Source organism: Telopea speciosissima, chromosome 7 (genome assembly GCF_018873765.1).
Source record: "Telopea speciosissima isolate NSW1024214 ecotype Mountain lineage chromosome 7, Tspe_v1, whole genome shotgun sequence".
NCBI lineage: Eukaryota > Viridiplantae > Streptophyta > Magnoliopsida > Proteales > Proteaceae > Telopea > Telopea speciosissima.
The window spans coordinates 61580115-61650976 of NC_057922.1; the positions used below are offsets into that span (position 1 = coordinate 61580115).

Genomic DNA, 70862 nt, shown 5'->3' on the forward strand with positions numbered 1-70862 from the left:
GAGTGGGACACGTGAAACACTCCAAAGGCTTAAATGGAAATTATTAAAGGAAAGGGATGTGAAAATTTCAAACCTAAAAGTAAGCTGGTGTAATCATTATCTTACATGATTAGATTACTAACTTCAAATCATTTCATATTTGGTAATGAAATTTCAATCAAATAGAATGCATGAAATACACAAAGGTTTGGGAATGAAATATTCGAAATGAAGAAGTGGAATATGACCATTCTGTCGTACCATGTAATTGATTGGGTCTTCCAGACTATGGTATGGGCAAACCCAACAGTTTCCCTAGAGAAAAAGTTGTTGACTCAGCTCACAATACAAGTGGATACATTATGTATATATTTATCAAAAAAAAAAAGAAAAAAAAGATACATTATGTATATCCTTGTAAGCACAAGGAGCAGGAGGAATGGGCATGACAGACAAAATCATGTGATTTTTCATAATGATGAGTAACAGACTATCTGGTCCCCACATTCCATAATGAGGCCTGGAAAACAAAGCCTAGGGTTTTCTAAAGATTCTGACACCATCACCCTATCGGTTGTGTCGTGCACTGTCAGGAACGTCACTTTCACTTTGGAGAAATTACTCTGTATGTACTCGCACATTCTGGGCTTCGCTATGTACCTTTGTGGATTAGATGCAATGATTTTTTGAGCCTCTCAGGATCCTTGATGGCCTTACCAACCATCTTATTGTCAGGCATGGAGGCCCATGTGACGACCATAACGAAGAAGAGTCCATACAGAAAAAGCTGCAACTTAGAGGGCTTCATGGGTTCTATTTGGTTGGTTATTAATCTTCACTATATTTTGTTCCATAGTTTTAGAAGCAAAATAAAAATTGCGTTTTAAAAGTATCATTACTAAATATATATGAGAAGAGATTTAAATAGTTTATAGAAAGTTTTAGTTCATATAATTAGATCAAATATTGGTCACAACTGATATTGATAATTTGATATGTATCAGACAGTATATATAGATACGAATCGACTGCAAATTCAGAAAACAACATCTTTTTCCTCCATACCAATATACGTATCGGTTTCAGTTACCCCCACTATCGATACCAATATGGATTGGCAAATATATCCGACCCGATACCTAAAACTATGAGTTTATACAGTCATAGTGGAAAAATATCTTTTTTAAGTTTAAAATTTTTCTCTTCCCTTTCCTCTTGATAATCACGTCTTAGTCACTCAAGATATTAATGCCAATATTAATACATATCGGTTGAATTGGTCCGTATTGGCCTAACACCAGATCAAAAAAAGTCACTTTCTAATTTGAAAAAATCCACCGTTTGACCATATCAGTAGATCTTAAGATCTATCGTGTTGAACTCTGGCAATATCGATAAGTATAGGCCGATACATCCAATATGATACAATACTTAGTTCCTGCATCAACGCACAGACATATAGGAAAATGTGTGGAAGCATCAATAGAAGAAGCATTTCCGCCTTTCATGGAGAGGAGGCGAACATTTCACCCTTCCTCTATGTCTGACACAGCTGACAGAGTTCTTTTTTACTTAAAATATTTACATTAATGTAACAACAACAACAACAAAAAAAAACTTTTGTATGTAAAATGGGTATCATTTGTATGATTGGTTCTCTTTGTGTATCTATAAGAGAGATCAATTGTATGATTAGTTTACTTTGTGTGTCTGTAAGAGAGAGGGAAAAATTCTCTGCAGTGCCTTAATCTGGCGTTGCACTGCAGTGTGGGTCTAAGAGCTTGACACATGGAAGATGCGACATCCAATGGTGTCAAGCTCGAGAAGAAAGAAAAAAAAAAACAAAAAACTGCCTTGCATCGAGCTCACATTGTTGGATGAAAGTTCTTCCACGTGTCGAGCTCTAAAACCGCACTGCAATGCACCGCTAGATGGCTGCACACCAAAGGATTTTAATATAGAGAGAGTCCCCCGGCCATGATAATCGTGTGGAAGAGTAGTTTCAATTCAAGCGTCCCTTGCAGAGCAACTGGTGGTGGGCTCGTGCTTACATGAGAGACTCAAACAAGTCCAACACACTCTTCATCATATCAACTGGCCGACCTTCTCTTTCTCATCTTTTTCCAATCCACACGCTAGCCAACCTCGCATGTTACTTCCATTCCCATCCTTTCTTTCTCTCAATTTTATAACTGACGCGGCGCCGCATGTGGCTTCTTCTCTTTTAAGTTTTTCTTCTTTAAAGTTTTATTTCAAATACTCTTAATAATTTATGGGAGATGGATGACATCAAAGTGCAGTTTTCCACCAATGAAGGGGTGGGTGAACGAATCGTCCAATATAGGGTTTTTAACGATGAGAGGGCATGAGGTCCATAGGTGGAATGCGAGAGGACGTACATAACAATCTGCACATTGGCATCATAGGTTTCTTTTTCTCATAATTTATTTAAATTAAGGGAAAAAGAATGCTAACTGGTTGTGTGGTTCCTGCACCCAGACACAAGACTATGTGAATTTACCGTTCAGCATTGAAATTAAAAATTCCATTCCAACAGATCCCCTTGCTTGCACTCTCATTGGGCCCCCACGCTTGTGCAGATGCTACATAATAGACAGTGATCTCTTGCCCAAATTTTAAACACGAAATAAAGAAGAAGCCTTTCTTTTCTTTCATTCTCTTTAACTTTGCATTCTTATTAGAAGAAATATCGTTATAATTATTACTCTCCCCGCTAGATGGCCTGTGAAATCCCCTTCATTGATCCCAGAGACCCTCATTCCACTGCAATGATGGATATCAGACCTTCGCCGTAGCTTAAGGAAAACTTGATGCTTCCCATAATTCATGCCTTTTTAATTCTTAACTTCATGTCAACTACTTGGGTATTTGTTTTGGGGAAAAAGAAAGTTGTTAGGCTACGTGGTGTCTGTGTGCAAACAGAAGATCGAAGGGCAAAATGACTAGCCCACCCCTGTGAAATGAAAAATCCCACCCCTATTGGATGCTCCTCGCACTCTCACTGGGCCCGTGATAGCCTGACACTGATCCCATCCCTTTTTTTAATGTACAAACACTAGTACAAGTTTGATCCAATCAAATCTCTAAATCCCATTTTTTATTATTCAAATCTCACTATTTGGGTTTGCCTTTTAATTCTAAATTGTTGTTAGGGCATCTTCCAATAAAATCTCTTAAACCCAACAAATTGTAGTATCTCTGCTTCTGTCCTTGCTTAAGGATTTTAATAGAATACTTTGGATATGTTATTTTAATTCCAACCACCTAACAAGATGTTGGTACTTTGAATATGGTCCTATTTCTCTCTCTCTTTTTTTTTGATGAACTGGAAAAAAAAACTTCATTTAGAGAAAGATCTCAAATTCCTGGGTTACATCAGCATGTATACAGTTAGTTCGTGCAGCTTTGGCTAGTTGATGTGCAATATGGATGTAAGGTCTTGGTTTTTTAAAGATACAAACCAGTTCAAATTTAAGTAGTAAAGTCTTGATAACAAATAAAATTGAAAAAAGTTCCCACGGCAATGGGTGTTCGATCCGTCTTCCCAAAGAAATTGCACTGCTGACTCCTTGGTAGATTCCTCTGGCTTCTCTGGCTTCTTGTGCTGTACCTGTGCATCCAAAATCAATCATTGCTGAGATAACTTTCTGGTTAGAAATAAGGACTGCAGACGCTCAACCCCCCAAGTGAAGTTGTCGAATCAAAGCTCCCATCCGTAATAATAATGCACTTCTCTGTGGAGGGTAAGAGGTAATAGAACTCCATGGTTGGGTGAGTATAGATTTGTGAGTGTTCCATTGGTTCCTCCTCATGTTGTATAAAAATTCTGAGGTCTCTTTCCCATCTTTGAATACTCTTTAGGATTGATGGTGGATTTGGTTTGATCCCTTGGAAAACCAGAAGGTTCAATTCCTTGCATACCATAAGAAATACCCAGTAATAGCAACTTAAATGTTGAATTCCTCAGTACAAATATCAAATGGGATTCATTCAAACAAGTCTTGGATGAAAATATGTGCGTAGGCGTAAGCTAACCCGCTTGCTCAGAGAAACTTTTCCCATAATTTTCTATAAAGAAAATGGTCCAAAGTATCCTAACTGAAACAAATCGTAATGAATCATTGGTCCACTCTCACAGCTCTAAATCTGCATGTTACAAAAGGGAGTGAGAGAAGGGGATATAAAGGGAAAGGAGCTGCTGCTTTGATAGATTTGAGTTCTCCATCTCTATCTATCCACTTCATGAAATCATTCCTGATGGATCGACCCACTTGGAGGAGTATTTATATGTTTTAATTGTATTGTTGTAAAAGTGAGTGAAAATGCATGAAATAAGGAGCTTTCCGAGCTAGAGTTTTTTGGGTGAGAGTTTTTGCTACCGTTTTGGTGTTCTTGAGAGATTTTCACTTTAATCTTCTTCTATTTTTTAACATAGTGAATCATCTTCAGCTTCGCCTGTGGACATAGCACATCATATTGGTGTGTGAACCACGTTAAATTTTGTTGTTCTGTTTTGTTTGTTTGTGTTTTGTAGTGTTTGTTTTGATCATGTACCAATTACCACTATCTCAAAATTTTTATTTACATTTATCTGAGAAAATTCCACACTGGACCCATGACTCCCCTGCAACTAGGTAAGAAAATTAAGACTAGGACCCACAATTCCCTAGAAACCAACTAAGAAAATTTTATATTAGGACCACAAATCCCCAAAAGAACAAGTAGGAAAATTTCATATTATTAGTACTTAGATCACAAAAACCAGCTCACAGTGTTCACAAAGATCCAACTGCATGCGCAATCTTCTGAGAATTCTAAAGCAGAAAAGAAAGAAAAAATTGAATTGAAATATAAAAAAAAAAAAAAGACAAGTGCTTGAATATGGAACCTTAAAGAATCTGGAACCCCATCATCTGCACTCCTCAAGATGGCAGAACCCTTGTCACCAAATAATTATATGCATAGATAAACCTATGTCATCATGCTTAATGACCAGAAATACAAATTGAACAAGGCATGAGAGAGTCCAATAAAGACCTGCTTTTTTGTTTCTCTAGTAATAAGGACAATTGTCCCAAAATGCCACCATTATTACAACCTTTACTACCTGTATAACATAAAAAGATACTGCTTCCTACTTTAATATACTGATGAAAAGTAATTTTTTTTAATATATTTATTTGCTCATACCAGAAAGCAAGGATATGAATTTGGACTAGAAGCAAAGTATTTTTCACAATGCGGTTTCATGTGGAATTGTACAAATTTACCTAGGATTCAATGCTCCACATTCAGATGCAGAACTTTTGGAATCCCTCTTTGAATGGCAGAAACCAGTTAAAATTGACTTCAAATTATTTTTCTTAAAATCCTAGGTAAAATAAGTAAGGTTACTTCTTCTTAATGTACCACTTTGGTTACAGTAAGATTTACCCTTAATTTTTATACACAACCCGGCATGTTAATTGGTAGCTCCCATGGAATGCAGGTCACGGTTCTTCATTGTGAGTTCTATACCGTTCAAAGTCTGTTTAAGAGTGCCTTAGATTTCACCTCATACATAGGCCATCTAAACCAGAGCTGCATGGTTCTTGCTATGTTTCAACAATTACAAGAACACAGGAATTACAAATTTTCAAGTACAGCAAAATATTAAGCATTTTACAGAATTTCTTCCAAAATGCAAATTTGTTGATAAAGAGAGTGAATAATTTGACAGTTGACACTCAACAAGAAGTAAAAATCAAGAATCAGGCCAAACAATAAAGAAAACCAAAGCTCATAAATCCCTGAATTTTCAAACCAGAACACAGGTTTCTGACTTAGATACTTGGGATGGACTTTGATCGAATAAACTGTTTGAGGATGGCCTTCTCTTCATCAATACGTTTCTTCTCCTCACGATCCTTGGGCTTGATTTTCCTTTTCTCTTCTAATATCCACTTGAACAGTTCACGCTGCTGGTCCTCTGGGATAGGTGGGCGCTGCACCTTTGGTGGCTCTATGATCTGTGGAGTGGGTGATGATATTTGGGTAACTGTAGTTGTACTTTCAATTGGAGTAGAGGGAACATCGACTACAATTTTGTCATCGTCTATTACTGTATCCTTCTTTTTTGACCTCATAAATAGATAAGCTACAAAAGTCACATGTATCTCAGTAAATATATAATTGTATTACGAAATAAGAACTGAAGATCCATTCAAGACATTCAAACTCCTAAGTTGAAAGCTTCAAAAATATATAAATAGAAAACAAATATGGAAAAGCTATAGAGAGATAAAGAAAATAGGCATTGATGAAGTTGCAAGTGGAAAGGAGACATCAGTATCATAATGATAATTGTAATAAAATTAAGAGAATTCAAAGAAACAAACCCAGCAACACAATGTTCATGCAGTTTTCTAACTAATATTGATGGCTATTTCAATCCGTACACGGAGCGTAGACATGTCCTATATTAGTTTTGATGGACGACACTAGTGTTACTGACTAATGGCAATCCATACCAAAAGAGAACCTATATGCACAACTACAAACTCAACTCAACTCAGCCTTATCCCAACTAAATGGGGTCAGCTACATGGATCCTTACCCTCCAATCAGCTCTATTCAAAGCCTAAGCTATGCATGTCTTTCCTCACCACTTCTCCCAGAGTCATTTTAGGTCTTCCCCTAGCTCTTTTAGCTCCTTCAATCTAAATCAAATCACTCCTCCGTACTGGAGCATCTAAAGGCCTCCTTTGTACATGACCATGCCACTTCAAACGACATTCTCACAGCTTATCATGTATCGGAGCTACTCCCATATCAGTTTTAATTTGTTCATTCCTTTATTTTATCCTTCTTAGTTTTACCACACGTCCACGGTCCATCTAAACATCCTCATCTCTACATGGAGTTTATCCACATGATATTTCTTAACTGCTCAATATTCCGCACCTGGTGGGGTGTAGGTAGGAAGAACTCTACCGCATAGGATCCCAAATCAAACACCCACTCAAATAGAAACTTGAAAATTACCTGAAAACTCAAACATTTCAGAATACCACCAAACTCTAGAAAACAATAGTTAATAGGAAGGGTAAGAACCCCTCAAAAGATGGGAATGATCCGATAATCGGTTTAGGAGTAACTTAGGAAACAGTAATCTCACAGGCGGAGATCCCAGAAACAATGAAACTGAAATTAAACTCAATCCGACCAACATAATTGAATGAAACTTGGGTTGATTCTCTATTTCAACAATCTAATCCAAAGCAATCAGATGGTTAAATTTGATTTAATTTTAAAAACTTCAATTCTGAGATAGAAAAATTGCAGAAATAGCATATTTTAAATAGTATCAAATTCACTAATTAGAATCCCCACAAATCCTGGTCGAGTTCCTCTCTTTGGGGGGGGGGGGGGGACCTTAGAGACTCCAGAAATTGGACTGAATCTGACCAACCAATTATCCTGCGGTAGCACAACAGACCAGACTGAAAATTGTAAAAAACAGGGGAATCACTCGTCCTAAAATCAGAGGTTAATGAGGTTGATACCGGCAGGGATTGATCACCATTAATAACACACAGGTCAGAGAATTAAAACTAAATCAAATCAGAGATTCAAAACTATGAACAGAAGTGTAATCGATGAGGACTGATCAGTACCTAGTTGGGGCGATTAAGACAGAGCAAGAAATAAGAAAAGAACTTAATTAACCCAGGCCTCCCACCCGCAAGGTTCAGCTTCCCATGATGGCTTTTCAACTAAGATGATTCACACAGGTTCATGCGCAATGTAATCAATTTCATTCCAAATCCAATTGCGCTGAGCCCTTGACTCTTCAGTGACTTAAATAGAAAGCAAATAATAGATCCCTATTTTGAATAGGAAATATAAATCCTAAAATAACTACTTAATTAGTTGCTGATTACAACTTATATAAATAAACTCCTACTGGAAATAGAACCACAATAAAGTAAATAAAACTAGAAGGACTTGGCTCTTGCGAGCTGGATGATCCATCTAAAGGGACTGCTCGATCTCCATGAATCTGGTCCACTTGAGGGTCTTGGTTCATGCTTGTTCGAGTGGTCCAAACTACATTAGCACCATACATCATAGCTGGTCGTATGACTGTCCTATAAAATTTTCCTTAAGTTTTAAAGAAATAAGTCGAACACACCTCTCCACTTCATCCATCCTATTTTCATTCTCTATGTAACACATCCTCTATTTCTCATTCTTTATTCATGATTGAGCCTGATACCTAAAACAATCACTTTGCGAAATCTCCCTCTCATCAATTTTCACAACATCATTACCCGTCCTATTGTAACTAAAGTTACACATTATATACTCCGTTTTCATTCTATTTATCTTAAGACCTTTTGATTCCAAGGTTGATCTCCATAATTCCAATTTGGCGTTAATCCCTACTTTTGTCTCATCCACCAAAATATTTTCATCAGCAAAAAGCATACACCAAGGGACATGATCTTGAATGTCACTGGTTAATTCATTTATGAGAAGCGCAAACATATAAAGGCTTAAAGTTGATCCTTGATGTAACCCAATTGTAATTGGGAATTCACTACATTGTCCCCCAACAGTTCTTACACTAGTCACCACAGCATTATACATGTCTTTAAACTCGATGCACATCTGATCAATGTTTATGGGCACACCAACAAAAACATTATGAAACCCAGAAAATCACAAATACAAATAAAACAAAAATGAATATTGAATTTCCTTCTCATATTCTTAACTAAAGGGCATACCCAGTGCACGAGGCTCCCACCATTGTGGGGTCTGGGGAGGGTCATAATGTATGCAGCTTACCCCTACTTCTCATATTCTTAACTTAGTTATAATTATCACAAGTACAGTTTTCAAATCTTCAACCTCAACAGTAGATTTATCTTCAACATCTTTTTGTGACTCCCCTCCCCAAAAAAAAAAAAGAAATAGCTTCTCTCCTTGTCATAACTAATACAAGTTAGTCACTGAAGCATAAAATGTCTCACATATTGATGAGCTCTATGGCATAAACTTGATACAAATAACCCAACAGTGACATCAAGAAGAGTTGTAACTAACTTCATCAAATTACAACTTCGAAGCATTGCCATCTCTATGATCTCTAGTTGTACATGCATAATGTACTATGCATACCCCAATGAGCTCAAAAATTTGTGAACAACTATATCTCTCTATTCTAAGTGCAACTGAAATCAGGGTATGCAACATGACCTGATATGACCAGATTTCTAGTGGCACCATTAATATTTTGTGAAGGAATGAAGATAAATGGACGATCACTCTTAGGCATTGTTGCCCGATTCACAGCAATCGCATCAAATGACACACTTAAAATTATCTTTGACTCACAAAGTGAGGAAAACCATGTGAATCAAGTCTTCAGATTATTTCCAACAATTAAGGATCAGTACCTATCTAAATCAAGGATAGGACTAATGAACTAAACATATTAAAATGTTACTGCAAAGATCAAGTTCATGAGCACATCAATATAGCAGTTGACCTCCTAAACTCGAATCAAAGTCACTAACAGAGTGAATTGATGCTGAATGGAACCTAGTCACTCAATGAACTGAAAGGCCAATATACGACCAAAAATTGGGAAATTGCACAAGAATTGAATCGAGTCCCATAATATAATTTAGATGAAACCTCTGTCACCCAAAACAGAACCACTCCATTTAATTGAAGAATAAATGTCTGAGGTCAACAACTAAAGGTTCCAAGTATCAGCAGACCTGATTAAGATCATCTCACTTAAAGGTAAAACAATTATTGGATAGTGGGTACACTTAATAGGCGTTTCAGGATTTGTTGGAAAGATAAATTTCTGGTGCTAACAGCTAGGCATCTCCTGTTGCAGCCAGAATGAAATGGTTTAATTCTGGGATGCTGAAGCATATGAGAGAAAAAAATGGACTCATTTCCATCCCTTTTTTTAATGAGTAATTGAGGTGGCCTGATGTTAACCCAGATAACTTGGCCATACTGTACTAAACTGCCTAAACATTGAGATAGGGAAACTTAGGGTTTCACTAGGTTCTTTATGGGTTGTTAAGTCATGTCATGAAAACACAAAAGGGCATTATTGAGGGTAAAAAGACGAACTGACTGACCTCCCACAGAAAGATTCACAGTTAAGAGAAGTGGCCACAGGAACTTGTAGCGTCTGGTAAAAGGCACCTTTGGAGGCTCAGGTGGAGGAGGAGGAGGAGCCGCGGGAGTCTCCATTGATGGGGGAGATGAGTACTCTTTGGCTTTGTTGTGTTGTTTCAGGTGTGCTGAAAAAACATATAATCAGCAAAATAAGAACTCCTGTAATCAATAAACCATAGAAGAGATCAGAGAGAGGATAAACACAAAACGAGCATCGATTATTTCCTTGTAGATCGTTGGTGGGTCAGATTCAAATTGAATAGTACCTTTTTTGGGTTTGGTGGTGTAGAGTTTTGGACCATCATCACTCATTGTTCTCTTCTTCTGCTCGACGACTTCTTTATTCCCTGATTCTGTTCTTTCCTCGACGTTTACTTTACTTGTCATTATCAAAAGGTAAACTTTTTTTATTAATAAAAATGTAAAATGACAAAATTTGCTGTTATTTAATTACAAAAAGGGAAGCAGTTTTTTTTACCGGAGTGTGGCCTACGCCAGCACTCCCATGTGTCTATCTTTCCTCCTTAAAATAAAGGGGTAGAGGTATCTTTTCACATGGGGAAGAGAGAGATAGACTCATGGGAGTGTTGGCGTAGGCCACACTCTCCGATAGAGATATTTTTCCCTTAAAAAAATTATGTCATTTTTAAACCTATAAGCATAGTTGGAAAATCGGGTTTTGACTGGGACGAGTCACTCGAATCAAGTCAAAATTTTGGAAAACCTAGTCAAGAGTTGTCAGGGTAAAAAATTGACGAGACTGGATCATAAATTATCCGAGCCAAATAAGGCTCGGTATTTTTATCCAAGTAATGAAAAACTCGACGAGTTTAGTCGTTTTTAAAAAAGTCATAAAGCCAAGTCACTTAGAAATTGAATTGAGTAAAATAGTTAATCAATATTCTATCTAAAACAGTAAGAAACCCTCCACTTGACTTCCTTCTCTTGTTCAATAGTATAAACTCAAAATGCATTGCTATGTGATTCCTTATTTTTTTTTCTAGGTTTCCCATAACTTTTCTATATATTTTTTTTTATTTTTTACAACTTTATACATATTTTTCGTATTAAAAAAATTGCAAAACGTGTCTCGTCTTGATCAGATTTGACAAGGTCGAGTCACCAGGTTTTTCTGAAAGACGAGTCGTATCAAAAAACTTGGTTTTCCAACTATACTTAAAAGAACAAAAAAATAAGGTGATGATTTTTTAATTTTACTTTATTAAAAAAATTTATGTCATTTTAAAAGGACAATAAAAAATGGTGATAATTTTTTCTTCAACAACCTTGGTTACAATAAGATTTCTCCTTGCATAATTTACATATTTTAAATCAATAATAATAAATGTATTAGCTTCAAGATAGATTACAAAGTTTTCCAATTGCCAAGCCGTAATTGATATATGTTTATCCCAGTAGGAATATAATGTGGGACAAATCATGATTTTAAGTTAAGAAAAATGGAGGTAGTTATCTGTCCGGAACTGTGGTCTACACCAGCACTCGCATGTCTCTGTCTCTCTCCTCCTCAAAACAAGGGGGGGGGAGTACCTTTTCATATGGGGAGGAGAGAGATAGACTCATGGGAGTACTGGTGTAGGCCACACTCCCGGACAAAGAACTTTCTCCCTAAGAAAAATTACAAAAATATCATATACCTCTAATATGTAGTAATAGAGGTTAGTAGCATGTTTGTAATTTTCTTACATCTTCCGAGACATTTTAACTCATATAATATTGTCATTTTCTATTAAAATTTTGACTAATGAGATGAATGAAGTGCTATTTATATATGAATCCACTTGGATATCAATTTATAAACTTGCAAAGTTCACCAATTTGTGTGAATGTGATCATCCTCTCTCTTTATTTCTCTTTTTTGATTTACACATATTAAGTCTCAAGACTCAACTCTAAAGCACTATGTCTTAAGCCTTATCCGGACCAGCTACCCACATGGGGACGGGTGGGGACAGATCTGACCCCTCCATGGGGCATGGGTCCCACACCCTAGAGGCAGCTCCCACACCTCCATGGAGGGTTCAGATTTGTCCCCACCCGTCCCCATGTGGATAGTAGATCTGAACTCTTTAAGTAGAGATGTTCGATTGGAGTTGGATTGTATTTATCACTAGGAAAGGGTTATTCGCAACACCAGTGTGAGGGGAGGGGGATTTGAAAGACTGAAAACCAAGGAGACAGTAAGGTTGCACTCGATAGACATAGGATATTTAACTTAACATGAGGGGACACACAAATTGGGATGCACTAGTATCAAAACAAATGAGGTATGATGAGTCCTTTAATGTTGGGTGTCACCTGAAGGTGATTGCATGCCGGTGTGAATGTTTATTATCCATATGGGACCCACATGATTAGTAAGAGAAAGAAAATAATAAAGAACTCCATATATGAAAAAAATATTCTAGCATTGTGGAAAAGTTTTTCCTTTCTATGACCAGATAGGATTTGCAAAAAACAAATTCAACAATGAAATTTGAATATTGTCAAGACAACTGGGTAAATATGAGTATCACAAAAAAAAATCCATGAATCTTACCTAATATACTAAAGGTGCAACTCAGGGATGATTCTTACATCATCAGTGGGTGTGTGGCCCACCAATCAATCCAAACGATGGAGAAGGCATCCAAGTCCAAAGAAACTGAAAGTAATCATACTCTATCCATGGGATTGGTTTGGTAAATATTTTTAATTATTCACAAATTACATATTTCGGTATCCAAGGATATTTTTGAATGGAAAAGTTTCTCTCACTATGATTTTTTTTTGTTTTTTCAATCACTATGATCTCATTATTACTTTCAACTTCTATTAGCGGAGGTCTGAAATATTTCTCTATTCCAAGAGTTTCACCCAAGTATCAGAACCTATGAGTAAAGAGATTCTCTCTTCATTGTGGGTGATAAAAAACTCAATCCCATTTGTATTCAATAGATTCTGCCTAAGAAATTTTATCACTTCCAATTCGCTCTCCAATTCGCTACCCGCTCCAATTCCCTCCAATCCCTCACATAGGAGCAGAAATGATCACCCTATCCCACTCATGAGTGTGTTCGGATAGGATTTTTCCTCTTCTACATCTGGAATTTCTGCAATCCAACTCATGAGTTAGAAATGGTGTGTTTAATAAGATTGTTCCATTAGGTATTTTTGGCACCATAAGATCCATTATCTTTAGATATCAAGGGAGAGGTTACTTCTTCTTTTTAGAATTATAAAAAAAAAAAAAAAAGAGAAGCTCCCCCCACCCAAGAAAAAATAAGCTTTGAGATTTATTTTAGGAGAAAAAAAATCCCAACACGTTTGCTATTTCTGGCGTGTGGAATAACACTTTGTTAATTCTCATGTTTGATGAACAGATTTAACAACTCATTTCAATGATATGGCCTATCATAAAAGGGCTTATACCTTATTTTTTTAAATGCACTTTCTCTTTATATAATCCCAAATGAAATTTTTTTGAACAACTTTTGAAAACAAAATAGACCAATAGAGTAGTCCAATTAACCTGAAAATTAACAGACGATGTGGATGATTATATAAACCAAATTTGAGTGCTAACCCTAGCTGATCCCGATCCTTTAATATTCACATCATTAAGTTGTGTTTGTTTTAATTAAGGAAACAATCCCCTATTTCAGGGACATCTGTATTAAGTAGGTCCAGGGATCACTGATTAGTCGAATGAGCCCCTCCCTCTGGCCTGTCATTCATTGGTCGATCTGGCTGGCGGCTCTTGCATCTCCTGCGTCTATCCCTTGAAATTGATTATCACTAGAAATTTATTTTGTATAATTTGAGAAGAGGACTACAAGAAGAAATTTTTGTGATAAAACAAATTCCTTATAACAGTACAAAACTTACAATGGATTTAATGTATAAACAAAGGGAGAGTCGGAGAGGGTTTCTCAAGCTGCCCGTGTGAGAAGGAATATGCATGTTATAACCAATTAGTGGTCTGAAAAAGTATCACCCATGTGGATCCCGTATTTTTAAAAACAAATAAAATAAAAATACATGTGTAAGGCCCTCACTTTTTGTGAGAGAACATGGGAAATAATCCATGTGTGAATCTTTTCCCCATAAACAAAATAAACAAATACGACACTAATTGTGAATAAAGAAATAGGTCATTTAAAATTCATTCCATTCTTTTTACTAGTAATTTTTTTAATTGTACATAATTAGAAAACACATTTAGGCAAGGTTAAGAATTTATCCATATGATGGAACTGATGTCATACATGGGCAGCCATTATGTATAATATTAGTGAGATACCACCAGTTTTTGGGAAACAACCTCCAAAACATATGGTTCATCAAAAAAAGACCTTAAAAAATCAACATGAATGTAAGTTTCCAAATTTCTTTATCAAAAAATAAATGTTAGTTTCCAAATTTTTGTAATTTATTTTAATAAAATGAATTCTGCCATTTTAGACCAATCCAATGTCTTTCTGATTTTGGACCGTTCCTATTAAACATTCAAACCTACAAATTTGGATACTTTGATGGAATATCCTACCAATATATTTATCGAACTTGGAATATGTAAATCGGAATCTTCTTTTAATTACCTCTGTTTAGATCCCTAGATCTAAATGACAAAACTACCTCAAACTCTCACAGCTTCCTCTTTTCTTCTAACTCCTATTTCAATAATGGGCATACCCAGTGCACGAGGCTCCCACCACTGCAGGGTCTTAGGGAAGTCAAAATGTACACAACCTTACCCCTTTGCTTTTGCTGAAGCTGTTTCCAGACTGGAACGTATGACCTCTTGGTCACAATTGAACAATCTTACCGTTGCACCAAGGCCCATCCTCTAACTCCTAATTCAATATGGCTCGAATTCAACAAATATCATTCCTTGATATGGACTTATTAGTACTTTACTTTTCTCCATATTTTATCACTATCTAATTGTATGAAATAAAATTGTTATTGGGATCTTTATTCTCTGCAATTCCCTGCCCAGTTCAGCTCCCCTAGTGCCCCTAACCCAGGGGGGGGCAATGACCATTCCACCCCCCTGCCTGAACACTCTGCCCGGGTATCCAAAACCCTCTTATTACGGGCACTAGGGAATTGGACCGAGCAGGAAATTGCAGGAGATAATTTTCCATTATTATATGGCTTAACCAGACTATTTTCAATTGTGATAATCCTTCTGATGTCTGAAAGACAGATTACTTTGACAGCCTAAAAAATTAACCAATTGAGTCTTTTATACGTAATCTAACAACAAAAACACACTATCTCAAGAGGGTTTTGCAGAACATGGCAGCCCAACCTTCAATTAAATAACCCCTTGCAAGAAAGTAAACAATCAGTTAGCTTAACAATCTAATTCAATCAGTTAAGAACATGGAAACGGCAGAAGAGGAAGCTGAGGGGTGAAAAGCAGAGAAAGAAAGAAGAAATTGAGGTTGCTATTCTTTTTCCTTTTTTCCTTAGTAGACTTGTTCTATCTTACAAACTGTCATACATTAAGCACACAGCTCAGCTAATGATGACATTTAAGCTCCAACAAGAATGCTTGCCAGGTTCTGCAAGTGAGAGAAGTCACCCCAAGATTTGAGAGTCCCACCATCAATCAGTAAATGCCAAAATACAAGCCCTCAGTATGGTTGCAGGGATCGAGCTGTTTTGCCATTCATGGTTCTTCTGGTCATCCATATCCCTCATCAATCAATTAACTCCATGGGCGGCCACCAAAACCTCTCCCACGATCACGGAATCCCCCATGACCTGATTGGTGACAGAAGCAGAAACGGAAAAGAACATTAACATCAACGATCAGTTAAACATCCATACACACACAGAAACCTACGTGTCAAAAAAAATTTTTAAAAAATGAGACAAATCAACGTTGACTAGTGTATAAAATAACAGGGCACCATGGCTAGTTAGAACGTAGTCCGCCAAATCATCATTCATGCCCTAAGCAGAGCATATATTTCACATGAGAACTAAAAGGTTAGGTCAAACATGCAACATGAAGGTGGAAGATTAAAGTCAAGGGAAATGCATGGTTTACAAATCCGGTTTTAGTTGATTGAAGAGTTTCTGTACAGATGTTTCGGTTAAATACATCAGTCATACAGAGGTTGCATGTGTATGTGATGCAAGATGCTGTACCATATATTTCTTTTTTTCTTAATAAATATATAAAGGAAGAGCACAACCTGATGGAGGTGGTGGCGCTCCACGCCCCATTGCAGCTAGTTCAGGACTGACTTTCTGTCCAGCTTCCTCAAGGATTTTAATAAGTTCCTTGGCAAATCTGGCATTTGCAGCAGTGAAGAATGTATATGCTGTTCCCTTTGCCCCAGCTCTTCCTGTTCGACCAATGCGGTGGACATAATCTTCTAGGGACCCCGGAAAATCATAATTTATCACAAATTTCACATCCTTCACATCTGTCACCAGCACCAGGAAATGCAAGGAAGAGATGAGGATTGACTGTGTTTCTCTAAGCTGCAATGGCTATTTAACAAATTACACTCATCCAGGCCAATCTTTATTTATTCTTTATCAACGCATTAAAGATCTCATGTATAGAGCAGTATATAGCATCTACATCCATCCACCTGAACCGTAACAGTAATATAGTAATCTTTAAAAAGAGAATCTTGATGTGTGGAATAAAATGATCAACATGCATTAGGCGAGTCCATCTGAAAGACAACTGAGAAAAAGAATTAATCCTAACAGAAATATCATCCACACACTATCAATTAAATATGGTTATAGCAACAGCCACTCATAACAAGAATATTCCTATTTCTCATGTTCTGTCCATCTCAAAAGCTGACACACATGCCAGACACTTCCATGCATTTTTGCTTGAGGAAGGAGACAATACATGAAAGGGAAAGTGAGGAGAGGATGGCATAGGGGACGTTTTTGCATGCAAAAAGAGAACATGTTACATGTGGTCATGAGAAAAGGATATATAATTATAGTCCTAGAATATATAATTGCATCCAAGAACATAATTACAACATACATATACAAACATATTGGTGTGTTGAGCTTTTTGGATCTGCGGTGGACACACCATCCATGTTGGACACCGAAACAAGTTAATGTCCTTGTAACATAGGTGACAGGATATGAATTTGTACACCTACAGACCACAGGGTAGAGGTACACAACTATAAGTATCTGATATTTTTGAGTAATAAATAAAGGTTCCCTGATCTGTGCAGACCATGTAACCTTACCTGGTCTGTACACAATATCTGCCACATGGCAGGTTGGATGGGGCTGAAATTGTGCAGACAAACAGACGCCATGGTCCCCTGCTCACATGTCAGATTTCAGCCCAGATGGAGTTTGTCAAGTGGCAAAATAAAGCATTGAGAAATTCAAGAATTATGGAGAGGGTGGAGACACTACTGAGTGGCTTCATGGGCATACATGGGAGCGTAAAATAATAGACTTCAGGGTTGAAATCTGACACCTGGCAAATCCAGATAATTTCCTAAATATTCAATGGCCCGAACCGCCACATCAATGGCAGTATGGTACAACTAAATGTGCAGACCAAGTAAGGTTACTTGGTCTGAGCAGACCAAGAAAATTAGTAACCAAAACAATGTTAAAACTTAAAACTATATTCTAGTTTTGTTCATAGAAAACTGACGAACAGATGATCCATGTCCAATACAGATACTATGCCTATACTCATGATATATTATATCAGATCAACCAGATGTCCTCAAGCTACTTGAAGAACCCAGTTACCGTTAGTCCATGCAATCACTGTACATACCCAAACCACGTGCTGCTACATCTGTTGCAGTCATTATGGGGCTCTTGCCAGCTTTGAACTCTGACAGTACCCAATCCCTCTCTGCTTGACTCTTATCTCCATGGATTGAGAGGGCAGGCCAACCATCCATCCGGAGCTGTCTGGTGATCTGGTCACAACCTTTCTTGGTATCCATGAATATCAGGATCCTGCTACCATCCATGATGTCATCCAGCAGCTTCACCAACCTAAAATATTAACCGAATTAAAATTAGTGCATCCAATCCCATGCATGCACCAATGTATTAACAAACTGATCTAAATCATCTCCTCTGCCTACTTGTTATATTTCTGATTCTCTGAAACGATATCCACATGCTGGCGAATCGCATGGTTAGCTTTCAAATCAGGAGAACCAATAATCACCTATGTCAAGGAAAGCCAATTAAATATGTACATGCACAAAAGTTATGAGATAAAGATCCCAAAAGTTGACGATCTTTTGACACTAAAAGCTTGTCAGTGCATCTCACCTTATATGGATTATAAAGGAACTGCCTTGCAAGCTGTTCGACCTCCTTGGGCCAAGTAGCACTCCAGTATAATGTCTGGCGGTCTGGACGTATCTGCATAAAGAGGTTTCTCAGAGAATGAGTAGGATTTCCAAGACTAATCACTTCCAATAAAATCCAAAAATCAGTACAATTGTACAAATAAGCTAATAACTACAATTATTGCTTACGATTCTACGTTTCCCTCACAAGTGTTGTGTGTATTTATGTACTTGCAATAGTACAACTATTCAACCTTTCACTCAAGCTGAGCATCTGAGATGAAATAACCATCTACTAAGCATTTGAAAAACAATATGCCCAAATCTCCAAACAATAGAACGTAAACACCTATGTCATTATTAACTTCGGGGAGAGCAATCTCTTAATTTAGGCTTTACTATCATAGGCACAATTTTAAGGGAACTTTTTAACTGTATCCCAATTGAGATTCTGAAATGCATATGAGAGAGCAGACCATATTTAGTTTAATTAAGCCAGTCAACAAGATTATGAACACTAAGCAATTGCCACATGAATGGAGCAAAAGCAAAGTGGTACCAACACGGATACTTGATGCACCCCTTCAGCACCCATGTTGTCACAATATGTGTATGGGTATGGGATGTGTCCAACACACATTCAAAAGTTGGACACCTGGATGCGGCTGTCATGGTTCGTAATCTCAGTATCAGGATCACCCAAACTCTGGCCAAATATGTAAAAAATCCATTTTTTTTAAACCTTTTTACCCTTTTCCGTACAGGTGGATCAGATTGGTCTCAGGATCGGGCTCGGCGGATACCGATCCGATCCAAGATTACGAACCTTGGCTGTGAAGAAGAAGAAGAAGACCATCCCCCGTTCTTAAGTCACATTACACCACTTTTTGGCACATTTTAGTAGAGTCTATCTACACAATGCCCATTTTTTCACACAGATTGCCAAGTTTTTGGGGAAAGGTGGACCCAACTCCTTGACACCTACCCAAACCCATGTAACATTGTCTGAAAGAACAAGGGAGGTACTCAAAGTCACACCTACAACTGTGGGATTAAGCTTATGAACAACAATGTAAAACTCCAGAAGATAATTCTTCAAATGAAGCAAGAATACCACAACTCATAAACAAAATGCCAAGATGACTGATGACTAAAAAGCAAATTATTACAGCAACTGAAGTAAAGTTTAGGAAGAAGATGGAAGATCTTCAATGTGTTTTGCTAAGTTAGAAGAAGCAAGGACTACGGTGATTATCAGTAAAGAGGGATTTTGGAGGTTTTGAAAAAAGGTGTTCCAAGTAGTAGCTTATGTTTATTAAGAGTGCAAATTTCTCAGACTTTGAACTATCCCAAGAGCAAATGCATCTGTCATAAAGATTCACACCATGATCAACATTAAGTTCATGCCCCTTTGCATTAGATGAGGACGAGAGGATTAGACATTTACAATATGAACTCAAATATTTGTTCATGATATAGTTTTGGACTTCTGGTTGATGAAATACAAATTCCTAGTTAGAATAATGGATTGATTTTAGAATCAAAGGTTTAAGACAACCTGGATGAAAGCAGAATATATAATTTACAGTTTTATAAAAGTAGGAGTGGAAGTCAGAATTTTGTTTCAGACTCATATTTAAGAAATGAGCTGGTGTGACCATATTCATCATTTGCATGGGATAATGAAAGGACGTTGACTAGATATATTGTAGAGGAGCCGACAGGGTGTGTGTAATCAATGCATTCAATAAAATTGGAGGGGGTACAACATTAAAGGGGAAAAAAAGAAAGACAAACATAGCTGTAATACTAATACCAGCAGTGTGTTATAGAGCAGAGCAGAATCCCATACACCCTTTATGAATAATTAATTTTAGGGAAAATTACATGATTAGCTACTTTTGGGTTTTCATTTACAAAACTGTCCACCCTATGTTTGAGTTAACAAAAATAGACAAAAACAAGTTAAGGTTTACAAAACTGGACAAAATAATATCACTCCCTCCCATACTTACTTTTTTAGACATTTTTACCCCTGTCATTGCCTTCCCGCCCAGGCATCCTCCGTTCCCTGCAACCCTACCCTTGTCCCAGCCACCGCCATTTTCTGCTACCCCAAGTAATAGAGGAATAAAAAAGAGATTTTTTCAGAGGGGAACAGCTGAGGAAGGAAGGAGAGTCACTGTTTTGTCTAGTTTTGTAAAACTAAACCTAACTCAAATATAGGGTGGTCAGTTTTGTAAATGAAATCCCAAGAGTAGCTAATCATGTAATTTTCCCTTAATTTTATTGCATAAAAAAGAATGACTTCTGAGGCCAAAGAATACAGCATTAAAAACAAAAAACAAAAGCAGCATAAAAAAACTCATACACGAAACAGAACAACATGAAATATCAAACTCAAGTCATAACTAATAATATAGGAGAAGGCCTTGTATATGAAGACTCCTTCATCACCCCTTCCAAACCAAATTCACCAGCCATAGCGACAGTGTTGTTATATATCATGGTCATGGATCTGAATGTTGGGCCACAAAAATAAAAAATAAAAAATAACAACATCATGCACAAAACCAGTGGTGGAGGACTGATTATGGAAGAATGGGAAACCTATTAAAGGAAGAAACCCAACTAGCAAACGAAACCTATTAAACTAGGAAACTAAGAGCAACTTGGAAACCAAATATCCTACGTAGCTAAACTTCTAAGATTGCATATTTCCTAAAGAAAATAAATATATAATTATCCTACTAGACTAAAACCCAGATTTGGACTCAGTTCTCAGTTTGGGTTCCCAAACAGGTTTCGGCCGGTCCAAGGTTGTGCACCTGCATCAACCAGTGTAGATATTTCAAGTATATTAGGATAGATGCATAGCAACATTAGGAAACTCTGGAGCATAAAGATTAGAGGTAGTTAGTTATCCAACAGGAAAAAAGAAGGAAAGAAGAAGGGGGAGGGAGCAATAGAAAGGGGGACAATGGGAAGTGAAATGGTGATGGTGCTAACCACGGGTCTTAAATTCATTATTATCCAATAGCTATTAGCTTGTATGTATTCATAAAAAGGGGCTTCGCTTTTCATTCTTGTCTGGCTACTTGGACTGCGGCAGCCATTGCTTGTTGTTGAGCGTACCTATATCCTTCATCTTCTCCAAATCAAAATGGACCCAGATGATGTAAAGCACACATCCTTTAGAACTCCATTCAGTGTGTACTGCTACATGTTGATGCTATTCAGTCTCGAAAATTCCGGTGCCAAACATTTGTAGCAAAGTAAAACAGTAACTACCAGAACCAGAGAAGATTGAGAGAAGAAAAAGAGAAAAGTTATCTTGAATCGGGGCAACTCCCAAATCAGCTCTAATACGATCATTCCTTATATAGTTACATTATCCTTCCAAGTTTTGCCACACATCCATCTCAACATCCCGCATCTCCGTAACACTTAGCTTATCTATATGGCGCTTCTTAACTGCCCAACATTCTGCACCATACATCATAGCCGATCGTATGACAGTCCTATTTAAATTTCCATTAAACTTTACATGAATATACCGATCACAAAGCACTCCAAATGCATCTCGCCCCTTCATCTATCCTATTTTAATCCTCTGGGCAACATCATCCTCTATATCACCTTCTTTATGTACGATTGAGCCCAAATATCTCAAAATAGTCACTTTGTGGGATCTCCTTCTCAGCAATATTCAATACCTCATTAACCGGTCTAGTGTGGCTATAGTTACACACCATATACTCCGTCTTTGTTCTACTTAAGACCTTTTGATTCCAAGCTAGAACTCCATAACTCCAACTTGACATTAATGCCTCCTTCGTCTCATCCACCAGAACAATATTATCAACAAAAAGCATACATTAGGGAACTTCATCTCATGTCTCTGGTTAAATCATCCATGATAAGTGCAAACAAATAAGGGCTTAAGGCTGACCCTTGGTGTAACCCAATTGTAATTGGGAATTCACTACCTTGACCACCCATAGTTCTTACACTAATCACTACACCATCATACATATCTTTAATAATGTCCACATATCTACATGACACCCTTCTCTTCTCTAGTATTTGCCAGATTAAAACTCTAGGAACTTTGTTGTAGGCTTTTTTTAAGCCAATAAAGACCATATGGAGATCCTTCCAACCTTCTCTATATCTTTCCATGAGTCTCCTAAGTAGAAATATAGCTTCCATCGTGGATGTGGCATAAAACCAAATTGGTTCTCCGAGATAGTAGTTTGCTTTCTTAGGTGGGTTTCAATAACCCTCTCCCATGACTTCATCGTATGACTCAATAACTTTATGCCTCTATAGTTATTGTAGCTCTAAATATCACCTTTATTTTTGTAAATCGGGACAACAATGCTTCTCCTCCATTCATCTGGCATTTTCTTTGAGCTCATAATCTTGTTAAACAGCCTAGTTAGCCAAGATAAACCACAAATCCCTAGGCTCTTCCACACCTCTATTGGGACGTCATCTGGCCTTGGAGCCTTACCTACTTTCATCTTTCTCAAAGCTTCTTTTACCTCAAACACCTCAATTTTACGTATATATCTATGCAATGTGGTCAGAATGAATACACAGCCATCCGGGACCCTACTACTTGAAAAGTACGGTTGGGATATATATATATATATGTTGGGCCTTTGATTCCAAGGGTTTTCTATGTAAGAGGCCACTTTAATGGGCCTAAACTAGGGGTACATAGGTTGCATACAGGATTAGCCCAACACTTAGTTTATTTTTATGTTTTTTAAATGAACCGGTTCAAATTGGTTGCATCCAATTGGTTTAATTTAAGTGATTTTATTTAAGTCTTTTATTTTAAGTTGTTAGGGACAATTAGGTCATTTTATTGTTTTAAGTTATTAGCTTTTGATTTGTAATCATTCCTTTCCACAATTTAGGAAGGAGGAGTTTAGTTTGTAATAGGATTTGGCCTTTGGCCTATTATTATAAACAAAGTTCAATCGTGGGAGGCTCCCCCCATAGTTGAATATTTGAAAAAACAGAATTGTTGGCTGCCATTGTTGTTGCTCCTTTGCTCCTTGTGAGGCATCATTGTGGTTCTATCAAGGTGGAAAGGGATTGGTGGAATCCGATCGACTCCTTAAGCCATGACGGCTGGGAGGATCCTTTACAGCTGGAAGGTGGTTCTATCCTTCTATCACAGAGCGGCTGCCTCCATTGAAGATCTTCTTCAACCAGTAAGTTATTTATTTAGTTTCATTTATCCCCTTATTCTTCTCATCCTCTAACCCAACCCTCCGCTTCACGAACTAAATCTCAACTTTTTCTCCCTTCAGGTGGCGCCACAAAATGTCGGGTCGGGTCAAATCCATATCGCACTTGAATCCTTGGAATACAAGACATACTCAACACTTGAAGGGAAATTAAGGTAGGATTGTTTCAAAAAACTTGATCTTTTGCTTCAAATCTTGCATTCTAGTTCTTTTTTTTTTTTTTTGCTATGATTCAAGGAGAATAGGTTCAACTAACTATTAGATGCATGCTTTGTATACATATGCAAAGATTTGAACTCAAATCCACCATTTTTCACCCAAAACCGAAAATGGCTTCCTTAAGGGTCAGTATTGTGCTTATGTTCGGTCAGTACACAACATCATCCTAGTTACTCTTATTCTTGAAGACCCTTACAGACATTAGATTGATCCACCCCGACATTCTTCATGGCAATAGAGTGAATCTGCATGTAAGAAATCTCATCTTTTATCACAATTTCATAGTACCGCACTTGTTTGGCTATACATTATTCACAATTCTAGGAGTATATGCATGATATATGACATATATTGCTTGTTTATATTGTTTTTTGTGTCCAAAAGTGTTTCCCTGTGTATTTTGATCATTTTCATGCGTTTTTGCACCGATCGATATGTATCTCCGATACGATACAATACAATACGTCTCTTAAAATCGTCTGACCGATACGATACCCGATACTTTAAACCTTGGGTGTGCATTCAGTAGGGCTCCTCAATACCGACCCCTTTGCAATTTCTGGTTAGTTGGAATCTCCCCTAAAGAATTCTATTGCGACAAGCCTACCCTCCATTCACTGGTCTTGTACGCTGGCCAAAGGTTGAAGACAACCACGATTATGAGTTCTTTAAACCCCTAGTTATTTAATTTCCAAAACTAACCCAATCTTAAATGACTACCTCACTTCAATCCTTTAGTATCCTGATTCCCTAATTTGCCCTTACTCTTTATTTTGTAGTTCCCATTCTATCCTGTCCTCATTGTTTTCCCAACTTGCCTTTAAGATTCTGTTTAATTTACCAAATTGCCACCCCCTTTGGAACTTCAGTTTATTTACATAATTGCCATTTAAATTATCATGGATAGGCCATAGCTAAGGATGTAAACGGATAGTCGAAAATCCAAATTCAATCCGCATTCGTATTCGTTTGGGGGTATCCGTATTCGGAAAATTACTATCCGGAAACTATCCGTATCCATCCGAATATTAATCGGATACAAATTCAGAAATACCAACATTCGATCTGATATTATCCGATTCGTTTACCTCTCCATTTATAGACTTAAGTAAATATTAATTTAATTTTTAAATTTAAAAAAAAAAATCATAGTGGAGACGTGGAGTGGGGTGGAACACTAGGGTTTTTTTATTAATTCCTTCTTTTTTGGACTTCGTTCTTTCCTCTGTTCCTTCTTCACTTTACCCTTTTTGATATCCTTGTCCCTTCCTCTTCTCGATTCAGACCTAAGATCAAGAGGGAGAATGCAGGAGGAAGAAACAGCAACAAGATTTACCTTTACTGGCTTGGAATGTTTCTGATCTGGAGGAGGTGCTGCTATTGGGTGGAGAAGCTTGTGGCGGGAATCCCTCTTGTAGCGGCTGCATCCCCTCCTCTCCTTCTAGTGTTAACTCCTTTGCAGGCATCAAAGTTGCAATATTTTCAATTCAAAATGCATATCAAGCCATGCATCCGAAGTATGATAAATGTCTGCTACATATATGAAGATTTACTGTGAAATTAGATTCTGCGATGATGATCAACAAATGCCTTTGCTTCACAGATTTGTCTTTTTTACCACTTTCCGGCAGATGATCCATCTTCGAATTTACACTTTACAGGTCCCTATGGTCAGAATTGTGGGAAGGGAATCTTGTTGCAGGAGATGGGTATTCACAGTTCTTTTTTTACTTTTGGTGCAAGGGTATTCACAGTTCGAATCGGATATCCGGATGTCCAGGATATCCGTAATGTTAACGAATTCAAATCTGATCAAGGTTTTTCATATCCATTCGGATAAATGGACGAATGCGGATATTGAACTTGTTAAGCGGATTTGGTAATGGAATTGTCATATTCAAGCCGTTTACATCCCTAGCCATAGCGATCCAAAACAGGGTTTTCGAACCCGGCATTGTATTACAAACTAGCTAAACAACCTAATCTATTAAGAAAACTGGCATAAAATGATTGGACATAGCCCAACCTTAGTAAACCACCTTAACAACAAAAATAAAAAAAATAAAAGAAACCTAACACCATCCCACGATTTGGACTGCAGATAAAGTTCCTAAAAACATGGAAATATAGAACCGCAAGTTACTAAAGACCTTAATGGGCCCCACAATTCCTGGTTTCAAGGTTTGAACCTTCCTTGAGCCATAGGCTTGGTTTTGAACTAGAAAATGGACCCAAAACCAAAACCTCAAGGGCCACTGTGATCATGCTCCAGCATTATTCCCCCTTTTGAAAAAAACTCACCCTCGAGTTTTGTGTAATGGGAGGATCCTAATCGCACAATCAGCATCCACCCTCCTCAATCTAGGGAAGTTCAAGATTAGCCAACGATCCATGGAACTGAATCTCACGAGATCTCGGTTTTTCCCAAGGTCGAGATGAGATCCCATCCGAAACAAAAAAGTGCAATATCTTGTGAAGATTTCAGGTCGACCCAGATCTCGACCCAACTCACCTTATAAAACTTCCATATCTCCAGCTATCTGGACCTGTCTCGAGCTATCTCGACCGAGAGTCTGTTCCACTGCTGCTGCCACTGGTTTTTCACCATTTTTTAGCCGGATTTTGTCGAAGAAACTGCTGCCAGCATCATTCAGCTACACAACAGCAAGATTAGTGCATGATTTGTGGTTCTTTACATGCCTCAATATGACAGTAGCAGTGGATCTCATGCCACATGGCTGTTAGAGTTGTTGGAAGTGATGTGATAAGGGTAGTTTGGGAACTAGCCTTATGTCTAGTTGCCCTATTGTGTATTTTCTATTTTTTACCTTTCTTATCTTTTACCTCCCTAGGGAGGTGTATGTAATATTCTCTTTTTCTATTAATGAAGTAATATAGGTGTGGAGAGATCTCTCTCACACACAAGATTCACAACCGAAATATCTCTCTCTCCATTCTCTTCTTCCTCTCTTCTTCCTCTCTTTCTCCTTCAACTTCTCCTCCTTCTCTTACTTACATCTCTAACCTAAAACCCAACTTGGTATCAGAGCTTTAGGTTGGAGAGTCGTATCAGCCCTCTTTCCCTATTCTGTTCCTCTCTTTGGAATCCTAGGACACAAGGGATTTCAAGGAAGAGGCCCCTATGTAAACAACTTGCTGTAGAGAGATGAAATAGGTTCTATACAACCTATTTAAGTGTTTGAAGATGATCCTTGAGCTGTATTGAAGCTCCATTGAAGTTTTTGAAGCTAACCAAGCTACTCCTAGGGTTTCCGCCAGCTCAAAGCTGCAGCTCCTGTCTCTTCTCTTCTCGGCATGGGTTTGGAACTTGGAACAGCTGATTAGGATCGTACAACGGTACTCTTTATGCCCCATGTGTGCCTCTTTGATGAAGGGTTCTCTTGGTTGAGCATAGCTCACTTTCGTGGGGCCTCTTTTCTGCCCAGGTAAAACCGTGACTGCTGCTACCTCTTTTTTCTTGCGTTTGGAGTGCCATGGACTTCTTCCTTGGTTGAGAAGTGATTATGGACACCTTTGTTTGAGGTCTTAGAGCTTGTTTGAGTGGGTGTTGTTCTTGGAAGGTGTTGGGTGAAATTCTGTCCAGATTTCACCTGTGTTTTTTCTGCTGGAATTTATTTCTTGAGTTTGAAATCCTTATTTGTGTTGAGTGTGTACTCCCCACTTTGTTTGGAGATTCTTGTGTATGGTTAATTGCCTTTTTTTATCCCTATAATATGGCTGAATCTGATGTCTCTGGGCTTGGCTCGGTTGAATCACAACCTACTCCGGCACCCCTCAGTTTGTCTTTGAGAACTCACACCCACAGATCTCCATTGTGAAATTAGATAACACCAATTATTTGGATTGGTCCCACTCAGTGAAGCTTTCCCTTAAGAGCAAAGGGAAACTTGGGTTTATTACAGGTACCATTACTGCTCCAGCGCCTAGTTCCCCTACCAATGAGAAATGGGAGACCGAAAATTCCACAGTCATGACAAGGCTCATTTTCTCCATGAAGCCCAAGATTGGGAGAAGATTTATGAAAAAAGAAACTGCAGAGGCAATTTGGGACAGTGTCTCCCAGACATTTGACAAGGTGGGTGACTCTGCCAAGGTTTATCAGCTTCACCAAAAAATTAATGCAATGAAGCAAGGTGACTGGACCATTTCTGAGTACTACAATGCCTATATTAGTCTTTTGGAGGAGTATGATCACTACAAGGATCTCCAATTGACCAACCCAGCGGATGAAGCAAAGGTGTATCGTACTCTTGAAAAGGAGCGTGTCTTCACTTTACTTGGTGGCCTAAACCCTGATTATGAACCCATCAGGCTCCAGATTTTAGGCCGGTCCCCTCTTCCATCTCTTGATGAGGTTTGCAGCTATTTACAGAGTGAGGAGACTTGGCGTATTGCTATGGAACCAGCACCAGCACTATCCCTTGAGAGATTTGCTCTCAACTCTAGTTCTTTCAGAAACACCCGTGGAGGTGGTAGAGGCCAAGGGCCTAACTGTGGGAAAAACAAAGTAGCTGAGACTGGTGGTACTAGTGGAGGTGGTAGAGACTGGTTTAAATGTGATCATTGTGGGAGATCTGGACATACTAAGGATAGGTGTTAGACTCTTCATGGTCGTCCTCTTGGTACACGAGGTAGTGCTAGTGGTACTCGTGGTGGCCATAGAGGAGGAGCTCGAGCACACTCTGTGATGACTGAGGCCGATACTGGGGAGTACCCACCTAGCACACATGATGACTCCACTATGGCGGATGCAGTGTTTCGCCGGGTCATGTCACAACTGACCACATCTCCTACACCTACAGTGGCCAGTTCCTCTTCCTCCTCAGCTTCTACTGCAGCCCAGTCTTGGGTAATTGATTCGGGTGCCACTGACCACATGAATGGTATGTCTCATTATTATGATTCCTATACCATTTGTTCTGGTAAGGATAAGGGTAGGATAGCTAATAGCTCCCTTTCCTCCATCTCTGGTAATGGTAGTATCCCTGTTACATCATCTATTTCTCTTACTTCTGTTCTTCATGTCCCTAAACCTTACTTCTGTGAGTCATTTAACTAAATCGCTGAACTATTGTGTCACTTTTTTTTCCTTCTCACTGTCTTTTTCAGGATTTGGTGACGAAGAGGATTATTGGTAGTAGACGTGAGGAGCAAGGCCTTTACCTTTTTGAACCTTTTTTGCCCATAACTCAGTCCTATGTGTGTGGACGTAATGAAAGTAGTTCTGTGGAGTCTGTCATGTTATGGCATCGTCGTCTTGGCCATCCATCTTTTGTTGCAATGAGGAAACAATTACCTCACTTATTTTCTTCTATTGCTTCTTCTCATGTTTTTCAATGTGAACCATGTATGTTTGCCAAACACTATCGTTCTTCTTATCCATATCATGGTAATAGAATTGTTGCTTCTTTCCATATTGTGCATACTGATGTTTGGGAACCTTCCGCTACTACCTCTTGTTTTGGCTATCGTTACTTTGTGTCATTTGTTGATGATATTTCTCGTGCTACTTGAACTGTTCTTATGAAACATAAAAGTGATGTTTGTGATGCATTTAAGAATTTTTATCAGATGATTCTTACTCAGTTTGATACTCGAATCAAAATTGTTCGGTCTGATAAAGGGGGAGAATACATGTTTGGTGGCCTCCAAAGCTTCTTTACTAATAATGGCATTATCCATCAGCTAGCGTGTGTTAACACACCCCAACAAAATGGGGTTGCTAAGAGGAAAAATCACCATTTATTGCAGGTCACCCGTAGTCTCTTATTTGGCATGCTTTTTCCAAGACCTTCTGGTCTACAACTCTTCTCACTGCTTCCTTTCTCATCAATCGCATGCCTACCAAACTTCTTGATTTCAAGTCTCCCTTAGAAATCTTATCTCCACAGGTTTCTGCTTTCTGTCTCCCTCCTAAATTCTTTGGTTGTGTTTGTTGTGTGTGTGCATGTTAACAAATCCACTCGCACTAAACTTGATCCCAAAGCTCTCAAGTGTCTCTTTCTTGGGTACTCTTCTACTACCAAAGGTTACAAATGCTATCACCCATCTTCTCGCCGGTGCCTTATCTCCAAAGATGTCACCTTCCTTGAGTCTGTCCCTTGCTTTACCCTTTCTCAGCATCCTCTTCAGGGGGAGAATTGTGGAGTGACCGAGTGAATAGGCTGCTGATTTATTTCATTCTCCTCTACCTATCTCTCCTTTTATGCTTGACATTGGAAAACACAGGACTGCGGATGTGGTTGATACTGATGATCAATCAGGTGTGAATACTAACAATGAAAAAGAATTGGTTGTTGAAAGTGGTTCTGGTAATGAGAAGGGTAATGAGAAGGATTACCATATCCATTACAAAAAAGATGAAAGCTTGAAGAGTAAAGGAAAGAAGACCTACCAAGAGTCCCCTTTGGATCCACATCCTAAGATTCATTCTCCTCAATCGGGTGACATTCCTTCTCCTCCATCTGATTTAGACCTTCCCATTGCTGTTAGAAAAGGGAAAAAAACTTGTACTAATCCTATACCCAGTTTGTTTCCTATGACGCTCTTTCTACTATAGGTCTTGCCTTTATTGTTGCTCTCTCTTCTGCTTCTATTCCCAAGAATGTTATTGATGCTATGTTTGACCCAAAGTGGAGACAAGCTATGTCTGAGGAAATGATGGCACTTGAGAAGAATGGTACTTGGCAATTGGTAGATCTTCCCAGGGGACGTGTCCCAGTTGGATGCAGATGGGTCTACACAATCAAGTATAAATCTGATGGTACTGTTGAGAGTTACAAAGCAAGGTTGGTGGCCAAGGGGTACAGTCAAGTCTATGGAATTGACTATCAGGAGACATTTGCTCCTGAGGCTAAGCACAACTCTATAAGAGTTCTTTTATCATTGGCTGCCAATAAAGATTGGCCATTATATCAGTTAGATGTAAAGGATGCCTTTCATCATGGTGACTTGGAAGAGGAAGTGTACATGCAAACTCCACCAGGCTTCAAAATGCCTTCAGCTGAAGGGAAAGTGTACCTCCTCAAGAAGGCATTGTATGGCCTCAAACAATCACCAAAGACATGGTTTGAGTGCTTCCAACAGGCTATTCTGAAGAATGGATATTCCCAAAGCCAAGTTGACCACACTCTCTTTACCAAGCAGAGCAAAGGTACCATCACAGCCCTCATTGTCTATATTAATGATATTGTGGTCACTGGAGATGATACAACTGAGATAGACAAACTGAAAATCTACTTGGCTCAATAGTTTGAAATCAAATATCTGGGTCCCTTAAAGTATTTCTTAGGAATTGAAGTATCAAGGACCAAGAGAGGAATCAACATACGTCAACGAAAGTTTGTTCTTGTTTTGTTGACAGAGACAGAGATGTTAGGTTGCAAACCAGCAAATTCTCCTATTGAGTAGAATCACAAACTAGGAGAAGAATGTGGTCCTTCTCTTGTTGATGCGGGAAAGTACCAAAGGCTAGTGGGGAAGCTTATCTATCTCTCTATGACACGCCCAGATATCTCTTATGCAGTGGGAGTGGTGAGCCAATTTATGCATGCCCCTAAGAGTGGCCACTTGGATGTTGTGTATCACATTCTCAGATATTTGAAGTCTTCTCTAGGGAAAGGACTATTGTATGCAAGACACAATCACTTGAGAGTGGAAGGTTTCACTGATGCCGATTGGGCTGGATCTATTACAGACAGGAGATCTACCTCCGGCTATTGTACCTTTATGGGAGGTAATTTGGTTACATGAAGAAGCAAAAAACAGCATGTTGTAGCCAAATCCAGTGCAGAGGCAGAATTTAGAGCTATAGCTCATGGAGTGTGTGAACTCATATGGTTGAAAAGACTTGTTCAGGAACTAGGATTTGACACTGAAGGCCCTATGAGATTCTACTGTGATAACAAGGCAGCCATCAGTATTGCTCACAATCCAGTGCAACATGACAAGACCAAGCACATTGAAGTCGATCGACACTTTATCAAGGAAATGATAGACTCTGGCTGTATTTATACTCCTTTTGTGAAGACTGATGATCAACTGGCAGATATCTTCACCAAGACTCTTCTATGCAAGATGGGAATGCATGACACTTATTCTCGAGCTTGAAGGGGAGTGTTAGAGTTGTTAGAAGTGATGTGATAAGGGTAGTTTGGGAACTAGCCTTATGTCTATTTGCCCCATTGTGTATTTTCTATTTTTTACATATCTTATCTTTTACCTCCCAAGGGAGGTGTATGTAATATTCTCTTTTTCTATTAATAAAGTAATATAGGTGTGGAGAGATCTCTCTCATACACAAGAGATTCACAACCGAAATATCTCTCTCTCTCTCCATTCTCTTCTTCCTCTCTTCCTCATCTCTTTCTCCTTCAACTTCTCCTCCTCCTACTTACATCTCTAACCTAAAACCCAACTATGGCAACCGCCTCCTCTATACCCTAGGATAGGGGACTTGGCATATGTTGATGACAACTCTTATATGAGTGTTGTGGCAAACTATGTGCAACACTACAGCAGCACTATGACATGGGAAGACTATGTGGCACGAGTTGGGACTAAATGTGTGATTCAATCACATTTTATGGGATGATGACGTAACATTGTTAAATAGATGGATGTAGTGTACACTTTAACATTTCTAATGCTTATTTAAGTTGTTTTACATTAATTGAATGTTTTGATTGCTTTCTATTACTAAATTATGTGTAGAGTAGGGTATTTTAGTACGTCGTCGCCTACCAACCTAGGGTCCGAAGTGAAACTCCTATTTGGACTTTGTTTTTGCAAAATCTGATAGTGTCACTGTGTTTAAATGGCCTAAAATAGGCTGAGTACCAAGTTTCAGACCCAAACGAAGTCTAAAACCCACCGAAACCAGCCTTCGAGTTGAAAAAAATAAATACACCAACTCGACTGGGATCTCGCGAGATCTCGAGTCAACTCGGTTTTTTCCAAGGTCGAAACCTGGTCGAGTTTCGAGTTTTAGTTCCTTGCCACGATCCAATGGCCTGAAATCACTAACAAGAAATCCACTGTTGAAGTTGCAACGTAGAAGCACAAATTCGACTAATTCGATCAAAAGGAAAACCAGTTTATGCTCCTCTATGGGTGGTTGTTCAATCATAACTAGAGCCACTTAGTCTTCCATCGCCAGTGGCTCGTCATCTTGCTCTTCCACCCGTTGCTCAACAACTGAAATCAGTTTGTTGAAGGAGGATTCCATATGATTGGATGTGACCGGCAATTGGCTCTTAAATTTCCTCCTTGTCGCCAAGTCTCTTCGAATTCGCTTCAACCTTTCGCAAGTTCTCTTGCACAACTTGAAGTTGTTGACAGATAACAAGCAAGAGGGTAAGATCCATGGTATCTATGGCCAGGTTTGGCTTTGTATCAAGTTGATGCAGATCGAATAGATGGAAATGCTGTCGGTGGGAAGAGAGAAAAATAAGGAGAGGAGAGATCGCAGGTGAGGAAGACGGGGGGGAAACCCAATTTGGGGGGGCAAGGTAAGAGAGGAGAGGGGCGAGACAAAATCTTTGCATTCTAACCAACTAATCTTTTCAACCCATTATCAAATCGTGGGGGAGGGTTCTTAGCAATTACAGTATATTTATAAAAAAACAAAAACTGAGATATACTTGGTTTCAGGAAAGCCTGGGGCCAATCAGAATCAAGAATTATCTAATCAGGAATTCAGGAAATTTAAAAAAAAAAACAAAACAAAACAAAAAGAAAACAAACACAATTAGGAACCTACCATGCGCAAGCTAAAAGGGAATCTCCCAACTGATTAAACAACCGAATTTATTAAGAAAACTGAAATAAAAGGACTGGGCATATCTTAGTAAACCACTTAACAGCAATAAAATAACAGATAGAAAATCCTAACACAATCCCACAATCAGACTGCGGACAGTTCTAAGAAAATGAAAATCTGTAACTCGCAAATTACGTAAGACGGTAAATAGGCCCCACAATTCCTGGTTTCCAGGTTTGAACATTCCTTGGGCCATAGTCTTGATTTTGAACAAGATAATTGACCCAAAACCAGAACCTCAGAGACTGCTGTGATCATGGTCCTGCATTAAACGCACCTACACATTATGGAGTATTAGACAAAATCCAATATGTCAATAAATGACTCCCCTCAAATTATTTATAAGGGTAATAAATGGAAAGTTCTTGGGGTCTGTAATTAGTTAATTACAAAAGATAAAATCACAATTTACCCAGCCAAAACTATTAATTTCTTGGTTAAAAGAAATGAGATGGAAGATGGAAATGACCAAGGTTGAACTTGCGAGACACATGATTGCTTTGAGTTCTTAGCAGATATGGCCTTCAACAGCATGGAACTATGCAAAAATTGCTAAATTCCAAGTAATTGGTAGCTTACCAAGTCGATCATGTCACTTGATAGTTATTTTTCTTTTGGAAAATTATTTTTTCCCTTAAATCTCACATAACATGGGAGATGACTATGAAACCCAGGTAATTCTCATATTTGATTAGAAGTATTCATGATCTTGCTTTCATTTGAATTGCCCCCTCCAGAGGGATCCAAGATATGTTAACGAGGTGGTAATGATCTCGCAAAACAAGTAGTAATAAGGCCAGGATTATGTTTTGGAATACCATTCCTAGTTGTTGGTCTGGTTTTGGGGCCTTCTTCATTGGGGTTAACTTAGCTACTCTTTTTTACCTTCATAAAATGTTGCCTGTTACCTCCCCCACCAACCCACCCCACACACACACACTCACACAGCGACACACACAATTTCCACGTGAAATCCATGCAAACTTTAGATTGCACAATGTGGTTGAATATGGTCACTTAATTCAACATTAGAAAGGACAAGCATGGACTAGTCGAGAAATGAAGCCACTTAACCAGAATCAAGCTTCAGAGGAATTATTTTTACTAAAATAACAGGAACCTCACAGCGCATAAAAACATGTAGTTTCTCTACTTTCACATAAACACAACATAGTATTATATCCTCAACATCCATGTTTTGGTCAGGCTTATATCTACTCTACCGTAACCCAAACTCAAGATCAGAAATCCCTACTTACTTTAAGGCAAGAACTCTAACCTAATAAAGAAGGAATACCAAAGATGCGAAACAGTTAATTCCAATGTGATTATAACTTATGAACGAACTTCAAAGACACTTACCGATATTCCAAGAAACTCTAAGAGTTAATTTATTGGTCTTAAAGCTGTGAGGTACTCGAAGAAATTTAAACTACAACCAAGACCCAAGAGATCTTGATTGTGGCAAAGCTGCAAAGTGGAAGGTTTCCCTAAGTTTTCCAACCAAATAGGGGCTTATTTTGGACCCTACGGGCTCCAAACTCAGTGCTGGAAGTCTTGATTCACTCAGCTGTACTAAACCACCATACTTATGGGTCGCATTAATATGTAATAGTGGTACAAAATCTTCAGCAGCACCACCACCACCACCAATAACAACAACAACAATATTCAAGGCCAATAAAACAACATCCTAGTAATTTGGATATATAAATTAGTCAAGGTTTCTAAAATGTTTTTCACACAGAATCGGGTGTAAAAAGGAAAAACAACAAGAAAGCAGACCTGAGAAACAATTTTCCTTATCTGAGGATCAAAACCCATATCTAGCATGCGATCTGCCTCATCCAAAACAAGGTAAGTAACCCTTCGCAAGTTGGTGTGATGGGTCTCCAACATATCAATCAGTCTTCCAGGGGTAGCAATAACAATTTCAACACCTAAAACAGAACAAGAATTAACAAAACGTACTCCCACCAATATCTATGAGAATCACAATGAATATCAGCAAAGTAGTCTCTTAACCACACCCTACCCTTTTGGAGATCACGGACTTGAGGTCCCTTTGGAACACCACCATAAATACAGGTATTCTTAATCCTTGATGATGCTCCAAACTTAGTGGCTTCTTGTTGTATCTGAACAGCAAGTTCACGGGTCGGAGCCAAAACTAAGACAATAGGGCCATCTCCAGGAGCTGAAAACATGGATGCAATGGACTATTTAAGCCGAAGACCAAAAGATAAATTCATAAAACTCTCATAATCGAGAAATACAACCAACAAATTTTACCTAAAAACGGCTGTGCATTAACATGAACAATAGCAGGAAGTAGATAAGCAAGAGTCTTTCCAGATCCTGTTTCTGCAATTCCAATAAGATCACGACCCTTTAAAGCCATTGGCCATCCTTGAGCTTGAATAGGGGTAGGTTCAACAAAACCAGCCTTAATAACTTCTTGCATAACATAATCTACAAGCAAGAAAGTAGTAGAACGATTAGCATCTTCCGGGAAAACAAAGATGTCAGAACATAATCAATATCATTTCCCCAAGAGGGGCTGAGTGAAGGAATTAAAAATCTTCTGGTTTCCTTTGAAGTAACTATTAAGTAACTTGGAGCTTAAGCATGACAAGGAGAGATCTTTGTGTTTCATCATCATTGTTTCATCCTCCAATAGTTCATGAATTTCAGGACTAATTGAGAGGCATTATCTCTTATGCTTCTTTGAGTAGAAATACAAATACTTCATAACGTACTTCTTAAGCCTGCTGTATTTTGTACAATAGGTCTCACCCATTTTTATGCTTGCATGCAAGCATACAATTACACCTACATGAGGGAGGAAAGTACCTTTGCAACTTATATCTGGTCTAACAATTAAACAGATGCTCTACAATCATTGCTCGCCTAACAATTAATCTCTCTCTCTAAGCTGGTGTCACATGACTTTGAAGGTTCATCATTCCTTTTAGCAGCTGGTGTTAATTTTCACGACCTCTTTTCATTTTAGTCCCAGCCAAAGATCTCCAGCCCTGAAGTGCCTCAGCCTATGTTCAAGCCAACCAATGCCAAAGTCCAAAAAGAAGTGAGACAAAACGAGCTGGCCAATAGGTAGAGCAAAGAACGCTGTAGTCTGGCTCCAAATTCTGCACTTATGTTATGCATTGTCGACGAGAAATCAGATGGAGACATTTAGGATACTACCAAGCATAAGAGTCCACAAAAGAACAACAGCTTAAGAGAGAACCTCTTATTCAAGATGGAGGAATGCAAAAAAGAGTTGGGGATGGTAATCAGCTTGTGACTTAGCACTGAAGACACCAGATTGGTCATAGCACCAAACTCTCCGGGAAAAAAAAAACAAAAAGAAAACAAAAAAATCTAGAACAATGAATTACAGGTATAGACAACATCAATTCACAATAGAGAACTAGCTTCGTCCAATTCCAATAAAAAAAAACTATATTCAGTTTAGCTTTTTTTCAGTGACAAATCCACTGCTTTGTGCCCAAACCATACCCCATATGTAGGTGTCAACAATCCAAAGATTTGAATAGACAAGTACGAAAACAAATAAATCTCAATATCATGCATTCTACCTCCATCATAACACTGCCTTGATTGGAAAGTTCATAGAAACTAATCTTAATGTCTGGTTCGATATGGCAGTAAAAAAAAGGCCATACCCAGTGCACAAGGCTCCCGTGTTTAGCAGGGTCTGGGGAAGGTCAAATGTACGCAGCCTTACCCCTGTTTCCAGAGAGGCTGTTTCCAGGACTTGAACCTGTGACCAAGCGTTCAGCAAGTGAGCACTTGACCAACACACCAAGAACAACCTTCTTGGGTTCGATATGGCAGTATTGCAAAAACATCAGGCATTCTCTTTTCACAGAGATCCGAAATAAATTTTAAAAAGGAAGCAATGTCATCACAATAGCTATTAGACACTTCAACTAGTGAAGCGAGAATCATCCACCAATGACATGTTGGTTTCCAAAAGTCTTGAGTCAGACATTATGATTCAAACTCAAATGCTACCAACGTATTCTGCCTTGAATTTGTCTAAAAAGAGTTAGATAAGAAAATTTGCCACTTACAGCCTTACACTCAATCATGGTTGCCCGATGTATCAATGTGCCTAATACCCAAAGATGTAGGAAATAAACCAGGAATATGGAAAAGACACCTGGAATATGGCACACATACCTAGAGTAGTGTACTCATCTTGGCTCTCCTTGGTGCCATGACAACTATGGCTGAGAGTTCTACCTTTCTTAGCGTATAAATAAACTCCAAAAGCCTCCAGCTAAACTTGAAAACATGATCACTAAGATAAGTATGGAGGAAGCCCTCCATGACTACTCTAGTTGAAATTCCATTTAAAAACGGGAAGTACTTTTAATGTAGGACAGGATTGAAGGTTCAACCAGTCCCAAAACAGGATCTGAAATCAGGGAAAGGGGTACAGCTTGAAGGGGTAAGATTGGGTTGGATTGGAGGATTAATGGGTAGGCTTAGGATAAGGAGAAGGTGAGGGAATAGGTCTGGAATAACAGGGAAGTCAAGGGATTAGTCAAACAAATCTGGAGCAGGTTGTTCTTCTCTGCCGATTTGAGTAACAGGGTAGAAAACAGGGTTTTAATGGGTTTTGGGAGAAATTCTGTAGCAGATAATCTGCTGGGTAGAATGGGATGAAACAAGGATCGAGTGGAGGTCTTAGTAGGGGGAAGGTTTGCTGAAAAGATGGGAGGAAGTTGATGGTTGGATTGAGCAGGGGAGGGGAGTAACAGCAGTGAGCCTCGGCTGTAGTAGAAAGGTCTTCTAAGGTCTTGAAAGCTTGAAGGGGATGAAGAATAGCAACTGGAAGAGACCTCCTGGGCTTCCCACCGCAAGGAGTCAGCTAGATCAGACACCAGCTCCTTGTCCAAGGATCAAACACCAAGGGAAAACTTCAGTAGAAGTAAACTTGCATAGTAGCAGTAGTTGAATATCAAATCGTGGGCTTCTTGCAGCCCCTGGGTTGCTTTTATTAACTGAGGAAAAGAGGTGAAGGGTTCAAAATTGGAAAGTCTCAAAATTAGAAACTTCCAATTTTGGACCTTTCTTGAGATACAAGACACGATCAGCCCAAATAACTCATGGCTGATGTGAGACTGACTTTCTACTAACAACTTAAACAAGTAAAAGGACTCTTTACCAAAAAAAAACAAGTAAAAGGACTTAACTACCCTATGGGACCATAACTTAAATTAGACCAGCTGAACCAACCGGTTCACTGGTTTATTACAGGACTCAAGAATTAAAACATAGCAACCCAATAGAACAGCACTGTTCACGTGAACAGTATCACATGAACAGTGTTACACCAACAGTTGGCTGCCAAGGTAGGCAGCAGCCGCCTTCTTCTTCTTCTTCCTTGAATACACCCTTGGTTCTGAATCAACTTTATAACTCATCAAAAGAACTCTCCAAAATCATAATGGATGGCAAGCCCATATCCAGTTGTGCTGGCTTTTTGGTGTCAACCAGCCAGCAGAAACCCTAAATTGATGGTGTAAAAATTAAAATTTTTGGGGTGACGTAGTTAAGGGACATGAACAATATAGGGGTGGCAATTTCCAACCCAGCCTGTCTACCCAACACATGGACAACGTGAAATTACAGGGTTAGGGCTAAGAAATTTGACATGATATGATACGATTAGTAAACTGGTCATGTTAGTGTTAAGGATACTTATGCTTCAAATTTCGACCGAGAGTCACGAGATTCTGCCTTTTTATAATCTGGGTTTATAACATTTCAATGAAATATTGCCGAAATGTTACAAACTACCAAAATTTGGTATTTTTTTAATTTGACATGCCATTTCGTCTTGGCCACACCGAAATTACCGAACAATATAGAAAGCATTGCATGTTTAAATATTTTATGGAACACCAAAACTAGAACAAGAATAAAGTGTCCAACACACATACAAGTTGTCCAGGAATGCATCTACAATAAAAAAATTATAAATTATATAAGCTCACTACAAAAAAAGGAATTGTCAACATTTGACATGGGTGCAAAGACAGACAAGGGGTGTCTGAAATGGAAACACTTTGAAATTGAAGCATATATTTACACAAATGTCGAGTTGTAATATTTTGAAATTGTATTATATATTTACACAATGGCCAGTGATAACTCATTTAGGTCTTCCCTAGAGCCGGCTTTCTAGGATGTATCCGTTTGAAATGGTAACATTTTCAAATTGAAGCATATATTTACACAAATGTCGAGTTGTAATATTTTGAAATTGAATTATATATTTACACAATGGCCAATGATAACAGTTCTGAATCAGAGAATGAGAATGATGTGACTTGTCATAAATGATAGAGGTCCACTTTATTTATAATGAGAATTACAAACCAAGAGCAAAATAGTAAAGAGGGAAAAATAACAAAAACCCGAAAAGACCTAAGGTAAAGCGATAATATTCCAATCCCACGGTTCTCAGCACTCCCCCTCAAGTTGGTGCAAATATATCAAACATGCCCAACTTGGAGACCAGTGGGTGGAACACCTAACAATTCAAGTCCTTGGTGAATACATCAGCCAATTGATTAACGAGAACTAACAAAGGAATCGATCAAAGCTTTTCTTTACGAAGTGTCTATCAATCTCAACCAAGGTACTAAAACTGGTCTCGGTGCCACTCGACTCTTGGAAAAACCGAGCAGTCGAGATCTCGAGATCTCGCCGAGTTGTGCTTTTTTTCTTTCAACTCGAAGTCGGACCGAGATCTCGCGAGATATCTAGTTTTGTCAATTAGGTAAGGTATTTAAGTGGTAGGTGGGTTAAAATAATGGTTCGAGATCAGATCTCGCCATGTTTTATTCTCGAGATTTCAAAATTGAGAAATCGAGATCTCGAGTTCTCGAACCTTGATCTCAACATGTTTTACAGGATTGTGAGCGATGTTGATGGGAGCCTAGTTGTCACAGTAGAGGCGCATGGGATCTTCATAATCGATTCTCAAATCACTCAATATTCCCTTAAGCCACTTAAGTTCACAAATCCCTTATGTCATACTTAGGGTGCTGCCCACCCTGCTGTAATTCAACATATAGGACACTAGAGTCCTTGTCACTTGCATATTCTCCCCCGAATATGCTCTATGCTAAGTGCATGTATTGAAAAGGTGTTCAAAGTCAGTATTTTCCTGCTCAATGCATCAACCACTATGTTCTCCTTTCCTGACTTATATCTTAAAGCAAATACAAACTCCTATAAGTAGGAAACCCACTTGGCATGGCAGTTGTTGATTGCCTTTTGTCAATGTAGATGGTTAAGTACCTCATGGTCAATGTATAAGATAAACTCCTTACCAATAAGGTAGTGTCTCCAGTGTCGCAACACTTGAACAACAGCATACAGCTCTAGGTCATATGTGGAGTACTTTTTCTTTGCATCGTTGAGCTTCTCACTGCAGAAGGCAATAGGGTGCCCTCCTTGCATCACAACATCTCCTAGACCCACACGTGAAGCATCAATGGCAACTTCAAATACACAGTCAAAGTTTGGCAGCCTTAATACCTGAGCTTCAATCATTTTCTTCTTAATCAAATTGAAAGCCTTAGTGGCAACAGCTGTCCATTCGAATTTCCCTTTACCTTGCTTTGTGCATTCAATAATGGGCGCCATAATTGCGCTGAAATTCCAAATAAATCGCCTGTAGAAGGAAGCAAGCCCATTGAAACTATGGACTTCAGTAAAGGTCTTTGGTATGGGCCAACCAACAATGCTCTTGATCTTTTCCAAATCAGCTTCTACACCCTTGGAGGACACAATGCCACCAAGAAATATAACCTTGGGCAGCATCAACGAACACTTCTTGAAATTAATAAATAGCTTCTCCTGCCTTAACACTCTTAACTCTTGCTTCAAGTGGTCAATGTGTTCATCTGGATGTTTACTATACACCAAAATATCATCAAAATAAACAACCAGAAATTTACCAAGGAAAAGACATAGTACCTGTGTCATCATCCTCGTATAAGTGCTTGGTGCGTTGGTCAAACCAAAGGGCATAACCTTCCATTCGAACAAACCATCCTTGGTCTTGAATGTCATCTTCCATTCGTCGGCTGGATCCGAATCTGATGGTACCCACTCCGTAGATCAATCTTTGAAAAGATCTTAGAGCCGGACAGCATATCAAGCATATCATTAAGTCTTGGAATTAGGAACCTGTACATAATGGTAATTTTGTTTATTGCTCTACTATCCACACACAAACGCCAAGAACCATCTCTCTTGGGTGTCAACAAAGCTAGAACAGCACAAGGGCTGAGGCTCTCATGAATGAACCCCTTCTTCAACAAGTCTTCAACCTGTCTCTTCAGCTCTTCTTATTCCGTAGGGCTAAAGCCTGTAAGTAGGCAGATTAGGAAATCCTGAACTAGGAACCAGGTCTACAGCATGTTGTATATCGCGTCGGGGAGATAATTCATTTGGCAATTCCTCCGGAATCACATCTGAAAAGTCAGACAGCATGACTAGAGAAAGTTGCACTGTTGGCTGTGGAGTCACTTCTTTAGTAAGTTAGTAACCAAGGCCAAAACCAGACCTGTATTCTTGCTGGTTTTCACAAATTCCTTTTGTGGAACAGCAAGTAGCTTCTTCCCATATTCTGTCCCCCTTTGATTGGTGCGCAAGGACTGCATTTCGCGCATTTCAGAAGGCAAATCCAAAGGATGGAACACTGTTTGCTGCCCCTTATGCTGGAAAATACACTGATTTTTCCTCCCATCGATAGTAACATCGTTGTCATATAACCACGGTTTTCCCAATAGTACATCTGCCATCCTCATGGGAATCACATCGCACCATATGTCCTTCAAATAACGATGAAGATGTAGACGTAAAGAACAGCGCTGGTTTACCTCCATCTTATTGCCATTCAAGAGGGATACCTTATAGGGTTGTGGGTGTTTTTCAATCTTCAACCCAGCCTTCTTCACAAAATATTCAAAAACCACGTTAACACAACTACCACTATCAACAATTACCTGGGCGTTGTGATCTCCTGAATGCATGGGAGGATAAAAGATGCAAGTGCGTCGCCAGTCTTCTCCTTTGGTTTCAGCCACCAAAACTCGCGTAACGTGGATTGCATAGGTATCCTCTTCACCAAGCATATCGTCAAAATATCCATCTACATAATCTCCTTCATCTAGAGGGTAAGGATGCAAACCATCATCTTCTTCCGCTGTTTCTTACTTCTCAGCAACAGCAATAGGCTTTCTTCGATGGGGGCAGTCCTTAGCATAATGTCCCATGTCCTGGCAGTGGAAACATCGGACTCTGTCTGTACTCACCATGGGTGCTTTGCCTTTGTTGTCAAACTGTAGGGGAGGGGCAAAACGTGAAGGTCCAGCATTAGAAGAGCCGGTAGTAAAAGGTTTGGGTGCTAGAAAAATTTTCTTGTCGTCGCCAGCAGGAGTACCAAACCGTTTACCTGGTGGTGCCAACAATTCTTCAGCCTTAAGAGCTTTTTCAAAGCAGTCCCTAACATTAGCACCTGAATTTCATTCTCTCTAATGCCAGTACGAGAAGAGAGTCAGCCAATTTTTTACATGTATTCAGCCACTGTCATGCTCCCTTAGCGTAGGGTGTTTGTTGGAACCACTTCCTCTAAAAAGCCGACCTTGTAGGAAAGGACGGAAACAATTTGTATATAATACAGGAGCTTTAACACGGCGGACTATCCAAAGGGGGACACGGGTGGATAAATTATTTTTTAACACCTGCCCGCTCCCAGGGGAACTTGATACCGTGACCACTACCTGCTCTGATACCATGTTGGAACCACTTCCACTAAAAGGCCGACTTTTTTGGAAAGGGAGGAAATAATATGTATATCATATAGGAGCTCTAACACGGCGGACTATCCAAAGGGGGACACGGGTGGATAAATTATTTTTTAACAGTGTTCAGCTGGTCTTGAAGTTGAGCCCTAAAGTGCTTGGGCAGATACTTCTTCCTCAACTTATCCTACAACTCAGGCCAAGTGGTAGGTGCAATACCATCATATTCTATGTCACCCTCAGTAGTTCTCCACCACTCACGGGCAGGTCCCACTGGCTTAGTACATGCTAGTTTTATTTTTCTCTCCTCCGGTAAATTACACCAGTCAAAGTAGTCATCCAATGCAGCCAACTAATCATAAAATACCTGAGGCTCGTGGTTGCCATCGAATTCCTTTAATTCCAGCTTGACCTTCTGCACATCATGATATCTTCGACTAGGAGCACCATTATCAGCATTAAAGTAAGACCTCATATGGTCTTCAAAGCCATTACGATTCTCAGTGGTTCTCTATTGATCCCTATCTTCTCTCTCGTCTCTATACCCATCTTCTCTGTATCTATCTTCTCGATGCCTGTCTCTGTCATCCCTGTACCTGTACCTGTCTTCCCTACCTCTATGAGGAGATTGGTGGACTTGGGATTGATCCTGGTACCTCTGTCTTCTTCCATGGGCAGGTTGTTGTCCCTAACAAGAGTGACTTATCGTTGCTCAATCAGTAGCAACCTTTCAGTGATAATCCTCTGTTCAGCTCTTATCTCTTCAGATATGGCCTCTGTTCAGCAGTGAACTTCTGAAACAGCTCTAACATTGCAGCCATAGGATCGGTTGTTGTGGGTAAAGGTCTGCCATGCTCATCCATAGCTCTGATACCACTTAATGTAGTCCTAGGTGGCAAGGAGACCAGCTAGGAGCCAAAGCTTCAGGATCTGTTGGGTTATATACATGTTGGGCCTTTGATCCCATGGGTTTTCAATGTAATAGGCCACTTTTATGGGCCTAAATTATGGGTAATAAGGTTACATACGGGATTAGTTAGTAGACTTCTTTTTATTTGATTAAGTGGTCATGTGATCACTTAAGTGATCAAGTGACTTGATTAAGTAGTCATGTGACAACTTAAGTGGTCAGGTGACTATTTAATTGTTATTTAAGTTGGGCTGGATTAGGACTCTATAAGTCCAACCATGTTTTGAGTCCATTTCCTTTGTTATTTCACTTTCCTAGTCAATTTAGGTTACCTAATAGGTTAAGGATTGGGTTAGGCCTTTCCTTTTTGGTGTAAGAGTCCATTTATGAGTCTTATATAAGGTTGTAAGGGGGGCAAACATTGAACACAAATTTTGATTAATGAAAATCTTTTTGCTGCTCTTCTTCTCCATTGAAGATTTTTGTCTTGTGTTCGATCAAGGCTGGTGGGATTGGTGTTTGATCCAATTGACACCTTGCAGTGTGAAGCCCCGGTGGATCGTTTGAAAGAATCGGTGTTTAATCTAATTGACACCTTGTAGTGTGAAGTCCGGGTGGTTCAAATTGGTTATTTGTTTTCTCCATTGCTGTTACGTTCAAATTCTACAATCAAGTTCTGATTTCAAGAGTGATTCTACATCATCAAGCACTGTTCAAGTCTACAACATCACCCCAAGTCTGATCCAATCTGTTCTTCATCCACAAGTAAGTCTAGAACTGAAAACCTGCAACTATTCTTCTTCCCTTCTAGAAGGTCACATGCAAGGTGATTTTTGCGAGAATTCTGCCCAGCCAAATCTAACCGTTAGAACCTGCTAAAATTTTGATCGAATCTTCCTCAAGACTCGGTCCAAATTTTATTACCATCCACCCAGCTGATTGTCTGAAATTACACTTTTACCCCCTCTCTCCTATCTCTACTAGGAAACCTCCATAACTCCAGATTTAACTATCTGATTTAGCCGTAACTTTCAGCATATATTCCCTTCCACCTTACCCACACTCAACCTAAATATTAAGCCCATTCAACCACCTGATTTCCTGTTATTGTAAACCCTAGATTCCATCATCTTCCACCTTTCAAGACCCAAAACCGTAAATCTAACTTGTGCTGCCAATTCATTCCAGCACACATTCCTCCATCAAAACTAAACATAACCTTCACTGATAGACTCCCCCACACCTGCCTAGCATAACCAACACCTCAAACCCTAACCCTAATTTTGACCAAAAATCATATTTTGTCCTATTCGGACTACCAGTCCATATTAGATCTTGGTTTACTAGTTCCTAGTTGGTCTTTTACCAATCTAGGACTACATTAAGTGGTATCAGAGAAATGGATGAACATGGTAGACCCTTACCAACAGCACATATTCCTCCATCAAAACTTAACGTAACCTTCATTGATAGACTCCCCTACACCTAATCAACACCTCACACCCTAACCCTAACCAAAGTACCAAACCCAAACCTTGACCTAAAATCATATTCTGCCCCAATCGGACTACCTATTCATAACAGATCCTAGTTTACTGGCTCCTAGTTGGTCTCCTATCAATCTAGGACTACATTATTATTAGGTTAGGGTTTAAGGATATGGTTATGCTAGACAAATGTGTAGGGGAGTCTATCGGTATTGGTCCAATGATGGTTTGATGAGCGGAAGTGTGAGAATTCAAAAGGCAGCAGGTTAGGGTTTCGGGTTTTTGAGAAGAGGGAAGTGATGGAATTTAGGGTTTAGAGATGGAATTAGGGCAAGGGCTTTAGGTCGAGTTCTCTAGGGGTAGAGAGAGTCACTCGACCAAGGTATGATGGGCAGGTGATGGCTAGATGTTGCTGGAATGAAATTTAGGGTTTTGGGTTTTAATGGAAGTTAAAGGAATCTAGGGTTTTGATGGTGGGATGGGGCAGGGGTCTGGATCGAGTGGAAGGGATGTTGTGAGGATGTTGTGACTTTGTTAGTGCTCTTCGTGCTTGTAGTGGCAGCAGTGCAATGTTGTCATTAAGTGCAGTGTTGGATTTGGATTTGGCAGTGGCGGTCATCAGCATATGGTTGTGGAGACAGTATTCAGTTGGTCCAAAGGGTATCTCATGGAATAATATATATATATTCTCGTGAGAGGACCAAAAACGCATCTCTGAAGCACTAAAGAAGAAGGAAATCAAGGAGAAGTCATCTTCTACCATTCCGGCGTGATTCGAGAGCATAGGCGCGAAGGTAATCGACAGAAAACATCGGTTCAGTTGTTGGCGATGGATTCAAGTGCTTGATACGTTCTATTGAAGATCTCATAGCATTCGTTTGGAGTTGGGAGTTTGCCTTTGAGAAGAGTGGGTTTACAGTCTTGGTAGACCTGGCCACATTCTGGTGGTGCAAGGTAAGACTGTAAGCGACTGTGTGGTTTGCAGAAAACGTCAAAATTAAGGGAACTGATTCACCCCCCCCCCTCTCAGTTCGATCCGGTATTCACAGGCTTAAATTTGGATGGATTCTGATGGAGGGTTAGGTCTGCAAGTGAATTAGGTTATGGAAAATTGAAGAAAACAAAAGGGGAAAATTAGGGTTGGGCTGTAAAGGGTTTAGAAGAAGAGATATGGGGTTGGGGATGGCTCAAACTTACTTGTAGATGCAGTGAACAATTGGCAGAAGCAGAACCTCGAGTAAAAACTGAATCTTGAAGAAGAGAACTTGAAAGAAAGCTTGTACAAACCACCCGGGCTTCACACCGCAAGGTGTCGATTGGATCACACACCAATCCCACCTTGCTTTGATCATACACAAAGCAGTTTTTCGCAGAAGCTTTTGCAGAAGTAGAGCAGGAGCAGCAGCTTGCAAAACAAAAGTTCTAATTTTCAAAAGTGGCGAATGAATGTGCTCCACGAATTCCATTAATTAAATAGGCATAAAAGCCTTACTCCTACTCAGCCTAGGAGTCTAAAGGACCCCTAGCCAACTTAACTAAACCCACACTCCTCTCTAATTCGTGGGAGTAAGGTGTGGATCCAAAAAAACAAAAAAGAAAATATTACATATTAAATAAAAGGTGACTCAAATCACTTAAATTGAACCACTGGTTCAACCAGGTTGGGCCGGTTCAATTTAAAAACATAAAACACTTCAAAAAAAAAAAAACTAAGTATAGATCCACCAATAATACTTCTAACACTACTTACTTGGGCAGCAGCTTCCTATTCTTCTTCTTCTTGCGGATATAGTGCTTCAGCTCTGCATCAGCCATCACACGGAATTTGGCTTTTGCACTGGAGCGAGAGACAACTGACTGTTTCTTGCTATGCCATATGACAAGATTTCCTCCAAGGAAAGAACAATAACCATTTATATTAATTTAGTTATCGGAAAAAAAAGAAGAAAAAAAAAAGAACAATAACCAGAAGTGGATCGCTTATCGTCAATGGATCAAGCCCAATCAGCATCTATGAATATTTCCAGCCTAAGGTTCCCATTGTCGGAGAAGAATTCCCTTCCAAGGGGCAGATTTTAAATACCTCAATATATGATGCACTACCTTAAGGTGAGATGTCCTGGGATCATGAAGAAACTTACTGACGATGCCCACAACATAGGCAATATCGGGTCTGGTATGAGACAGGTAAATCAGCCGTCCAACGAGTCTCTGGTACTGCTCTCTATCAACAGGGTCACCCATGTCACAACCATGGAACAAAAACTCGACCGAAACTTGTCGAAACCACCGAGTTAACTCGGTTTCCCAGGTTTCCGAGACGAGTTGAAGGGGGATTTTATAAAATCCCTGGATTCGACCGGGTTTCGATGGTTTCGACCATATTACGGTGGTTTCGACACATATGCCCATCGAAACTAGGGGAACTTGGCTCGAAACTTGGACAGACAGGTATTTATACTAGAAACTGCCAGAAACCAGGACAGACACTTAGTTATGTCTAATATCATTTAAGTAAATGTTTCATTTACTTAAGATATTATTCATAAATAAGCAAATACCCCCTATTTGAATCCAATAAAAATAGTTAAAAAATAAAATTACAAAAGGAAAAAAAGTCAACCCCCAGTTCAAGAACAAAAATTTGATTTTTTACGGCAAGTGCAATTTTCAACTTTCTAATGCTGGGGTTTTTCTCAAATCTAAAAATTCTATAAATGTCAATATGGCAAAACATTGCTAAAAACCAAAAGCGGTAAAATATTCATTTGTTTTGATGTCCAAAAAAATATTTTTATTCAGAGTGATTTTGACAATATTCGCGCACACCAAATTAAGTTTGACCGGTACATTACTCCTTCAATATAAATCAGATTTAAGCAATCTTGGACTTATTGGAAAGCTATCAAAACAAAGTTTTCTAACAAATCTAAGATTGCTTAAATCTCATTTATATTGAAGGAGTTATGTTCCGGTCAAACCTTATTTGATACCATGTCCAAGAACAATATACAATATCAAACTTGGATCAAAACCACAAGTAATAGTTTTAGCGTTCTCCATGTGAAACTAATGCATGGATTGTGTTTAAAATGTCAAAAATAGGCAGCACAACAAGAATAAGGGCAAAAAACCAACTTCTGGGCCTCGAAACCAAGGTTCAAGTTAGCATGGAGAAAGTCCCAAGTTTCGACCAAGATATGGTCGAAACCGAGACGAACTCGTTTTCTAGCTGATCGAAACCTAGTCGAAACCCGAGTTTTAGAACCTTGGTCACAACACAACTGATGATTGACCTCAATAGGAGAACCTGCAGGCTTGCAACCCAACATGCCGGTTTCCTGGAGAAGGTCTAAAACATACTTTCGTTGGAAGACGAAAATGCCCTTGTCTGACCTTGCAACTTCAATCCCAAGAAAATACCGAAGAGATCCCAGATCCTTAATTTGAAACTCCTTTGCAAGTAGTGATTTTAGATGGGAAATTTCATCATCACTATTCCCAGTGATCACTAGATCATCAACATATACGATAAGGGTTGTGCTCCGTGTACCATCTCGTTTCACAATCAATGTATGGTCGGCCTGACTCTGTCGATATCCAAACTTATGTATAGCTTGCACAAAATGACCAAACCAGGCCCTAGGAGATTGCTTGAGACCATATACGGACTTCTTCAACTTGCAAACATGACCAGCAAAAGATAGGAATGAGAAACCAGGAGGCGGATCCATGTAAACTTCTTCTTCAAGGTCCCCATTTAGGAAGGCGTTTTTTACTTCCAATTGTTGGAGATTCCAACCCAAATTGGCTGCACAAGATAGTAACGGCTCCCACTAAATTCATCTTTGCTACAAGGGCAAAGGTTTGTTGGTAGTCGATCCCATAAGTTTGGGTGAAGCCCTTCGCAACCATATTTGCCTTGTATCTCTCAATAGTACCATTGGCCCTTTGCTTGACTGTAAATACCTACTTGCATCCAACCAACTTCTTCCCTTCAAGGAGACGAGTAAGTTCCCAGGTACCATTTTTATCTAAGGCTAGCATTTCTTCTACCATGGTGGCCTTCCACTTTGGATCCATGATGGCTTCCTTCCAATCCTATGGAATAGACACAAAAGACAAAGAGGAAACAAATACTCGATAGGAGGGTGATAGGGACTCATAAGAGACAAAGTAGTTAATGAGATGCTAAGTACATGAATGAACTCCTTTTCTAAGAGCGATAGGGCAGTCATCATGAACATTAGCAAAATTAGGCATAGAATCAAGGATAGGAGAGATGTTACCTAATGGTGAGAGCGGATCTGGTGGAGGCGCCACAATGGGTAATGATTGGTGGTCATCCATGATATCCTTTCTTTTGGTATTGTTCAGAGTGTAAGTTATCAAGTTTGGAACAATAGGAGATGGCGGTGTAACAGGTGGAGCCAATGTCTCCTCCTTACCATTGTCAATTGTATGCTCCCCCTGAACAAGTAGACTATCAATCACCAGAGTGGGTAACGGCAGTTGTTCTTCAAGACTCTCCCCCTAAAGAGGTGTCGTGAAAAATGGTTCATACTCATGAAAAGTGACATTCAGGGTAACATAAAGACGGCGAAAAGGAGGTGATAACACTTGTAGCCCTTTTGGGAGGCCGAATAACCAAAGAAAATGCATTGAATAATACAGGGATCCAATTTGGACCGAGAGGGAGAGGAATTAGGAGCCAAATAAACACAACCAAAAATTTTGGGAGGAAAAGAAGAGGCAATGGTAGGGTCCGGGAGGAAAGAAATAGGTGTCGTAAAATTTAGGACACTAGAGGGAACCCTATTAATGAGGTAGGCAGCAATAAGGACAGCATCTTCCCCAATAGGTTTTAGGGACACCAATAGTGAACATCAAGGGACATGTCATGTCCAGGAGATGACGACTTTTCCGTTCAGGAATGCCATTCTGTTCTGGGGTCCGAACACGAGGTTTGGGAAAGAATCCCATGGTAAAGTAGATAATGTTGAAAGCTACCATCGATATATTCTGTACCATTATCACTCCGAAGAACCCGAATGGTGGCATTAAGCTGAGTGTGAAGCATGGCATGAAAGATTGAAAGCAGGAAAAAGCATCAGAATGCGTAAAAGATAAACCTGTGTGAGACGAGTGCAATTATCAATCAATGTAATAAACCAGCAAAAACTATTGCGATCAACGGTCCTAGAGAGAGCCCATATATCATAGTGAATAATAGAAAAAGGAACATCACCTTTAACATCACTAGCAAGATAAGAATGTCGAGTGTGTTTAGCAAATTCGCACACATCACAATTAAGATGTTCTAAACCACTAACCAAGTCTAGATACATTGAACGCAAAATATGAAAAGAAGGGTGTCCTAAGTGGCAATGCCAGTGGTGAAGCTTGGTCAATGCACTATCAGAACGAAGGGTGTGAGCAGAGGACGGGAGTGGTATTGTTGGAGAAGACTCCAAGTAGTAGAGACCATCACGGATTCGACCATACCCAATCATTGCGCCCTTTACCAAATCCTGAAACAAGAAGTGAGTAGAAAAGAAGTGAACAGAACAATTTAACTCACTAGTCAAACAATATATAGATAATAAATTTGCACACAACTTGGGAACATGTAAAATAGAAGGAAGAGAAAGATGAGGAGAATAGGAAACGGAACCTTTACCCGAAATGGAGGATATAGACCCATCAGCAACGCGTACCTTATCCCGGCCAGAGCAAGGAGAGTAGGTACAGAAGACATCTGAGTTGCTAGTCATGTGGTCCATAGCACCAGAGTCAATTAACCATAAGGGACTCGAAGATGAGACGTGAAAATTACCTGACTGAGCAAGGTTTGAAACAGGGGAAGAAGAGGAGCCAGTGGTGAGTTATGTCACAAGTTTTTGGACGGCAACCGGGGAGAAGGGAGCAGCAATAGAAATTGTAGGACCAACATCGGATGATTTAGAGAGATTCTCCTGGGAATGGTTACTGCCTTCTTTTGGATTGCGCCCACCCTTGGGACGCCCATGGAGCTTCCAACAGGTTTCCCATGTGTGACGGGGGCGACCACAGTAATCACACTTCACTGGCTCTCGTCCAGTAGGAGGAGGAGCTTTCGAAGAATCCACAGGAATAGGGGCTGGCAGTGTAGTGAGCAAGGCTGAACAAACAGGAACCCTTTGAGGCATCATGACTGTTCATTAATGTTCGTCAGTTGAACCAGTTTATATGCCTAAAGAAGTGTGGAGAATGTGTCACGTCCCAAAATCTGCGTCCTAACTTGATCATACTCATGATTCAGGCCAGTCAAAAAGTCATATACACGTTCCATCTCCCTCTCCTTTTGGAATGTATCAGCATCTTCAAGGTGAGCCAAGGGAACGGGATGATAAAAATCCAATTGTTGCTAGAGTGTGGTCAGGGTCGTATAATAAGAAATAAGAAATAATTCCTTCTAAGTGGTGTTGCGAACCTGTCATCGTATCTCATATATTTGGGCATTATTTCTGGCTTACGAATAGGTATGGCGGACTGCATCCCATCATAGTTGTCATGGCGTCCTGGAGCTGGAGAGGGTTGCATGGCGACCTACGCCATGGCGTCCCTCTTTGATTTCTTCTTCCTGTCTCTCTTTCCCTCTTCGATTTCTTCTTTCCCTCTTCAATTTCTTTCGATTTCTTCTTTCCCTCTTCGATTTCTTCTTCGATTTCTTCTTCCTGTCTTCTTTCCCTCTTCGATTTCTTTGATTTCTGAATTTTCTTCTTAAAACTTGAGAAACAATAGAGAAAAAATAAAACATGGCTTGAGTATACATCTATTAACACATAAAAAATAGAGAAAATAAAAAATAAAACATGGTCGACATGCTCGATGGCGGGCGACATGTCGATATATCGACGTGACACCCCTCCATCGACTTGGATCACCGTGACAACTATGCATCCCATAGGTCCTTAGCAGAGTTAACTAGAACAAAACTTGGATTGACAGAGGGTTCCATGGAATTAATTAGGAAGGACATTACCCAAGCATCATTGGATGACCATGTAGCAGCTGCAGTAGGATCTATAGGCTTAGGAGTGTCTCCAATAACAAGCCCAGCATAGTTGTGTCCTTGAAGAGTAAGAAGACAAGCACGGGACCAGGTGAGATAGTTCTGGCCATTGAACTTGATGGGATCAGGTTGGATAGTGTTAGAATGCCCAGTGGTACTTAAACGCCCAAGAGTTGGCATTGAGGTGGTGCCCGTGGAGGTGACACTTGCAGTTTCATCCGTCATGGTAACAATAAGGTGGACAGATCACTCTGCAACCGGAAAAAGCAAGCAAACCACGAGAAGCGTGGCAAGGAAGGCCGGCAAAGAGGGGCAGCAACTAGAGTCGAGGCAGCACCAGCAAAGGAGGCCGGTTGGGATGGCATGACGACGTGGGTCGTGGCAACACTGACAAAGGAGGCCGGCGAGGATGGCGCAACGGCGTGGATTGTGGCGAAGAAGAGACACAACGACAGGTGGTCACAGAGGCAGCACCGAGAGTTGACAGAGAGGTTGTGACTCACGGGCGGGAAGGAGCGCGCGAGAGGTCACGGCGGAGAGAGGCGAGAGATCGCGGTGGGGAGAGACGCAGCAGACAGAGCGACGCTGCAAGAGGCGACCAAAAAAGTGGTCGTAGTAGCAGAAGGACGTGCGGTGATGTAGACGCAATGAAGGAGAAAAAATTAGGGGCGCATGGTCCAAAACTCGCCTACCATGCTAAACGAGGAGGCAGTTACTTCCAATGGGCGGTGACAGTGGTAGAGAAGCATGAAGAACGAGAAAACTTTCTAAGGTTTTGGTCTCTGATACCAAGTTCGGAATCAAAGAACTAGAATGATGTGACTTGTCATTAATGACAAAGGTCCACTTTATTTATAATGAGAATACCAAGTTCAGAATCAGAAAACTAGAATGATGTGACTTGTCATTAATGACAAAGGTCCACTTTATTTATAATGAGAATTACAACCTATGGGCAAAATAGTAAAGAGGGAAAAACAACAAAAACCCTCAAGGACCTAAGGTAAAGCGATAATATTCCTATCCCACGGTTCTCAACAATAACTCATGTAGGTCTTCCCTAGAGCCAACTTTCTGGGGCTTATGATCCCTTATGCAGCATGTACTCACTCATGGATTGAAAAAAAAAGAAGATAATTTTCTATAACAAATTGTTATTATAGAAAGGACAAAAGATAGGAGTACAATAAAGCTTGCAAAAGGTGGGTGCACCTCAGCCAAGAAATTCATATTAACATTTGGATGTTAATCACTTGTTGACAGAATGGGCGAATAAAGCTAAAGAATTTGCTATTTGAAAAAGTGATTTTAGCAGCAGTTAGTGAAGCATCTGAAGTTGTGACATTTTGGTCACAAATGCATTTTGTGTATCTTTTTACTTTTGTGTCTTGAAGTATAGTGGCTACTATAGTTGTATTTACTCTTTTTATTTACCTAAAATTTTCTTTTTCGCAGCCAGTCAGGGGAAAAAGAATACAACAATGAATCTGGATCCAATTCCACCTGATAGCCCACTCTTAATGTATGAGTGTAGAGCAATCTTCATCCAATTTGGGCAAAAATTCATCAAGAAAATAAAGCTCTTTTCTCCAGGTAAACTACAACCCAAGTATTCAACTTCAACAACCAATTAATCTCTACACCAATACATGAGGACATTTGCTCAGGTAAGCTTATATGTAACAATAATTTTTTGAAAATTCATGTGTAACAACAAGCTATCAATATAAGTTGTGTGTCTCCTAAACACTAAATACATGTAATTTGGATAGAATATTGGGGGAAATGCACTGGTGGAAATGCTTTCTAATACACTGCACTGCGGTTCTTAAAGGAATAAAGGTAAAAGCCCAATATAGATCTCCCAAAATACAAGCATAGAAGTCGATGGAAACAATATAAAGGAAGGAAAATCTTAAGGCAACCACCAGTATTTCCCTCTTTTATCACTGTTGCAAACTTAAAAGTTACAATTCAGTTCCAGTTGGTAGCAATCCAGCAATGACTAACTAAAAGGTTCGTACTCTGACTACAGCGCAGTTTAAATTAATAGCTAATTGAATTCTTAATACCTAATAATGGAAGCTCTCGAAACTCATGACCTTGAAATCAAATGATAAAAAAAACAAGGGACTCCTACTGCCATAAGCCCAAATAAATATTTACCTGGAAACGCAGCATCGCGAAATTCCCTGACAGGTTTGGGGACATCTCGGCCCTCGACAGTGATCTGCCTGCGCTGACGGTAGGCCTCGACTTCACTCTCGGTCATAGCCGCCACAGAGGGAGACTCAATATAGAAATTCTTCTCGAAATGGGGGAGTCCATCCAAGTCCAGCTTTTTGGGGGAGTCCGCACCATCGTATTCCCTCTTGCTCGACGATGACGATCGACCAACGCCGCTTCCGTAAGCAAGAGTTCCACCTCCTCCGAAACCGGAATCGCTGGAAATGTCGGCGAAGCATAATTAATTCGACAGAAGAGAATGCGAAATACATAGAGAAGAGATAGTTTGTATTGGTTATTCTTTCTGTAGGAGAAGGCGTTACCTTTTCCGGTCGCGGTAGGAGCCAGGGTCGCCGGACCGGCTGTCGTAGCGGCTCATATTTTCCCTTTCTTCGTGTTTCACAGTTGAGGGGAGAGAGTGAGAGAAGTAAATGAGCAGTTGGAGCTCTCTCAGTAGCAATAGCCCAGTGGAGGGGTACTTGACCCGTGACTCTGTGTGAGGGGGTTTTGCCCTTTCGCCTCTCCTCTCCGTTTCCTTTTCTGTTTTCCTTGCTCTGCGTCGAGGAGAGAGGAGGAAGAACAACCTATACTGTAAAGTCAAGTCTCCGTTTGGTTGCAAAGGAAATAAAGGTCTGAAAAGTAAAATCATAATTGTGAAAATATCTGTAAGGAAGAAAATTTTAGGGTCGAAGTGTTTGGCCTCTCGGCTCGAGCCCGCCTTGTGCCCGAACAGGTCCTGGGGGCTGGGCTGAGATATCCTGGCCCTGAGTTAGGGTTAGGGTTGAGGCTTTGGGCTAAGATCGGCATGGCCCAACTTGACCATGCTTCTTCATCCTCCTTCTCATCATGTTCTTTCTTCTATTTGTCCCCGGCTTGACCCAACCCCTACATCTCCCTTCCCCCTTCCTTAAAAGAGTTGTACAAGAAATTCATATTTCATCCTCTACCCATGTCATGCATAATGTTAAAAGTTGAGATGGATAAGGAACTATATCATGGGTATCGATTGTCCAGTGGCTTTTAATTTCAATTTCAATTGTTCCTGTTGAATTCCGATATGATATTTCAAATCTATGATGTTCTATACATATTTTTAGTCCCAAGGGTGGGCATGAGGTGCGTAGATCCGTTTAATAGATGTTTGAGTGCCAATATCTTTTCATTTGTAATTGGTAAATCCTTTATTTGAGTTAGCGAGTTCTAATCAACCAACCAATATGGCGGCTTAACCACTTCAGAAGCCCCAGGTCACTATTTCTCATGCCTAAGGATATTCACCATCAGGGCCAATAAGGTTTAGTCCGGCCGGCCTTAAGCATGGGTCAAGGTTCGATTTTCAAGCCCTAAGTCAAGGTTGGGTCAGGCCTAGGCCCAGCTAAAGGGACTTAGGGAGTTGGGCTGGGGTTTTCAAAAGCCTAGCCCAACCCAAACCCTGTTGCAGCTGTAGAAGAAAGGTTCATGTCTTCAGTCACCTCGTCTATGTAAAATGACCTCCCTATCCCCAATAAATTGAACCAAAAGGGGAACATTGATTGGGTCTCAGAGGAGGCGCCATGCTTTCGAAATCTGAACAAAGAACACTTCCCCTTTTTGTAATTATTGATCGCAAGGGGGATCACCGTCAGGCTGTGTGGCCCCTGCACCGGCACGAGGGCCAATGAAAGCATGTGGAGGCATCTAACTAGGGTGTGATTTTTCATTTCACAAAGGGTGGGACAGTCATTTTGCCCTTCCTGTGTCTGGATGCAGACGCCACATAGCCTGACAACCTTATTTATTCACCTAGACTACGTTTGTTTCGGCATAAAATTTTATTTCAACATGTAAAATTTTTCAAAGTACAATTTTACCCCGAAACAAAAGGAGCGTTATTCTTTTACATGATGACATCAATGGCTACAAAACATGCCAAACACGGTTAGAAACGGTGAAGAGTATCCAACCTTAGGGTGTCAATTGATCGGTTCGGTCCAATTTCAAATGGATTGAACCGATTTTCGGATTGTTAATAGCCCAAATCGAATCAAACCGATGAGCCGAAGTTGGATTCATTTGGTTTCATGATTGAGATGTATAAATACCTATCCTATGTTGATAAAGGTTTGAAATACATTTTTTATTGTTCTAAGAGTCCTATCCAAACCATAAAACCCATGGCGAAGAAAATATCAATCCATTTGGTTATTAAATCTGATTTTTAGTTTTAACTAAAATAAATTTTGCTTTTTAAAAAAGTATAATTACTAAATATAATAAGAGTTTTAGGTCAATTACATAATCATAATTAGAAAAGTTTTAAAATAAAAAAAATAAAAAAAACATTTTTCTTTTCAAAACCATCCCCTTCCCATACTTTGAATTAAATTGAGCAAAAAAAACAAAACATTGCTCCTAACTTCTTTGGTCAAAATGGAAATTTATTCAAATTAAACTGAGAAGAATCTCGTGGTCTAAACAGGGGTGGGATCTATAATAAAAGAGGGTGGTTTAAGCCACCAGACTCGAGCTATTCTAAGTTTGGACGCACCAGAAGCTAGAAAATCTGCATAGGCATTGGAAGCCCTGCTAATGACACGAAAATGAACATAGGACAAGCAATTGATGACGGATAGGAATGATTGATTTATGTATCTATTTCTTTTCTCAAATTCAAAAAAGAATTTTTTTTGAATATTTTGGTTTTGAATTTGAGGAGAAAGATACACACATAAATTTGTTGTGTCTTACTATTTTCTTGTACTTCACATGTTGAACCGTAAGGCTAGGCTAACACTAGGCACCTTAGGATATAATGTCAATAAAATTTGGGTCCACCTAACCTATCAGATGACAAATAATCTCAAATCCCAATGGTACGTTCATTTATTTTATGTGTGCTATGTGTGCCACCTGGTCTCTGTTGTGCCGTCGGATGTGCACTGTCGCCCCGCCGGTATTGTAGAGGATCCTGGTCCATCTTTACAATGCTAAAAGTTCAATTTCCCATTAATGACGGGGTGGGTGATCAAATTATTCAATAAAATATATTTAATGAGGAGAAAGAGTGTGGGATGTACGGATTGGATGTGAAAGGGCATACACAAGAATCTACACACCCACATTGTGGGTCTCTATTTTCTTTTAGTTTAGGAGAAAGTTTTCCACTACTACACAGAAGGTTTTGCCACCATGCTAAGGTCCTAAACCACCCTCTATTTATGAATGGTCAAGCATACCCCCTAGGTTGCGTGATAATTGATCGAAGGCACTAGTCAAGGGATTCTCCCTTGATCATGGCTGAAGGAAAACTGAGTCGATTAGTTTACTTTACTTTTTCTTATGATAAATGCTATCATACATTCATACCCTCAAAAAATAAAAAAAAAAAAAAAAAAACCAAAACCCTAATCATTAAACTAGCCATGTGTGAGGGAAAAGTAGATCTCTCTCCTTTTTGCTATTTATGTGTGTTTGTGACTATACCAAAGACAATCCTCATGTACGTATACAAACAATAAAGAATGTCTAGTCAATTTCATACCTAGAAGTAGAGCAACAGGGGAAGTGAGCTTGAGTTTGTTAATTAAATCCATGCTTGATTTTTTTTTTCGTAGATACCTACTCTATCATATTCTATTTGGGGATAGAGGAGGTGAGAACGAGGAGATTTGAACTCAAGACTTCATAGTAGGATGAGTTTTAATGCTCAGCACGTGTTTGAATTGCTCTAAAGAACATCTTTCAAAGCTTTTTATTGGGCTAAGCACCACAAACTAAAATTGGGAAAAAAGAAATGAGAAAAAGATCCGCACATTGTCAATTTTTATTATTTTCTCTCTTGTTTTGACTAAACTGATTTTATATGAATAATAATTTTTTTTAGTATACTATGAATAATACCTTTTCAAGACAATCATTGGTGCGACATGCAATATGATGAGTGAGGGAGACCGAGACAGAATGGGGAAACACAGGCATATAAAGGCCTTGAAAACCGAGGGTGTCTTCATTATTGTTTCCCAAAACTACACTACACAAACCGCATGTAAATCGGTTATGAATCTGATATGAAAACAGAATAGAAAATAGTAAAACCAGATCGTATACAAAACGATTATGATTTTGGCTGATTTCTATCCGATTCGATTTTGATTTCACCTTATCAAAATGTAAACCACCACAACCGAACCGAATAATCAGAAACGCATCGATTGATACCCTTAGAAGCTAGAGGCCTACTTAAAGGGTTAAAAGTTGCCTACAGCTTAGGATGGACTTATATTCATATTTGGAACTCTTCACAGGCTTTGTAGGACATGCTTCCGATGCCTTCCACAAATCCATGGCCTTGGAACTCCATCCATATTGTTTCACAAATTTCTTATTGGGAGAAAGTTCTCTGCCAGGAGTTTGGCCTATGCTAGCACTCCCATGACTCTATCTCTGTCACACCCCTATCCCAACAAGGGATAGAATACAATATCAGGGTATGATTGGGGTGACACGCGTCATCCCACCTCACCGCTAGGATCTTGATGCATGGCCAACTCACGATCATAAACCAATATTAAAATACAATAATATCAGTACGAAAGACAAAGGAATATTACATTCCAAGGCAGTCGAGTTTGCGAAAGCATAAATGAAATGATTATAAGATGTTCATTGGCTAATGATAATAAGTAACATAGTTACAAAATTCCTATGACCATCAAGTAGCTACCAAAAGGTAAAACATAAAAGTTTATACAAAGCACAATGCTCTAAAATAATAATAAAGCGGAGCGATCCCAAGTAACCGTACAACCCGTAGGCACAATCATCATGGGCAACCATCGCCATGATCCTCGATCCACGGTCTCCGGCTCCACAAGTAATCATCCGCATCCAAATCTAAAAAGAATGTGTACACGGGGTTAGCTCCACCGAGCTAGTGAGAGAGAAAAGGGGATGCACAATCACACAATCACAAATAGTCCATGGTGCATGCTATTATTAATTCATTTACCACCTAACACACAATGCTAAGTCAATGGGTATATGCTATGCAATAACTCGGGAAGACATTGTGGATCCTTCCATTCTCACCACAATGCAACCTCAATTATTACTATGGAGCCCGCGCCGGTCGTAGTCATCACCACCCGAGGCAGGACCCCGATAACCATTACTACCCCTGGCCTGGCCTCTCTAACTCTCCACAGCAGAGGTGCTCGGCTACCCAACACCTAAACCCCTGTTGGTAAGGGTCGTAGCATAGAGGCGAGCCTAACCACGATATACTACATGAATCCTATCGTGTTGAGAGGTACATCCGGTGTGTCAACGTCCCATTCCATCTAACACCGGTACCAAGACAACACCGCATACTGGCAAGAATGAGATGCAATATACAATTCCACGTAATATGGGGGTTCGGTGCAGTACTTCCTGACCGTAACCCAACACAAATCCATATCATCCAAATCATCATCATCGAATAAGAATAAATGCAAATATGCAATCATGCTTGAATGATAATGTCACAATATAATTCATAAATGCATGAATAAGCAATAGTAAACAAGCTCAAACATCACCCAAACCCACTCACCAATTACTTCAAATGGAATTTGTATAAGCGCAACGATTCCGCTCAAAATCACCCCATTGCACATATGTTGGCGCCTATGGAAGTGAATAAGAGTGTGAGAGAGTGTAGGGGAGGCCTCATAGAGAAACCCCACCGTTTACATAAGTTATAAGCCTTAAAAGCGCATCGGAGGCAACGTCGGACTCAAGAGGCTTGCCTCCGACCTTGCCTCCGACCTTCCTGCGGGCTCGGGACACATCGGAGGCAAACACGGACTCACGCAGTCTTGCCTCCGATGCAACCCAAGTGTGATTTCAAGGTCTTTAAAAGCCCGGGGTTGTCCCATTTGGTTCTCTAAGCCTCAAGGGACAAGGGAGGGGTGTCTTGGAGTCTATTTGGGTCTTAGAAACACCCAACATTCAAAGATTTAAGGGGTTTAAAGGATCAAAAGCTCAAAAATCCAGATTGGGGTTTTCTTTGGTGGTTGAAGCTTTAGAATCAAATAGATTAAGCAAGAGGTCAAAATAGAGGTCTTTATAGGATTGTAATGAAAATAGGAAAGCATCCTACAGGGGAAACTACACATGACTCGAGCTAACCCTTTGGGTTTCAAAAAGAAATCCCCATCTTGGGGCTGCAACCAACGAACCACCCAAGCTCAAACGAGCAAGGGGGAAGAGAAAAATGGGGGAAAAGGGCACTTGGCTTACTGGTTTGAGGTACACACGATGTACCCTCTTTAAAGCTCCAAACCCAAGAAGCTGCGTCTTCCTTCTTCTTCTTCCCTTCCTTCTCCTTCTTCTCCTCCTTGCCGCCTCCTCTCTTCAAAGCTCTCCTCCTTTTCACGATTAGGTTAGGAAAGAAAAGAAAAAGAAAGACTAAGGAATAGTCTTACCCTCTCTCTCATATAGAAAATCACTTTTAATGGCCTGTTTGGATAAGGCCTCATAAGTGTAGGCTAGGGTCTGTTTGGATAGGGTCAAACAACCATCCACCCCTACACAAGCTCTAAAAATCCTAACTTGGGCACCAAGGCCCACATAAGATCAAGTTAATAAAAAGGGGTAAGGGTAGGGTCAAACATGGTAGGACACCAATAGTACCTTAGCCACAGGTCTCACCCACAAGGGTCCTTGTCGCGCATTGGATGCGTGGTCGGAGGCAACCGGTAACCTTGCCTCCGATGCGAGTAGGAAGGTGGTTCCCACCATAAGAGGTCGGGGCCTTTGGACCACACTTGAGGGCTTTGAGAGGGCGTAAGCACACAACAAATTTGGTCAACTACTTACCCCCGACATGTCAAGGTGCAACCTCCGTGGTCCCGACTAGTTTCCACAGCAAACTCGTACTATGGTCAATAATTTTATAGGGTTTGACCACCAGTGAGAACAACTCACTAGCATAAGTGGCGATGATAACTACACGTCACGGGAAGAATTAATAATTAATTATACTCAGAGTGGGGTATAACAATCTCTCTCCTCCTCATTTGAAAAACACTTTTGCCCCTTGTTTTGAGGAGGACGAGAGAGCGAGAGAGAGAGACATGGGAGTGCTGGTGTAGGCTACACTCCCGAATAGAAAACTTCTTTCCTTTCTTATTTTACTCAAGCTGATTTTTGTTTTGTAAAGACGTGGATAATAGGGTGTTTTTTTTTTTAATAACATGTTAGCTTTTTAAAATCACCTCTATCAGCATTTGGAACATTAGACGATGTAAACTCTCTTCTTATCTAAGTTTATTTTTATTTTATTCATAAAGAAAATCACTTAGTTTTGGCACTTTAGATTCAAATCCCATCATGTTAGGTTCCCATCATAGAAGAGTGGCAATGGGTTGTGTTCCTGTCATGTCAAATTTATAGAAAATAAAATTTATAACGATGCAGAAAAGAATGAAAATCATAAACAAACAATCACACAATGTACATAAAGATTTACATGCTATGGTAAAATTACTAACATCCATGGTAATGTGACATCGATTTCACTATCAATGGAGAATAGGATTACAACAACTTGTTTTCACACCTCTCTCAGATTGCATATATAGTTGTAAATTTTTTTGTTGGAATAGAAGATTGTACCCCGAACAAAATTTTTGTTCGGGCCAAAAGTACCCCAACCTAAACGACTTGGGTCATTACTGAACTCTCATATATAAACATGATCACAAACATGAAAACAACATGACTTAACTGGAAAACAACCCGACCTAGTAAAATATAACATTATTTCCCAAGGATGAAATACACATAAATACGACTATCTTGTATAAAAAAGCTCTTGCAAGTGTGCATCATTATCTATTTGCCCCAATTCCCTTGCAAGTTCCTAATTGACCAAGGGTCACACCCCTCACTTTTTTTTCCCTTCTCATTCAATTTTGATAGATTTACTAAATTGAAATATAAGTAGTTTCTTTCTTTTTTTTTTCTTCAAGAAATCTAGGTCCAACGCATGGGGATAAAAAGCATCCAATTACTCACAAATATAGTTGGAAAACTGGGTTTTGACTTTTGATTGGGGAGAGTCGCCCGAGTCGAGTCAAAATTTTGAAAACCTGGTCAAGAGTCGTGTAGACTAGGCCAAGGTAAAAAAATGACGAGACTGGGTCATAAATAGTCCGAGTCAAATAAGACTTGGTATTTTTACCCGAGTCATGACAAAATCGGCGAGTTTAGTCATTTTTAAAAAATTTATAAAACTAATTCACTTAGAAACGGAGTTAACCAAATGGTAAATCCATAATCTAAAACAATAAGAAAGCCTCAACTTCTCGACTCCCTTCTCTTGTTCAGTGGTATAAACTCAAAATGCATTGATATGTGATTACTTTATTTTTTTTATTTTTTATTTTTGTTTTTCCCATATTTTTCTGTATTTTTATGATTTTTTACTAATTTATACATATTTATTGCATTATAAAATTAAAAAACGTGACTTGTCTTGATCGGGTTTGACAAGGCCGAGTCACCAAGTTTTTCTAGAAAACGAATCGAGTCAGAAAACCTGGTTTTACAATAGTTGTTGAATCAAGAATTCAAGATGATTTGTTACCAAAAAAACAAGAATTCAAGATGATTCATACAGAAACTTAAATTATGACAAGCATCAAGTCTAAAGTATCAACCAAATCATGAAAGTGCTTGTATGGTTCAACTAGATTTATGACATGAATTCAAATGATTCGAAGTACAAATTCACATCATGTCTGATTGATTCAAGGGGGAATTTTTCCACGACGTCAAAGTATTATTTACCTCTCACATATGGCTCTTTATTATTATCTCTCTCTTGCTCAGACTATGTGGTCTCATGTAGGCCTGCAACAGGGTCGGGTTGGGCCAAGTCTTTTGAAACCCCAGCCCAACCCTGAGTCCCCTTAGCTAGCTAGGCCCAAGCCCGACCTGACCTAATTGAGGGTTAGAAAAATCCAACCTTGATCCGCTCTCAGGGTCGAGCCGGCTGACCCTGATTGGCCCTAACCATGGGGGGAAGGGAGATGCATGGGTTGGCCAGGCTGGGAAGAAGAAGATAGAAAAAGAAGAAAGAAGAGAAAGAAGAAGAAGAAGACAGAGTTGTGTTGGGCTGGGTCGGACTCAGCTCGAGGCCTCAAACCTAATCCGGCCCGGCCCTAACTCAAGGCCAGAAATTCCCAACTCTAACCTGCCCTCAGGGCCAAGGTATCTCAACCCAGGCCCTGTTCGGGCTCAGGATGAGCAGAGCTCTGGCCGTCAGGATCAAACTTGCACCCCTAGTCTCATGTAGATGATTTCATTATCTGCATGTGCATATTCTTCCCGTACACTGGCTACGTGGGCAAGGGCGGATTCTAATCAAATGATGTTTGAAATTTTTTTATTTTTTTCAGATAGTTATTTATTTGTTTGTTGATCATCATTATTGTTTGTTTTATTATTAATTATGATTGTTCTTAGAGTAATTTTTGGAAGCACAAATGTTTCGCTTCTCCTAACATAGTCAAAATTATGGCAAATGGTTTGATTTTTTTGTTGTGTGTTGTAACATTGCACTTAGGGGTGTCAAATTCAGGCCCAAACCGGTTGGATCGATTAGAAAACCAAACAGAATCTCTTGCTTATTGGTTCGGCATCTGTTTGGATTTTTTATAAACTGGTAGAAACGAAATGTCTAGACCGTCTAAAACAAAAACCGGACTGAACCAAATAAAAGTCGGTAAAATAAACAAAATACTAGAAAATCTTTTTTTAGGGGGTGTAATTGTATACATATGAATAGAAAAAGGAGCTCAAACTAATTAGAACAATCTGATAGAAGATCGATAATAACATGTTAAACCATCCCAATAAAGCCTAAAACCGATTGAAGTCAAACATTACCTTAATGGTTCAGCTTGATTTAACCTTATACCGGATCGAAACTAGATCAAAACAACTGATTTACACACCTAACCCACACATAGATGGCCCTTTCATCCTGATTGAAGAAAGCTTGTCAAATTTGAAGTAAGAATAGAGTTACTGCTACGAACTGGACAATATTAGGGGTGATTCGCTAAATTTGTTGGTGCTTGCGTTGTTATTGGTGAGAAATCCATTGGTGGTGCACCAGTGGATTCATTGTCCTGATAGATTAACTGTTTGGTTCATATGAGTCTGTTAGCTGAATCTTCCTGAAAAGCTGTTTGGTTACCCTGAGTCAGTCAGTTGGATTCAACTTGAATCTATATGAAAAAATGTTTGGTTATCTTGAGTCTGTTAGTTGGATTTAGCTTGAATATGTATGAAAAGCTATTTGGTTCAAACAAATTCTCTCAACACATTGGTTACTATATGGCTAGAATATGGAACATTTATGAAGATATTTGCATCCACCTGATGTTAAAACTTGAATTAAAATAGCAATTAAAAGAGTTCCTATCCAATAAATGTCCTTGTCATCTATTACATTACTAAAATATAATTAAAAAAAAGCTCCTATACTACTGTGACATTCTCTTCCCTCCTCTCAGACATCATCACTTGTTAAGGTCAAGATTTATGACAGCATCAAGGACGTCTTCCAACGCCTTTGTATGTTGCTCCAATATCCTTTTTTGTACTTGAGAACCTTAGATTGTTCCCATGAGGTAACCTTGTATGTATTTTGTGTCTGTAAGTGGTGATTGTGAGTTGAACTTCTTCGGTATTTTTAGATTTGTTGTTGGGAGACGAAGGTTCTCCCTCTTCTATTATTTTAAACATACCACAACCACAATATTTTGCCTGAAAATAAACAAAAAGATATTGTTGATTATAAAAAATTATAAAGGGAATAATTTATCAATAAAAATGGAATTTATTAAAGAAAAAAAAAGGTATGTGGATTCATACTGTGGTGGAATGTGGGCAACACCAAAAATCATGTCCTATTACTGGTCCACTAGTACATCTGTGAACCTTGCACTGCCCTTCTCCATAATCACACATTCTGAAGTGATCCACCCACAAAAAAAAAAAAAAAACTCATTGTGTCATTGATACTTGTAGAACATTCTCCCTGGATTACGTTTAATATTTGATGTCATTATTTTACATTTAGCACCACAAATTTCACACCTTGCCACATTGTTATCCATCTACACAAAATTTAAAATTAATACATATTAAGAGTTTAGTGTTGAAAGGCTACAGTTTAAGAAACAAAAGAGCATCTTATAAAAAAAATAATTAAATCAAAATTTTAATTATGAATAAAATATAACATCAAAATGTAACAGAGTGCATGTTCACTTAGACCAATCAAATACGTAATTTACAAAAACAGTAATATATAAGTCTAAAATTAACCAAAATATTACAATAAACAACAAGTTCTAAAACCATCCAATTGTAATTGTTCTTGCTTTCCAAAAAAGCTAAAAAAACCCAACAATACCTGATAAAAACCAAAGCACCCCGGCCAACATCAATCTTCATTGATGCCCCCAGTTCTAGCCATATACAAGTCCAATAATTTAGGTCTGTCTTCCTCACTTGCTCATAAGAGGATGATGGCTATGCTTTTTCTTTCCATAAAAAAAAATGTTTTGCAAGGGATTTCTTGTTGAAGTCAATACCTGGAATTGCATCACAAAGTTTGTCCCCAAAAGCTACTTGTGACTCATTCTGTACCATAGTCGTGATTGCTACAACGATAACTTTTAAAGGACTTGCAATTTTATCAGCTCCCTACTTCTTTCTCTTCTCTGGCCTACTTGCAGCAGTTGAATGAGGTATGCCACGACTATGATTGGTACTTTCAACTGGAGTGACAGGGGTATGTGCTTTATTTTGGTACTCCCTATCATCACTAAGGACCAAGTTATCGATTCTAGCTACTTCTTCAACATCAGCTTCAACTGGGTGTACAGATACGCCCCCATTTGCAATTTCATTTTCTAACCAAACTGCAACGTCAATGTAAATAGGAAGTACTCGATGCTCTCTTCGATATTTTTGTTCTTTTCTATGAGCAAAAATAAGAGAAAACAAGAATGAATTTTAATATACAAATGGGGGAAAAATCTAATGTTTTATTGAAATTATTCATATGCAACATAATTTGAGATTGTACCGTAAACTCAGCCCAAACATGTTGGGGTGCATCAAATCACATCTCTATCGCATTCCAGCCTAATCTAGATTTTTTTTGTAAGTCACACAACGCTTTCAGTCTGGCTTTCCATATCCTGTAGTGGTTTCTACATTGCTCCCATTCATACATCAACTAAAAGCGTTCATTTATCTGAAGGGAAATTCCTTGCCATTGGTCTTTCTTGAGACCATTGTCTCCATTTCTCCCATTTCTATGGTGTCCTAAGAGACACTCTAGAAAAAAGTTTGAAATTTCACTAGGCCATGATGCAATGTCTCGTGGCCTAGATTGAGAGGGGGATTCAATCAATACCATTCTCAAGAGCATATATATTCAAAAACAAGTAAATGATTGGAATACTGAATATATATATAAAACTGGTTTTATTTTTTGGTAAAAAACTGGTTAACATGCATTATGGCTTGAAATACAGTGAATCATGATAAGTATAGATTCAGACAAACAAATGATCACATGCAACTAACCCAACTTTGCCAAAAAAAAGTCCAAGGTTTAGGTGAAGCCCAAGTTCTGCTCATTTGTGGAGTTAGGGTAGGAGTACTTTGGCATTCAAAGTAAAGGTGTCAATCTGTTTATTTGGAAAGCACATTAAATTTTCTGTTTTTTTAAAAAAAATCCAAAACCATTATGAAATTCTGGAAGAAAAAATCATCCCAGATTCTATCCCAATAAGAACTCAAAATAGTAACTGACCATAAATAGAATGAAGCATTACTTGCAGCAGAAACTCAGTTTTGATAATAGAACAGAAATCTAAAACTAAAAAATGCCCTCCTACTCACCCTTATTTGAGATCGACATGTGGTGTCGGATACACCAATAATTCTCTCCGCCTCATAAAGATCATGGAGGCTTTCACTGCGATACAACTCCTTACTGAGGTACTGTTGATGTAACCTCAACTAGGCTAATTGAACAAAGGATCAAGAGAGTGAGCACAACTCAACCACAAAGAGGCTAAACATGACAGATTTGCATCCTATCAGTAAAATGGTAAAAACTCTCAACTCAAAACTCGTTTTGAGGTGATTCAAATTGGAGATTTGAGATAAGAGAAAGTGATACAATTTTGGTGAAGAAATATTTCTCAGATTTTCAGTGTAGGTTATCCGAAATTGTATTACAAGTGACGATAATTGCAAGGACATGAAAGTAACTTGGATGGAGTGAAGGGTAGAGTGACTTACTTCTCTTCTAGGATGCAAATCAACTCTAATGATGACCTACTCTAGGATGTAGGTGAAGAACAAAACTCCTACTCTTCTAGGAAGGAGAGAAACTTCTTCAAGTTTTCTTGGTTGAACTCTGCAAGGTTCACAAGGGAGAACTCAATCATCATGGTTCTAACAACATGCTCAAAGCAATTTCCATTCAAAACTCTAGCTGTTACAAATGACAATAGTGAGACCTTTTATAGGCGAAACAAGAAATCCTAAAAATTACTGCAACATCTCAACCATTGATTCTAATTGAGATCTTAGGGCTAAGATTGATTCTTGAAAGAAGAAAAGAGAAAAAAAATTAAATGCCTAATACATTGATCTAATTAAAGTGTTAAACTTCTCATGCATGTATCCTTCCTTCAAAGTAATATGCAGATAAGAGTTCTATGTAGATAATATAATCTTGATTACAAAAATTTTCTTTTTTCTTTTCAAAACTGATTTCACTTCCCTTTCCGTTCCTGTACTTGAAACCAAACATGTGGTGAACTTCCTTGCTTAACTGCAATAGTACTTTTTGCATATATCTAGGAAGCCTAAGTAGAGGCTTCTTCAGTTCCTCCCTTGTCCTTGTAGTGCACAGTAAGTTATAAACTTATAATGAACCAATTAGGTAAAAACAAGTAGTCACAGAACCAGAAGCCCTTTTTTTTTTTTTTTTTTTTTTTTGTTCTTTTTTATTGGTCCTACTCTATTTCTATGGGGGAGGTAAGGTGTGAACCAAGAGGGTTGAACCTCAGACCTCTTAGTAGGATGGATTTTAACGCTCTACACACTACCAAGTGCGCTAGACAGTTGTTCACCAGAATCGGAAGTTTTTACCCCATCCCCGCACAATTTTTATTTTTGGGCCCAATCTGTTCTTGTACCCTAAAAAACACAATCTAAAATCTGGTTATATATGGACTGGGTTAAAAGCAGTGGAACCATTAATGGCTGACAGTTTCCAAGTTCCAACTCTGGACTGTAATTCTGTAATCAGCATGCAATTTCAACCTTGTGATCTGAATGTTTGGCAGAACCTTTTACTCCAAAAGCTAGGGTTTTTGAGTAATTTCCTGCCACTTACCTTGTCTTGCCAGTTGCCAGTGAATTTATTCTAAAATTCCCTTGTAAGTTTTTTGGATAAGGGTAGGGGATGAGGTTTTACTAATCTTTAACTTTTCTTGCACAGTTCCTATTCTTATACCAATTTTCATTCTGGAAATGAAGTACAATGATCCTTCTACTTTTTAGCAGAAACAAGAAAAAGCTGCTGCTGAATAAGAAATTGAAGAGAGAGAGAGAGAGAGAAGCAGCTGAGTCTAGCTGAGAAACCCTAGATATATTATTACCTTCTCCATTCAAATTAACTATTCATGATTAACAGGACACAATAATTTGATCACCAACACTGCTCAAATCTGCCATAAACTCAAGTGATCACTGACCAAAAAAGAAGAGGAAAAAAAATCATACTTTTATTGGTTTAATTTGGTACCTCAACTGATCTTAATGTTCCTTCTAACTCCGATTTCTCTCTACCAAGACCACACACACATTTGTTCTATCATATCTAATAAGCTAAAGCAAGACAAGGTCATAAAACCAAACAAATAGGAGGGGAGAGGGGGGTGGATGAAGGGATTCAAGTATTCAACCATGAACAAGACCACAAGATAGGGCCATTAGCAAGATCGCGGCTTCCTTCTCGTCTTGTGGGAACACTCGGTGGAAAGCCGAATTCTTACTCAAATTGATAGTGAAATCTTCAAAACAAATCTTCTTTCTGCTACGAGGGCCGGTGAGTTTGCACCGTTTCTTGTATTGCTGGACGTACCCATTTTCTGATGATCTCTTCTCCTTGTGCACCTTTGTCCTTATAGATGATGTCTCATTCCCAATAAATCCGCCGCTTGCTGCCGCCGCCGCCGCCATGGCTCGTCTTGCTTTCCTTTGTCGAATTCCACAGGCGTTGCAAAGTGACTGCACCATACATATAAAAGATTAGTATATGGATCATTAACTCCGCGGAGCTATTGGCTCTGATACCATGTAGAGAATATAAAATTCTAAGAGTTCTCTACAACTATAGAAGGCCTTATA

General features: G+C 39.2%; 3 protein-coding genes across 3 annotated transcripts in view; all 3 read right to left on the reverse strand.

Annotated features, from left to right (window-relative positions):
- Positions 1-5640: 5640 nt before the first annotated feature.
- Positions 5641-10559, reverse strand: LOC122666652. The gene is made up of 3 exons (XM_043862690.1): positions 10455-10559; positions 10149-10313; positions 5641-6136 (listed from the first exon to the last, which is right to left on the reverse strand). The coding sequence occupies exons 1-3, from the start codon at positions 10498-10500 to the stop codon at positions 5823-5825; spliced, it is 525 nt and encodes a 174-aa protein (XP_043718625.1). The 5' UTR covers positions 10501-10559; the 3' UTR covers positions 5641-5822.
- A 4964-nt stretch (positions 10560-15523) lies between these two features.
- On the reverse strand, positions 15524-55924 carry LOC122669015 (DEAD-box ATP-dependent RNA helicase 20). The gene is made up of 10 exons (XM_043865622.1): positions 55706-55924; positions 55323-55600; positions 36141-36320; positions 35884-36045; positions 35634-35788; positions 18505-18597; positions 18312-18397; positions 17993-18219; positions 16401-16634; positions 15524-15963 (listed from the first exon to the last, which is right to left on the reverse strand). The coding sequence occupies exons 1-10, from the start codon at positions 55759-55761 to the stop codon at positions 15908-15910; spliced, it is 1527 nt and encodes a 508-aa protein (XP_043721557.1). The 5' UTR covers positions 55762-55924; the 3' UTR covers positions 15524-15907.
- Positions 55925-70085: 14161 nt separating this feature from the next.
- Positions 70086-70862, reverse strand: part of LOC122668756 (putative GATA transcription factor 22) — a 1456-nt gene continuing 679 nt past the window's right edge. Inside the window, exon 3 of the mRNA XM_043865289.1 lies at positions 70086-70742. Within this exon, the coding sequence (XP_043721224.1) occupies positions 70413-70742 (330 nt within the window). The 3' untranslated portion in view covers positions 70086-70412. The remainder of the gene's footprint in view (positions 70743-70862) is intronic.

Bases quoted from the DNA above. Each gene is read 5' to 3' on its own strand.
- LOC122666652 (XM_043862690.1), bottom strand. From the start codon at position 10,500: ATGAGTGATGATGGTCCAAAACTCTACACCACCAAACCCAAAAAAG. The intron at 10,314-10,454 runs GTACTATTCAAT...ATGTTTTTTCAG, and splicing joins CACCACCAAACCCAAAAAAG to CACACCTGAAACAACACAAC. The intron at 6,137-10,148 runs GTCAGTCAGTTC...TGACTTTTGTAG, and splicing joins TGTGAATCTTTCTGTGGGAG to CTTATCTATTTATGAGGTCA.
- LOC122669015 (XM_043865622.1), bottom strand. From the start codon at position 55,761: ATGAGCCGCTACGACAGCCGGTCCGGCGACCCTGGCTCCTACCGCGAC. The intron at 35,789-35,883 runs GTAGGGTGTGGT...GTTCTGTTTTAG, and splicing joins AGTCCGTGATCTCCAAAAGG to GTGTTGAAATTGTTATTGCT. The intron at 18,398-18,504 runs GTGAGATGCACT...TCCTTGACATAG, and splicing joins TCCTTTATAATCCATATAAG to GTGATTATTGGTTCTCCTGA.